Consider the following 67,535-nt stretch of genomic DNA (forward strand, 5'->3'; position numbering starts at 1 on the left):
CTAATTTTTTTTTTTTTTAGATGGACTCTTCCTCTGTCACCCAGGCTGGAGTGCAGTGACATGATCTTAGTTCACTGCAACCTCTGCCTCCTGGATTCAAGCGATTCTTCTGCCTCAGCCTCCTGAATAACTGGGACTACAGGCATGAGCCACCATGCCCAGCTAATTTTTGTTCCCTGGGGAGAACTAGAATTTTGTGGCTGAGCCAGGACACAGAAGACAGGTGTGGGCTCTGGCAAGCCAGTCTCATGTTTGGCCATCAGCCCCACACAGCACACAGGTGTGTGCTGTCACCCGTGGGTATGTGCTGTCACCTGTGCAGATGGGAAGCCCAGACTATTTGGGTCTGGGGCCTCCTGACGTTCTGTGCCACCTAAGCACTGTACACTGGCCACTTGGGCCTCATGGCCTCAGCTCCTCCAGCTGACGGGATTGATTGAGGCTGGTAACAGAGCAGAGGCGCATCAGGCAGTCAGCCTGTCCAGCATCAGCCAGGGTCTGGCCAGAGTGGCCCCTGGGAGGTGTGGGGAGGGGGCTATTCAGGCCCACCTCTTCCCTCTTCATTCTCCTGGGAGACTGAAGGTCAACAGGCAGTGGCTTACGCAGTCAGGAGGGGTGAGGGGCAGGCCTCTCACTGTCAAGCCTGGAGCTGGTAAGTTTCAGCTCCCTGCTGCTGCTCTCTGGGAGGTTTCCTGAGAAGTCTACGCAATTGAGACAAATGTAACTTCCTTTAAGACTGTGTAGATGGGGGAAAGGCACCCCCTCCACACTCCCCCCATGAGGCTGAACATGGCCACATTCTCCTATAGAAGTTTACTACTTCTTTGAATAAACATAGAAATTGGCCGGACGCAGTGGCTCACGCCTGTAATCCCAGCGCTTTGGTGAGGCCAAGATGGGTGGATCACAAGGTCAGGAGATCGAGACCATCCTGGTCCAACATGGTGAAACCCCGTCTCTACTAAAAATACAAAAAATTAGCTGGGCATGGTGGCGCACGCCTGTAGTCCCAGCTACTCGGGAGGCTGAGGCAGGAGAATTGCCTGAACCCAGGAGGCGGCGGTTGCGGTGAGCCGAGATCGCGCCACTGCACTCCAGCCTGGGTAACAAGAGCGAAACTCCGTCTCAAAAAATAGGAAAAAAAAAAGAAATTGATCATCCCAGTCTTTTTTTTTTTTTTTTTTTTTGAGACGGAGTTTCACTCTTGTTACCCAGGCTGGAGTGCAATGGCGCGATCTCGGCTCACCGCAACCTCCGTCTCCTGGGGTCAGGCAATTCTCCTGCCTCAGCCTCCCGAGTAGCTGGGACTACAGGCGTGCACCACCACGCCCAGCTAATTTTTGTATTTTTAGTAGAGATGGGGTTTCACCATGTTGACCAGGATGGGTCTCGATCTCTTGACCTCGTGATCCACCCATCTCGGCCTCCCAAAGTGCTGGGATTATAGGCGTGACCCACCGTGCCCGGCCGATCATCCCAGTCTTAAAGAAAGTTACATTTGTTTCAATGGTCTTGGCTTCTCAGGAAACCTCCCAGAGAACTGAAACTTACCAGCTCTGGGCCTGACTGTGAGAGGCCTGTCCCTCACCCACGTGACTGCCTAAGCCACTGCTGCCCGTTGACCAAGGCCTCTGCCTCCCAGCTCCCTAACTCTTGTTTTCCAACACTTGGTTACATTTCTTCCCGGCCAGGCCTCCAGGACCCCGACCCTCTGCACTGCCCTGGATGCTGACAAAGGCACTCCTGCCCCTCCCTACCCAGCTCTTCCCCTCCTCCCTCCTCTGGCCTCACAGAGGCCAATTTCCACTGCACCTCTGCCCCTGAGAAGTGGCCGGGAGTGCGCTTTGTGGGGGAACCTGGAGCTGGGGTAGGGGTGGAGGCTTGCGTGGAGAGCGTTGTTCTCAGAGCCCTCTGGGTCGCAACCCCAGCAGTCCCAGATCTTGCATCCCCGCCTGGCTTCCCTGCCTTCTGTGCAGTGGAAAGGGGCAACCCAGGGACTCTGTGGAAAGGGCGCACCTGGTGAAAGGAGCTGCTGTGCTTGCAGAGGTGTGCAAACCCAGGCTACCGGTGGCCTTTCCAGCACCGCCCGGCTCCCAGGCACCTGGCTGCTACTGCCACACTCCTACCCCTGCCCAGGCTCGCCCTGCTCCTACCGCGACCTGTTTCGACCCCTGCCAGCCGGCGCCCCGCTCCCGCCTGCGTCCTGCACCTGCTGCGCCCTGCTCCTACCCCTACTCCACCCACGCCCCACTCCTACCCGTGCCCTGCTCCTAGCTAAGCCCAGGCCTTGCCCGGCTCCCACCCGCCGCCTTGCGCTGCCTCTTCCCGCTCCTCCAGAGCAGCTTGCACCGCCTGGCCTGACAGTGATCCGGCTCCCACTGGCCGCCTTGAGCTGCGTCTTCCCGCTCCTCCAGAGCAGCTTGCACCGCCTGGCCCGACAGTGATCCGGCTCCCACTGGCCGCCTTGCGCTGCGTCTTCCCGCTCCTCCAGAGCAGCTTGCACCGCCCGGCCCGACAGTGATCCGAGCAGGGCGCGCAGCGGCTGAGTGCTCCGGAGTCCCTGCCCGGAGGTGACACTCCCGCGTCTGCCACACCCGGGCAGACAGGGGGCGGCTAGGCTTAGCACCGCACCCCGCCACCAAGACCTGCTGGCCAGAGCCACTGTCCCTCCAGCCGTGGCCCCAGCACGCACTGGGGATGGCAAAAGCGACATCCGGTACTGCCGCAGCCGCAGCTGCTAGGCAAAGATAAGTCTTGCTGGCTGCGGGTTCCCGGGCAGGCCAGCGCAAAGGTGGCCTGGAGTGCCAAGCGATGGAACCGAGGCTTTGAGAAGCGCCTTTCTGCTTGCGCTGGGCAGCCGGCTGCAGTCACTGGCCACCTGGCCTCAGCTGGGAGCGCACTGGCAGGCAGTCGGCGTGCAGCGCAATCTCCAGCGCCAAAGCGGCATTCTGAAGCAAACAGGACAGCCCTTTCTGGGCAGGCGTGGATGAAGAGCCAGGGATCCCAGAAAGCTGGGGCTGGCGCGGGATTTGCTGTTTTTGCAGGAGATGGCGGAGTCCTGGTTTCCTTTTTGAGCTCCACCTCCCTTATTTCTCTAACAGCTCTGCCGCTTTGGATGGCAGAGGAGTCTGAGGCTCTTAGGCAAGGCTGCTTTGCTTTCCTGCATTTTTGCCACGCGGGGTATTAAAAACATAAAAGCCGGGCCGGGCGCGGTGGCTCACGCCTGTAATCCCAGCACTTTGGGAGGCCGAGGCGGGTGGATCACAAGGTCAAGAGATCGAGACCATCCTGGTCAACATGGTGAAACCCCGTCTCTACTAAAAATACAAAAATTAGCTGGGCATGGTGGCGCGTGCCTGTAATCCCAGTTACTCAGGAGGCTGAGGCAGGAAGAATTGCCTGAACCCAGGAGGCGGAGGTTGCGGTGGGCCGAGATCGCGCCATTGCACCCCAGCCTGGGTAACAAGAGCGAAACTCCGTCTCAAAAAAAAAAAAAAAAAAAAGCCCGTGGTTTCTGGGGTGGCGTGGAGGGGCTGCTACAGGATGCCGAGACGCAGCCTGCAGCCTGGGAATCCTGTGCCACTGTCTGGCAGGGCATCTGAAGATGTAGCTTTGAGGCCATCGGAGGGCTCAGGGCCAACACTTATGGGTGCAAGTTTTAGGGCTGGGTGTCAAGGGCCAGGGGTACTGCTGCACTGAGGATGGGGTGCAGAAAAATATGTATATCTAACAAACATACATACATACATACGTGTACACATACACAAACATACAGACAGATGTAACCATATCTTATAGCTTTTCATCTTAAACATTTTAATCATGAGACGGTAAACCAGGATAACACAAGTTCACTGGTTTATCTCCACTTTATATTTTATCCAGCTATATCTCTGATGAAAATGGGACAAATTGAGATTACCAACCCAATAAGGACTAAAAATTTTTACTAATATCTGTGAAGGCAGCTTTTAAGATTTTTAATGTCTCCAGCTTTCTTTATTATTATTCTCTTTTATTTTTGAGACAAGGTCTCACTCTGTCACCCAGGCTGGAGTGCAGTGGTGTGATCACGGCTCACTACAGCCTTGACTTCCCAGGCTCAAATGATCTACCAAACTCAACCTCCCAAGTGGCTGAGACCACAGGTGTATGCCTTCAAACCTGGCTAATTTTTTTTTTTTTTTTTTTTTTTTTTGAGACGGAGTTTCGCTCTTGTTACCCAGGCTGGAGTGCAATGGCGCGATCTCGGCTCACCACAACCTCCGCCTCCTGGGTTCAGGCAATTCTCCTGCCTCAGCCTCCTGAGTAGCTGGGATTACAGGCACGCGCCACCGTGCCCAGCTAATTTTTTGTATTTTTAGTAGAGACGGGGTTTCACCATGTTGACCAGGATGGTCTCGATCTCTTGACCTCGTGATCCACCCACCTCGGCCTCCCAAAGTGCTGGGATTATAGGCGTGAGCCACCGTGCTCGGCCAAACCTGGCTAATTTTTAAGTTTTTTAAAGAGATGGGGTCTTGCCTTGCTGCCCAGATTCATTTCAAACTTCTCAGCTCAAGGAATCTTGCCTCAGCCTCCCAAAGTGCTGGGATTACAGGCATGAGCCACCACACTCAACCTCAGTTTTCAAACAGTTCTTTTTTTTTTTTTTTTTTATGTTGTTGTTAGATGGAGTCTTGCTCTGTTGCCCAGGCTGGAGTGTATGGTTAGATCTTGGCTCACTGCAACCTCTGCCTCCTGGGTTCAAGCGATTCTCCTGCCTCAGCCTCCCAAGTAGCTGAGATTACAGGCACACGCCACAATGCCCCGTAATTTTTGTATATTTAGTAGAGACGAGGTTTCACTATGTTGGCCAGGCTGGTCTCGAACTTCTGACCTCAGGTGATCCACCCACCTCGGCCTCCGAAAGTGCTGGGATTACAGGCGTGAGCCACCGCCCCGGCCACAGTTCTACTTTTTTTTATTGTTGTTCTCTTTTCAGCTTCAGGTGCTTGCTTGGGGGACGGGGTGCGGAGTTCCTTGAGAGCCCCCAGTGAACGGTAGAGGACCTAAGGTGCAAGTGACTGAGGAGCTGGAGTGGAAAGGAAAAGGGTCTGCAGTGGGGTACACAGCTGGCAGAGGATAGAGTCAGCAGGGGTTCGAGAACAGGGCTTTCAGGTGACAGAATGGTTCCCATGGGAGAAGCAGGATCCAACAGAGAGAATAGAGAGGCCTCACAGAGAGTCAGGAAGAAGGACTTCCAGCCCAGAAAGTACCTTTCAAAAGAAGCCTGGGACTCTAACCCAGCTTCAGCAAGTGCACCCATAATTTAAGAATCAAAGTCTGTGCTAGCGGTGGCTCTCACCTGTAATTCCAGCACTTTGAGAGATCAAGGAGGGCGGATCACAAGGTCAGGAGTTCAAGACCAGCCTAGCCAATACGGTGAAACCCTATCTCTATTAAAAATACAAAAATTAGCTGGGCACGGTGGTACACGCCTGTAGTCCCAGCTACTCAGGAGACTGAGGCAGAAGAATCACTTGAACCCGGGAGGCAGAGGTTGCAGTGAGCCGAGATTGTGCCACTGCACTCCAGCCTGGGTGACAGAGCAGGACTCTGTCTCAGAAAAAAAAGAAAAAGAAAAAGAAACAAAGTCTATGCCAGGCATAGTGGCTCCTGCCTGTAATCCCATCACTTTGGGAGGCCAAGCTGGGAGGATCACTTGAACCAAGGAGTTCAAGATCAGCCTGGCCAACATAGTAAGACCCCATCTCTACAAAAAATAAAAAGTTAGCCAGGCATGGTGATATGCCTGTAGTCCCAGCTGCTGGGGAGGCTGAGGTGGGAGGATAGCTTGAGCCCTGGAGTTTGAGGCTGCAGTGAGCTATGATTGCACCACTGCACTCCAGCCTGGGTGTTAGAGTGAGACCCTGTCTCAAACAAAGAAACAGCAACAAAAAAAATCAAAATCCAGGCCAGGCGTGGTGGCTCACGCCTGTAATCCCAGCACTTTGGGAGGCCAAGGAGGGTGGATCACGAGGTCAAGAGATCAAGACCATCCCAGCTACTCAGGAGGCTGAGGCAAGAGAATTGCTTGAACCAGGGAGGCAGAGATTACAGTGAGCCGAGATCCCGCCACTGCACTCCAGCCTGGCGCCTGGCAATAGAACAAGACTCTGTCTCAAAAAAAAAAAAAAAAAAAAAAAAAAAAATCAAAGTCTGTCTTTACCTGCTTCAACGGATGTTTGTCTGGAGCGATGGTTTGGGAGCCTGATTTCCTGATCAGTCAGTCAGGAAGGAAGACAAAGACGTCATAGGCACTCACTTAATGTCGTAGAGAGAAGCTCAGGGGTCCAGTGATGAATCGTGGTCCTATCTGAGCACCATAACTGTTGAAGAAAACATTCAATAATACAGGTTAAAGCATGGCAAGGGAGACTTTCTTCAGGACCATTACAATAGGTATAGGAACCACTGCACAAGGGTCTTGCCGTGGGGAAGAGAGATTGGGCTAAACTCCAAATACACCAAGGGCAAGTGGGAATTTATCGCCCAGGAGCAGAGTGGGAGTCCGTGGTTGGAAAATTACTAACAGAAAACATCAGGGGTGAAGGGAATTCTGGCTAAACCAACCTAGCAGGATTGTTGCTGAAGACAGGCCAGGCCAGGGTGATCACACATCACCTGGGGGATCCTGGAGGATGGGGAATTGATCAGATACTGAAGATGATCAGATATCGGGGATGGAGAGTTCCTGCTGAACTGACCTAGCAGGGTTCTTCCCAAACTGACTTTTACAAGGAAGTCCATGGATAGGCTTAGGAGAAGACTCAGAAACCTGAAAGAAGTTTGGACAAGCGAAGAATCTTTTGTCACTAAACATCTCAATGTGAAGAAAAGAACTGTGAAACACTTAGAAGAAACTATAGGCCGGGTGCGGTGGCTCACACCTGTAATCCCAGCACTTTGGGAGGCTGAGCCGGGCAGATCACAAGGTCAAGAGATCAAGACCATCCTGGCCAACCTGGTGAAACCCCGTTTCTACTAAAAATACAAAAATTAGCTCGGCATGGTGGCAGGTACCTGTAGTCCCAGCAACTCGGGAGGCTGAGGCAGGAGAATTGCTTGAACCTGGAAGGCAGAGATTGCAGTGAACTGAGATCATGCCATTGCACTCCAGCCTGGGCAACAGGAGCGAGACTCTGACTCAAAAAAAAAAAAAAAAACTATAGGAGAATATCTTTATTTCTTGGATCTAGAGAAGTCTTTCTTAAGTAAGACACAAAAGATATATGAAAAAAAATCGATGGAGATGAACATATTAAAAACTTGCATGACAATACATACAATTTTTAAAGTTTTAAAATAAGCTAAATGCAATGCATATAGCCAACAAATGTCAAATATCTAGTAATCAGAGTATATAAAGAACTCAGGTGGGCATGGTGGCTCACACCTGTAATCCCAGCACTTTCAGAGGCCAAGGCAGGTGGATCGCCTGAGGTCAGGAGTTTGAGACCAGCCTGGCCAACATAACGAACCCTGTCTCTACTTAAAAAATACAAAAATTAGCCAGGCATGGTGGTGGGTGCCTATAATCCCAGCTACAGGTAGTAGGAGGCTGAGGCAGGCAAATCACTTGAACCCAGGAGGTGAAGTTTGCAGTGAGCCTAGATCGTGCCATTGCACTCCAGCCTAGGCAACAAGAGTGAAACTCCATCTCAAAAAAAAAAAGAAAAGAAAAAGAAAAACTTGCATGACAATACATATAATTTTTAAAGTTTTAAAATAAGCGGGCATGCTGGCTCACTCCTGTAATCCCAGCAGGAGTGGGATTTGGGAGGGGAGGCTGAAGCGGGCAGATCACGAGGTCGAGAGTTCGAGGCCATCTTGGCCAACATGGTGAAAGTGAAACCCCATCTCTACTAAAAATACAAAAATTAGCTGGGCGTGGTGGCATGCACCTGTAATCCCAGCTACGTGAGAGGCTGAGGCAGGAGAATCACTTGAACCCAGCAGGCAGAGGTTGCAGTGAGCCGAGATCACGCCACTGCACTTCAGCCTGGTGACAGGGCGAGACTCTGTCTCAAAAAAAAAAAAAAAAGCAAAATGCAACCCATGTAGCCAACAAATGTATAGTAATCAGAAAGAATATATAAAGAACTCAGCCAGGCGCAGTGGCTCATGCCTGTAATCCCAGCACTTTGGGATTTGGGATTTTTTTTTTTTTTTTTTTTTTTTTTTTTTTTTTTTTTTGGTTATAGAAATATTCTAGGTCTTGATTTGGGTGGCAGTTACATGAGTGTTCACAAATGTAAAACTTTTATCAAGCTATTCCTTTAAGATCTGTGCATTTTATGGGAATGGTGGTGCACGCCTGTAGTCTCAGCTACTTGGGAGGCTGAGGCAGGAGAATCACTTGAACCTGGGAGGTGGAGGTTGCAGTGAGCTGTGATTGTACCACTGCTCTCTGGCCTGGGTGACAGAAGGAGACTCCATCTTGGGAAAAAAAGAAGACGTGCATTTTAAGGACCTTATTGAACGTATTTTACATCTCAAAAAGGAAACTTCATGGCCAAAAAAAAAAAACCACCATAGAACAAAATGGTCAAAAATAAGCTATCATCTGGGAGAAAATATGTGTAATCCTTATAATTAACAAATGATTAGTACCCAGAATATACAAAGAAACTCTACAAATTGCTCAACATCACTCATCACCAGAGAAACGCAGATCAAAACCACAGTGAGATACTACCTCACAGCAGTCAGGGAGTTATCACTGAATGGTCAAAAAATAACAGATGTTGGCAAGGCTGGGGAGAAAAGGGAACACTCACAGGTTGGTGGACTGCGTAAATTAGTCCAACCACCGTGGAAAGCAATTTGGACATTTCTCAAAGAACTAAAAATACAGCTACCATTCCACCCAGCAATCCCATTACTCGGTATATACCCAAAGGTATATAAATTGTTTTACCAAAAAGACACATGTGGTCCAGCATGGTGGCTCACACCTATAATCCCAGCACTTTGGGAGGCCAAGGTGGGCAGATCACTTAAGGTTAGGAGTTCGAGATCACCTTGTCCAACATGGTGAAACCCCATCTCTTTTAAAAATATGAAAAGATTAGCTGGGCATGTTGACGTGCACCTGTGATCCCAGCTACTTGGGAAGTGAGGCAGGAGAATCACTTGGACCTGAAAGGCAGAGGCTGCAGTGAGCCAAGATCGCGCCTTTGCACTCCAGCCTGGGTGACAGAGCAAGAATCTGTCTCAAAAAAACAAAAGGAGATGCATCCACTTGCATGTTTATCACAGCACTATTCACAATAGCAAAGACATGGAATCAATCCAGGTGCTCATCAATGGCAGACTGGGTAACGAAAACGTGGTTCAAATACACCATGGAATACTACACAGTCATAAAAAAGAATGAAATTATGTCCTTTGCAGCAACATGGACTCAGCTGGAGGCCATTATCCTAAGTGAATTAACACAGAAACAGAAAACAGGTAAGGGGAACAACAGGTGATTCAGCAGAATGTTAAGACTGTTAATCTGAGAATACCAGATTCTCAGATGTTCTCACTTACAAGTGGGAGTTAAACACTAGATGTATGTAGATATAAACACTAGAACGACGCCGGGCGCAGTGGCTCACGCCTGTAATCCTAGCACTTTGGGAGGCTGAGGCAGGCAGATCATGAGGTTAGGAGTTCGAGACCAGCCTGGCTAACATGGTGAAACCCCATCTCTACTAAAAATACAAAAAAAATTAGCACGGTGTGGTGGCACGTGCCTGTAGGCCCAGGTGCTCGAGAGGCTGAGGCAGAAAAGTCGCTCGAACCCAGGAGGCAGAGGTGGGCCTGGGCAACAGAGCGACACTCCGTCCCAAAAAATAAATAAATTAATTAATGTAAAAAACACTAGAATGGTAGAAACTAGGGACTGCTGGGGTTGGGGGTGGAGAACCAGAGGCAAGGGTTGGAAAATTCACTGTTTGAATGATGGGTTCAAAGCCCAAACCTCAGCATCACACAGTGTATCCATGGCACAAACCTGCCTCTGTACTCCCCGCATCTAAAATGAAAAAGAAGAAAAGAAATTCACAAATCAATGAGAAAAGGAGAAACGACCCAGTAGGAAACTACCTAAACTTGGCTGGGGGCGTGGCTCATGCCTGTAATCCCAGGACTTTGGGAGGGGTGGGTGGAGCACTTGAGACCAGGAGTTCGAGACCGGCCTGGTCAATATAGCAAAATCCCTTCTCTATTAAAAATACAAAAATCAGTCTGGGTGTGGTGGTGCATGCCTGTATTTTCAGCTACTCGGGAGGCTGAGGCAGGAGAATCACTTGAACCCAGAAGGTGGAGGTTGTAGTGAGCCGAGATCGTGCCACTGCACTCCAACCTGGGCAACAGAATGAGATTCCATCTCAAAAACAAATAAATAGGTCACAGAAGGACACTGAAATGTATAAAAGTAGAAACGATACTCAATGCCACTAGTAATCAGAGAAATGTAAGTTAAAATGAGATGCCACTGGACACCCACAGAATGATACACAAAAACAACCTCTCTGACAGGCCGAGGGACTGTCAATGGGCGCAACCATTTTAGAGAATCATTTGGACTTTGGGAGTCCGAGCTGGGTGGATCACCCGAGGTCAGGAGTCAGAGACCATCCTGACCAACAAGGAGAAACCCGTTTCTACTAAAAAAACACAAAATTAACCGGGCATGGTGTCACATGCCTGTAATCTCAGCTACTCGGGAGGCTGAGGCAGGAGAAGCGCTTGAACCCAGAAGGCGGAGGTTGTGGTGAGCCGAGATCATGTCACTGCACTGTAGCCTGGGCAACTCCATCGCACGGCGGGGGCAGGGAGAATTATTTGGCAATATCTGGGAAGGTGGAAGGTGTGTTTACCTGATGACCCAGCCCAGCAATTTCACTTCTAGGGGGACACATGCGCATCTGGAGGTATTTGCAAGGATGTGCATCACACCTTATCTGTTGCAGCAAAACAACTGGAAACTACCTAGATGCTTATCAAGAGGTGAATCGTCCAGGCTTGGAGGCTCATGCCTATAACCCCAGCACTTTCGAAAGCCAAAGCAGGTGGATTGCCTGAAGTCAGGAGTTCGAGACCAGCCTCCCTCCAGTCCTTGTGTCCAGTCCGGATGCACAGTTGATACTGTGGGGATTGCAAACAAATAACATTTTGAGACACATCAGCCATGGTGAGAGAAAGCCCTGCATGGCCTCCTTCCCTGCCACCATGGCCACTGTGGTCACAGCTCATAGAGCAGGCACTGGGCTGGCTGGGGAAGAAGGCAGTTGCTTGACACCCACAGGGCTGTTCAACAAGATTCTCTTTTGGATTGGAGCTTAGGGCGTACCCAGGCAAGGGAGCGTGGCCTTTGTCAGTGATAAGGCAGGAGCCACAAACGGTTGAGTAACCTCTGATAGGGCCCTATCTTAAATCAACTTCTCTCTCCCCGGGCCTCGAAAGCTGCTTTGTTTAACTTTGTGCTGTTAGGATGAAGATATGATAAGGCGCACACGTTTAAATAAACTTAGAAGTCAAGAGAGTGTATTACCTTGGGAAGGAAGCTTAAGAGAGATGAGCGCATATGACCCACAGAGGCTGGGGACGGAGGTCTCTTAGCCCCTCTCACCTGTAGTTCCCCTGTCCCCACTCCCACCGCAATCCAAACTGAGGTTCCCTTGGATTTTTTTCTTTTTTTGGGGAAAAAAAACTGTCAGGCGCAGTGGCTCACACCTATAATCCCAGCACTTTGAGAGGCCAAGATGGGCAGATCACAAGGTCAGGAGTTCAAGACCAACCAACCTGGCTAACACGGTGAAACCCCATCTCTACTAAAAATACAAAAAATTATGGTTGTGGGCTCCTGTAATCCCAGCAACTCGGGAGGCTGAGGCAGGAGAATCGCTTGAACCAGGGAGTTGGAGGTTGCAATAAGCCAAGATCGCACCACTGCACTCTAGCCTGGGCGACAAAGCAAGACTCTGTTTCAAGAAAAAAAAAAAACATTGTTTTTATAGAGATGGGGTCTTGCTATGTTGCCCAGGCTAGTCTCAAACTCCTGGCCTCAAGCGATCCTTCTGCCTTGGCCTCCCAAAGTACTGGGATTACAGGCACGAGCCGCCAAGCCTGCCCAGGATTCCTTTATTTTCCTTTTCTCATCTTCATTGCTAGTAAGGGACCCAGAGCCAAAACACTAAACTGCAAAGCAGCAAATAATCTCAAACCCAAACGGTAACAGGAACTGAACGGGTAACTGCAGTGTGTACAGCGAGCCAGGTAAAAGGCAATGGGTGTGATACTGTGACATAGTAAGCAACACAGATTTGGTCTCCGCCCCCGCGGTTCCTGACACAGAAGCTCCTAAATCCCTGGGAATTTTCTGGGTGGTAGGATCATCTTTTGTTCTGAGGAGGTGACCCTGGGTGGATTCCTGGATAGCCTTGGGATGAGGGCTGGTTGCCAGGGGAACCAACCCTGTGATTGGAGGGTTGGACCACTCGGCCCCACCCCCTCAGCCTCTGGGTAGAGGAGAGAGGCTGAAGACTGATCTGATTGCCATTGGCCAGTGAGGAATCAATCATGCCTATGCCTCCATAGTCCCCACCCCCACTCCCACGAGGGTTCTGAGAGTTTCTGGGTTGCAAAATCTGTGGAACTGCTTGGAGGATGGCAAACCAGAAAGGGCAGGGAAGCTCCTCACGCTGCCCACACTTCACCATATGCACCTCTTCCATCCGGCTGTTCATCTCTCATCTCTATCCTTTGTAATATTCTTTTTTTTTTCTCCCCCGAGACGGAGTTTCTCTCTTTTTGCCCAGGCTGGAGTGCGATGGCACGATCTCAGCTCACCGCAACCTCCACCTCCTGGGTTCAAGTGATTCTCCTGCCTCAGCCTCCTAAGTAGCTGGATTACAGGCGTGCACCACCACGCCTGGCTAATTTTTGTATTTTTAGCGGTTTCTCCACATTGATCAGGCTGGTCTTGATCTCCCGACCTCAGGTGATCCAATCTCAAAGTCCTGGGATTACAGGCGTGAGCCATCGCGCCAGGGCCTTTTTTTTTTTTTTTAAATTTAATGGAGTCTGGCCTGTTGCCCTGGCTGGAAAGCAGTTGCACAATCTTGGCTCACTGCAGCCTAAATCACCTGGTCTGAAGTGATCCTCTTCCCTCAGCCTCTCCAGTAGCTGAGACTATAGGTGTGCACCACCACACACTGGAATGATGTGTTTTATATTTGTAAAAAACAATTTTTTTTTTAATTTGTAGAGAGGAGGTCTGGCTCTGTCGCCCAGGCTGGTCTCAAACTCCTTGGCTCAAGCGATCCTCCCAGCTCCACCTCCCAAAGTGCTGGGATTACAGGCATGAGCCACCACACCCGGCCGATTCTTATAAACCTTTTATCACCCTTTACATTTTTTCTGTGAAATAGCAGATCAGTGCTCTAAGAAAACCCTGTTATGCTTCTATTCCAATATTTAGTTTACAGAAAAACAAGCCAATATGTTCACACACAGAATCTCTTACAATTAATTTTTATAAATCTTCCACAATTTGTTTAAACCTTAAAAATTTTTTTTCTTACTTAAAACAATCCTATAACACTTTAGGCAGAAAGAAAGCCACATTTCCATGCCTTCTTACAATTTTTTTTTTAAGCAAAAACACATTTCACTTTTCTTACACACCTTGTGTGTATAACTGTTTCTTCTGTAGTCTTAATTACATATTACAATGTTAACTCTTAGCAACTTTTATTTTTGGTGGAAACCTCGGTAAGTAAGGGATTTTAATTATGTACTGTGTATGGAGCCTGCCTGGGACACACCAGGCAGAGGCGAAGGTAAGGGCTGACTCTCCAGCATAATTCGGGGTGTGGTTAATTCCACATGTCCCCAGGCCTTACCTAGAAGCTAATGGCTTTAAGGTAGGTAAATTTAACAATTTTCAAAAGGTAAAGAAACAGTTTGAGGCCAGGTGCAGCGGCTTCCACCAGTAATCCCAGCACTTTGGGAGGCTGAGTCGGATGGATCATCTGCGGAGTTCGAGACCAGCCTGGCCAACGTGGGGAAACTCCGTCTCTACAAAAAGTTAAAAAAAAAAAAGAAAGAAAAAAGAAAAATTAGCTGGGCACAGTGGGCTGTAATCCCAGCTACTTGGGAAGCTGAGGTGGGAGGACTGCTTGAGCCTGGACTGTTCAGGCCGCAGTGAGCTGAGATCATGCCACTGCACTCCAGTCTGGGTGACAGAGTGAGATCCTGTCCAAAAAAATAAAATAAAATGAAGTAAATAAAAAATAAAGGAGATTCTGACATATGCTACAACATAGATTAATTTTGAGGACATTATGCTAAGTGAAATGAGTTAGTCAGAAAAAAGACACTATATGATTTCACTTATATGAGTTATTTAGAGTAGTCAAAATCCTAGAGGCAGAGGAGACGCCAGGCATGGTGGCTCATGCCTGTAATCCCAGTATTTTGGGAGGCCAAGGTGGGAAGATCAGTTGCTTGAGTCCAGGAGGTTGAGACCAGCGTGGGCAACATAACAAGACTTGATCTCTATTTTAAAAAATGTTTTGTGAGGTGCGGTGGTGCGTGCCTGTAGTCCCAGTTACTGGGGAGGCTGAGGTGGGAGCATCACTTGAACCCAGGAGTTCTGGGCTGTAGTGAGCTATGCCAATCAGGTGTCTGCACTAAGTTCAGCATCAATATGGTGACCTCCCAGGAGCAGGGGACCACTAGGTTGCCTAAGGAGGGGTGAACCGGCCCAGATCGGACACGGAGCAGGTCAAAACTCCCGTGCTCATCAGTAGTGGGATCGCGCCTGTGAATAGCCACTGCACTCCAACCTGGGCAACATAGCAAGACCCCGCCTCTTTTTAAAAGAAATGTTTTAAGAAGAAAACAAAAAAAAATTTTTTTTTTAATCATGGAGACAGAAAATGGAATGGTGTTGACAGAGTAATTCCCTCAAATGCCAAAAAAATAAATAAAAAAAATAAATGTAGGATGGTAGCTGCCAGGGACTGAGGGGCAGAGATACTGGAGCATTATTGTTTAGCCTGAATAGAGTTTCAGTTTTACAAGATGAAGAGTCATAGAATGGATGTAGGTGATGATTGTACAACATTATGAATATGTTAATTCCACGGAACTGTACATCTAAAAATAGTTAAGATGGTAAATTTTATGTTACATTTCTGTTGTTGTTGTTGTTTTAGGACGGAATTTTGCTCTCGTCACCCAGGCTGAAGAGCAACCAAGTGATCTCAGCTCACTGCAACCTCCACCTCCCGAGTTCAAGCGATTCTCCCACCTCAGCCTCCTGAGTAACTAGGACTACAGGCATGCGCCACCACGGTCGGCTGATTTTTGGATTTTTGTAGAGACAGAATTTCATCATATTGGCCAGGCTCTGTAGAAACCCCGACTTTACTCTTGACCTCAGGTGATCCACCGGCATTGGCCTCCCAAAGTGTTGGGATTACAGGCGTGCGCAACCACGCCCGGCCTCATCAGTAATAACTTAATTGTACATTTAAAAATAACTAAGAGTGCCAGGCACAGTGGCTCATACCTGTAATCTCAGCATTTTGGGAGGCTGAAGTGTGTGGATCACTTGAGGTTAGAAGTTTGAGACTAGCCCAGCCAACATGGTGAAACCCTGTCTCTACTAAAAACACAAAAATTAGCTGGGCATAATGGTGAGCACTTGTAATCCCAGCTACGCGGGAGGCTGAGGCAGGAGAATCGCTTGAACCTGGGAGGTGGAGGTTGCAGTGAGCTGACATTGTGCCACTGCACTCCAGCCTGGGTGACAGAGCAAGACTCTGTTTTAAAAATAAATAAATAAATAAATAAGGGCCGGATGTGGTGGCTTATGCCTGTAATCCCACAAAAAAAATAGAAAAAATGAATAAAATCTAGTATTTGACAGCACAACAGGATGACTATCATGAATAATAATTTAATTGTACATTTAAAAATAACTAAAAGGCTCCAGGTGCGGTGGCTCACACCTGTAATCCCAGCACTTTGGGAGGCCGAGGTGGGTGGATCATTTTAGGTCAGGAGTTCAAGACCAGCCTGGGCAATATGGTGAAACCCCGCCTCTACCAAAAATACAAAAATTAGCCAGGAATGGTGGTGGGCACCTGTAATCCCAGCTACTCTGGAGGCTGAGGCAGGAGAAGTGCTTGAACCCTGGAGGCAGAGGTTGCAGTGAGCCGAGATCGCACCACTGCACTCTAGCCTGGTCAATACAGTGAGACTCCATCTAAAAAATAATAATAAATAAATAGCTATAATTAGATTGTTTGTAACACAAAGGATAAATGCTTGAGGTAGATCCATCATTTATATTGATGTAATAATCACATCGATAATCACCTTGATGTGATTATTACACATTGTATGCCTGTATCAAAATATCCCACATACCTCATAAATATATACACTTACTATGTACCCACAAAAATTAAACATAATTTAATCCGCCCACTAAAAAACAAAATTTTTAGTGTAAATGGTCTCAATATGCCAATTAAAAGAGATTGGGGCCAGGCGCAGTGGCTTATGCCTGTAATCCCAGCACTTCGGGAGACTGAGGCGGGTGGATTACTTGAGGTCAGGAGTTTGAGACCAGCCTGGCCAACATGGTGACACCCCATCTCTACTAAAAACACAAAAATTAGCCAGGCATGGTGGTGCGTGCTTGTAATCCCAGCTACTCGGGAGGCTAAAGCAGGAGAATTGCTTCAAACTGGGAGGTGGAGGTTGCAGTGAGCCAAGATTACGCCACTGCACTCCAGCCTGGGTGACAGAGTGAGACCCCGTCTCAAAAAAATATAAATAAATAAGATTGGAAGAGTGGATTAAAAACAAAACCTAGTTATAGTCTGTCCTCAAGAAATTCACTTCAAATGTAACAATATAGGTAGGTTAACTGGAAAAAGAAATAGTATGCAAACATTTATCAAATGAAAGTGGGAGTAGTTATATTAGTATAAGATAAAGTAGACTTTAGAGCAAAGAAAATTATCAGAGACAGGGATGGACATAATACAATGATTACAAAGCCAATCTACCAAGAAAACATAGCAATCTTTGTGTGTTTGCATCAAACAACAGAGCTGAAAATATTTGAAGCAAAAATTGACATAACAAAAAGGACAAATAGACAAACCACAATTAGAGCTGGCGACTTCAACACGATTCTTTCTTTCTTTCTTCCTTCCTTCCTTCCTTCTCTCTCTCTCTTTCTTTCTTTCTTTTTCTTTCTTTCTTTGGTTTGTTTTTTTGTGATGGAGTTTCACTATTGTTGCCCAGGCTGGCATGCAATGGCCCAATCTCAGCTCCTCACAACTTCCGCCTCCCGGGTTCAAGGGATTCTCCCGCCTTGGCCTCATGAGCAGCTGGGATTACAGGCGTGTGCCACCATGCCCAGTTAATTTTGTATTTTTAGTAGAGATGGGGTTTTACCATGTTGGCCAAGCTGGTCTTGAACTCCTGACCTCAGCTGATCCGCCCACCTCAGCCTCCCAAAGTGCTGGGATTACAGGTGTGAGCCGCCACACCTGGCCCAACACTCTTTTTTCAGCAGTTGATAGAACAACTAGCCAGAATAGAGCAAAGGTATAGAACTTAATACCATCAACCAATAGGATCTAATCAACCTTTATAGAACATTCCATCCAAAAACAGCAGAATACATATTCTTTTCAAGAGCCCATGGAATATATACCAAGACAGAATACATTGTGGGCCACAAAATAAATTTCAACAAATATCAAAGAATAGAAATCATATAGAGAGTATTCTCTCACACACTGTAATCAAACTAGAAATCAGTAACAGAAAAATAACAGGAAGATCTGCACACTCTTGAGAACCAAACAATATACTTCTTTTTTTTTTTTTTTTTTTTTTTTTAGACAAGAGTCTCACTCTGTCACCAGGTGCCAGGATGGAGTGCAGTGGCGTGAACTTGGTTCACTGCAACCTCCGCCTTCCGGGTTCAAGCAATTATCCTGCCTCAGCCTCCCAAGTAGCTGGGACTACAGATGTGCGCCACCATGCCCAGCTAATTTTTTTTGTATTTTTAGTAGAGATGGGGTTTCACCATGTTGGCCAGGATGGTCTCGATCTCTTGACCTCGTGATCTGCCTGCCTCGGCCTCCCAAAGACAACATACTTCTAAGTAATCCGTAGCTCAAGAGGAAACCATAGGTCAAGATAAATCAAAAAATACACTGAAGTAAATAAAAATTAAAATACAACTTGCCCGAATGGTGGCACACACATAAAGCATTGCTAATAAGAAAATGTATAGCACTAAATGCACACATCAGAAAAGAGGGAGAGACCCAAATCAACAATCTAAGCTCTCAGGTCAAGAACCTAGAAAAAAGCCTGGTGTGGTGATGCATGCCTGTAGTCCCAGTCACAGTCACTTGGGAGGCTGAGGTGGAAGTTCAAGGCAGAAGTTGACCCCAGAAGTCCAAGGCTGTAATAAGCTACAGTCACACCTTTGTACTCCAGCCTGAGTGACAGAGCAAGATAAGACTCCATCTTCGTAAAAAATCAAAATAAGGGATAGAAGAACCTAGAAAGGAAGAGCCAAATAAATACAAAGCAAGTAGAAGGAAGGAAATATAAAGATGAGAGCGAAAACTAGTGAAATTGAAAACAGAAATTTTCGGAATAGAAAAATATCAATGAAATAAAAAACTCTTTGAAAAAAATCAGTAAAATTGACAAACTTCTAGGAAGACCAACAAAAAAAGACGGCACAGTTTATCGATAGAAATGAAACATGGGTTACTACAACAGATCCTACAGACATGAAAAGGATAATAAGAGAACCATGGCTCTCTATAGTTCTAACTATAGAGAACTCATCCTAACTCTATCAAACGGTATTAATTCTTCTTCAAACATTTGGTAGCATTTTCCAAAGAAAATGTGGCCTGTTGATTCTTTTTAAAAGTTTTTTTTTTTTTTGAGATGGAGTCTCACTCTATCACCCAGGCGGGAGTGCAGCGGCACGATCTCGGCTCATTGTAACCTCTGCCTCCTGGGTTCAAGTGATTCTCCTGCCTCAGCCTCCTAAATAGCTGGGATCACAGGTGCCCGCCACAGTGCCTGGCTAATTTTTTGTATTTTTAGTAGAGACAGGGTTTCACCATGTTGGCCAGGCTGGTCTTAAACTCCTGACCTCAGCTGATCCACCTACCTCGGCCTCCCAAAGCGCTGGGATTACAGGAGTCAGCCACGGCACCCGGCTAAATTTGTAATTTTAAAACTCTCAAGGCCAGGTGTGGTGGCTCACGCCTGTAATCCCAGGACTTTGGGAGGTCGAGGTAGGCGGATCACAAGGTCAGGAGTTCTAGACCAGCCTGACCAATATGGTGAAACCCCATCTCTACTAAAAAATACAAAAATTAACTGTGTGCTGACCAAACAAAATCATTTGCAGATTAATTTTTGCCCCTGGGCTGCAGTTTGCAACCTCTGGCCAAGCCCTGGGAGCATAGTTCAACGCTGTGAGGTTGTGAAACTGACAAGATGGTTTAAAACATATATTTAGTTTTTGTTTTTGTTTTGTTTTGTTTGTTTTTTGGGTCTCGATCTATAGCCCAGGCTGGAGTGCAGTGGTGAGATCTGAGCTTACTACAACCTCTGCCTCCCAGGTTCAAGTGATCTTCCTGCCTCAGCCTCCCTAGTAGCTGGAACTACAGGTGTTAGCTACCACGCCCAGTTAATTCTTGTAGTTTTAGTAGAGACGGGGTTTCACCTTGTTGGCAAGGCTGGTCCCGAACTCCTGACCTCAGGTGATCCGCCCACTGGTCTCGAACTCCTGACCTCAGGTGATTTGCCCACTGGTCTCGAACTCATGACCTCAGGTGATCCACCCACCTTGGCCTCCCAACGTGCTGGGATTACAGGCAGACGCCACCATGCCCAGCCAATCCTCATCTCTTCTGATGCTAGAGATTGCAGAATCCTGAACCTCGTAGAGATTGGCGGCTGGGAAGAGGAGAGGGACAGGCTGGGACCGGAGGAAGAGAATGTCGTGGCTGCCATAGGAGAGAATCAGGCCATGGGTGCTGGGGAATTTCCTGGCAGATGGACATCAGGTGGGAGGCAGAAAACAAGCTAATTTCCCAGCTGTGGGTGCTGTTCTCTCAGTTCCTCTTTTTCTAGCCCTTTGCTCTTTGGAATCTCTCTTCCACACTCACACCATTCTGTGCAAACAAACCTCATCAGCTCCACCAGCTCCTGCTCAGCCTCCTACAGGAAGCCCTCCTGGACCATGGCAGCTTCAGAGCTCCCCTTCCCTGTGGACACTCGGTGCTTACTGCCCGGCTCCACTCCTGGGGAGCAGCTATGCCACAGCAGGGTCATGCTGCTGCTTCTGGAGAGGAGGTTTGGGAGTGGAGTAGAGGTGTTTGTTATGCCTGGAGACTCCAGGCCTCACTCCCGCTCCACCTCTTCATACCACTTCCCATTAAAAAGCATCTGCAGGCCGTGCATGGTGGCTCACACCTATAATCCCAGTGCTTTGGGAGGCCAAGCCTGGAGGATCACTTGAGTCCAGGAGTTCGAGACCAGCCTGGGCAACATAGCAAGATCTCCATCTCCACAAAACACAAAAATAATTTTCTAGGGGGGTGGCACTCACCTGTAGTCCTAGCTACTTCAGAGGGTGCGGTGGGAGAATTGCTTGAGTCCCGGGGTTTGAAGCTGCAGTGATGAGGTCTGATCCTGGGCAACAGAGCAAGACAGTGGAAGGAAAAGGAGAAGGAGGAGGAGGAGGAGGAAGAAGGAGAAGGAGAAGAGGAGACACCTGCATTACACTCTCTGGGCACCCACACACTCAGGTGACACACTCACAGACACACACTGCAGGCCCAAACACCACACTGGTTTTTATTTTATTCTATTTATTTATTTTTTGAGACAGAGTCTCGCTCTGTCATCCCGGCTGGAGTGCAGTGGTATGATCTTGGCTCACTGCAACCTCTGCCTCCCAGGTTCAAACAATTCTCCTGCCTCAGCCTCCTGAGTAGCTGGGATTACAGGCACAAGCCACCACGCCTGGCTAATTTTTGTATTTTTAGTAGAGACGAGGTTTCACCGTATTGGTCAGGCTGGTCTCAAACTCCTGACCTCGTGATCTGCCCATCTCAGCCTCCAAAGTGCTGGGATTACAGGCGTGAGCCACCACACCGGCCTTGGTTTTTATTTTAACAGCTTTACTGAAATACCATTTCCATACCATACAATTCACTGATTCAAATGGTAATCCGTTTGAAAAGTGGACTCTCCAGGTGGTGCGACTGGGCTTAGACCAGGGGCCAGTTGTGCCTGGAATGGCCACCGTGAGCTCTACTCCGGCCGGCTTTGAGGCTGATGAAAGTCACGTCGCCTCTCTCAGCCTCAGGTTCCTCCTCTATAAAATGAGGGAAATGGCGTCTGCATGACTCACTTCCAGGGTTATGGTGACAATAGAGGCGATGTTAAGTGTGCAATAAAGCAGAAAATATGTGCACACCGTGGCTCCCGCCTGTAATCCCAGCACTTTGGGAGGCCGAGGTGGGTGGATCACTTGAGGTTAGGAGTTCCAGACCAGCCTGACCAATATGGTGAAGCCCCCATCTCTACTAAAAATACAAAAATTAGCTGGGCTTGGTGGCGTGCTCCCGTAGTCCCAGCTACTCAGGGGCTGGGGTGAGGGTGTCGGGAGAAAGGAAACACAGAGTTTCTTTTTGGGCGTGATGAAAATGTTCTGTAATTGACTGTGCTAATGATGGTTGTGTAACTGTGAATATACAAAAACCATAGATTTGTACACTTTTTTTTTTTTTTTTTTGAGATGGAGTCTCGCTCTGTCCCTCAGGCTGGAGTGCAGTGGCATGATCTCTGCTCACTGCAACTTCTGCCTCCCAGGCTCAAGTGATTCTCCTGCCTCGGCCCCCTGAGTAGCTGGGATTACAGACACGCGCCAGGACACCCTGCTAATTTTTGTATTTTGTAGAGACAGGGTTTCACCATATTGCCCAGGATGGTCTCGATCTCTTGACCTCATGATCCTCCCACCTCAGCCTCCCAAAGTGCCGCAATTACAGGCATGAGCCACTGCGCCTGGCTGACCACATTTTAATTTACCCATTCATCAGTTGATGAACATTTAGGATGTTTCCACCTTTTGGCTATTATGCATAATGCTGCTACAAACATTCAGGTACAAGGTTTTTTGTGTGACCCGCGCATATGCTTTCGTTTCTCTTGGGTATGGATTCCTGGAGGAAAATTGCTGAGTCATATGGTAACATGACTCAGCAATGTAATCTTTTGAGGAGCCACAGATTGTTTTCCACAGTAGCTGCCCGGTTTACATTACCACGGGCAATGTATCCGGGTGTCAATTTCTCCACATCCTCACCAGCATGTTATATGATTACTGCCTCCCTAGTGGGTGCAAAGTGGTATCTCTTTGTGGCTTTGATTTGCAATTCCCTAATGACCAACGATGTTGAGCATCTTTTCATGTATTTATTGGACTTTCTTGTTTTGTTTTGTTTTTTGAGACACAGTCTCCCTCTGTTGCCCAGACTGGAGTGTGGTGGCACAATCAGAGCTCACTGCAGCCTCAAATTTCTAGGCTCAAGCAATTCTCCCACCTTAGCCTCCCAAGCAGCTGGAACTACAGGTGTGCACCACCATGCCTGGCTAATTTTTTTTTTTTTTTTTTTTTTTTTAAGTAGAGACAAGGTCTCACTATGTTGCCCAAGCTGGTCTCAAACTCCTGACCTCAAGCAATCCCCCTGCCTCGGCCTCTCAAAGTGCCAAGATCACAGGCATGAGACACCATCCCCCAGTCACACTTACTGGCCATTTTTATATCTTTTTTCTCTATTCTAAATGTCCACTCAGTTTCTTTGGCCATTTTTTAATTGGTTTATTTGTCTTTTTATTATGAGTTCTAGGACTCATGGTAGATATTGAACAAAAAGCTGATTGGAGCTGTGTTTGTGCAGAGGCAAAGTCTTATTTGCAAAGGCCCTGAAGTTTGGCCCCTGGGCACAAAGCTCTGTCCTGCTGGCCTCATCTCAGTGCAGCCCTGCCCAGCAGGTCCACCTCCCCCAGGATCAGGGACAGGCCCCAAACCCGAGCAACTCAGAACAACTCTCGTCTCACAGATGGGGAAACTGAGGCTTGAGGTGGAAAAAGGACTGGCTCCAGCTCTCGTGACCCAGGAGAGCAAAGCCAGGCTCAAGTTCGGATCTACCTGACCAAACCCCACCCTATCTCTGCACAATTTCTCTGCACATATACATGCCCTGCCTGGCTGTTTTCTGCTTTATTGCACACTTAACATCGCCTCTGTTCTCACCATAACCCTGGAAGTGAGTCATGCAGACGCCATTTCCCTCATTTTATAGAGGAGGAAACTGAGGCTAAGAGAGGCGACGTGACTTTCACCAGCCTCAAAGCGAGCAAATTAGAGCTCATGACGCCCATTCCAGGCACAACTGGCCCCCGGTCTAAGCCCAGTCGCACCACCTGGAGGGTCCAGTTTTCCTCTGGCCCAGAGCCACCCCCACTCACCAGGAAACTGTAGCAGCCAGTAGTCCACCAGAGGACCTGGGCTACACGCGCTTCCTCTAGAGCAGCTCCACCCAGCACCAGCTGGGCCCTCTGGACTGGCACTCCCAGATCTGCCCAGGCCCTGCCCAACAAGCCCAGCCCAAGACCTTTGCCCCTGCAAGAGGTAGGACCCTGGTTTCCATGAGCCCCTGGTACTGTTTCTTTTGAGACAGAGTCTTGCTTTATCACCCAGGCTGGAGTGCAGTGGCACAATCTCGGCTCACTGCAACCTCTGCCTCCCGGGTTCAAGTGATTCTCCTGCCTCAGCCTCCAAGTAGCTGAGACTATAGGCGCCTGCCACCACTCCTGGCTAATTTTTGTGTTTTTAGTAGAGACGGGGGTTTCACCATGTTGCCCAGGCTGGTCTCAAATGCCTAACCTCAGGTGATCCGCCCACCTTGGCCACCCAAAGTGCTGGGATTGCAGGCGGGAGCACTGTGCCTGGCCATGTTTCTTACTCTTCTATCACTCCAAGGCTTGGGCACTTATGGACAGTGCACAGGCTGCATGCCTATGATTTGAGACATGGGGGCAACCCTGAAAAACCCCCAGGCCCAGCTCAATGGGGTCTCTCATCTCTGAAAGAGCCCTTGACTCCTACTAGATGACCAAGCCCCCTTGACTCAGTTAACACAGTCGTATCCCATTACCTCATTTATGCCAGTAGGAAAGCCTGGGTAGGCAAGGTTGCAGGAACATGAGAACGTCTTCCCTTCATTCAAGTCACTAAACTGACTCTGCCTTGAGTACCCAACACCATTCTAGGCACTGGGAATGCAGCAGTGAATAGATTCAGAAAATTCTTGCCTATTCTGAGACATTCCAGATGTCCCAATGGAGCTGACATAGTGGAACAGAGAAACAATTGAAAAATAGGCTGGGCGTGGTGGCTCACACCTGTAATCCTAGCACTTCAGGATGCCAAGGCAGGAGGATCACTTGAGATCAGGAGTTCGAGACTAGCCTGGGCAACACCTCGAGACCCCATCTCTACACAGAAATGAAAAAATTAGGTGGGTGGGGTGGTATGTGCCTGTACTCCCAGCTACTTGGGAGGCTGAACCTGGAGGATTGTTTGAGCTCAAGAGTTCAAGGGTTCAAGGTTGCAATGAGCTACGATAGTACCACTGCACTCCAGCCTGGGTGATAGAGCAAGATCCTGTCTCTAAAATAAATAAATGAATAAGTTATTGAACGTTCCCAACACAAAGAAATATTTGAGATGATGAGGCTGGGTGCTGTGGCTCACGCCTGTAAACCCAGCACTTTGGGAGGCCGAGATGGGTGGATCACCTGAGGTCAGGAGTTCGAGAGCAGCCTGGCCAACATGGTGAACCCCTGTCTCTACTAAAAATACAAAACTTAGCAGGCATGTGCCTGTAATCCCAGCTACCTGGGAGGCTGAAACAAGAGAATTGCTTGAACCTGGGAGGCAGAGGTTGCAGTGAGCTAAGTTTGTGCCACTGCACTCCAGCCTGGGCCACAAAGCGAGACTCTGTCTCAAAAAAAAAAAAGGAAGTCAGAAACGCTATCCTGAAAGCCTTAGCTCTCACACTTGGACAATCATTCCCCCTTCTTCAACAGGCTCAGAGTCCTTCACAGTTGGTCTTGGAAGTTCAGCCTGGGCTGTCCCTAACCCCATCGCCTCTCTTCCCCTCAGGGCAGGGCTTGCATACCACATGCCCCACATGCCCCTGCCTCAGAGTCCCTGCACAGAGTCCACGTCCCCTCTGTGATGGGACATGCCTGCAGACATCCACATGGCTTACTCCTGTCTTTAGCGTTTTGCTCTCAGTGAGTCTCTCACTGACCACCCTATTTAAAATTGCAGCTTCTGGCCGGTCACAGTGGCTCACGCCTGTCATCCCAGCACTTTGGGAGGCTGAGGTGCACGGATCACTTGAGGTTAGGAGTTCAAGACCGCCTGGCCAACATGGTGAAACCCCACTTCTACTAAAAATACAAAAATTAGCCAGGCATGGTGGCACATGCCTGTAATCCCAGCTACTCGGGAAGCTGAGGCAGGAGGATCCCTTGAACCCAGGAGGTGGAGGTTGCGGTGAGCCAAGATCGTGCCACTGCACTTCAGCCTGGGTGACAGGGCAAGACTCCATCTCAAAAATAAATAAATAAATAAATAAATAAGTTAATAAAATTGCAGTTTCTTACCCCACAATGGCCTGTCCCCCTTTAATACTTTATATTCTGCTTAGAGTTTAACATCATCAGACAATATTCTATATTTTTCTTATTTATGTTTCATTGTACTTAAAATTTTTTTAAATTGGCAGTGAGTGTACATACACGTGGGACATACAGTGATTTTTTTTTTTTTTTTTTTTTGAGACAGAATCTCACTCTATCACCCAGGCTGGAGTGCAGTGGCATGATCTCGGCTCACTGCCACTTCCACCTCCCAGGTTCAAGCGATTCTCCTGCCTCAGCCTTCCGAGTAGCTGGGACTACAGGCGTATGCCACCATGCTCGGCTAATTTTTTTTTGTATTTTTGTAGAGGCAGGGTTTCACCACATTGGCTAGGTTGGTCTTGAACTCCTGACCTCAAATGATCTGCCCAACTTGGCCTCCCAAAGTGCTGGGATTACAGGCGTGAGCCACCGCGCCCGGCCTCCTCTTTTTTTTTTAGACAGAGTCTGCTCTGTTGCCCAGGCTGGAGTGCAGTGGTGTAATCATAGCTCAGCCTCCACCTTCTGGGCTCAAGTGATCCTCCTGCCTGAGCCTCCGGAGTAGTAGCTAGGACTACAGGCACGCACCACCACACCTGGCTAATTTTTTAATTTTTTCGTAGACAGGGGGTCTCACTACGTTGCCCAGGCTGGTGTTGAACTCCTGGTCTCAAGCGATCCTCCCTTCTCAGCCCCCTAAGGCGCTGGGATTACAGGCGTGAGCCACTGTGCTCGGCCGGGCTTGACTTCCCACTTTTGCCAAGATCGAAGCTCTTTCACCACCACTTCATTAAGGCAGACCTCAGCCCTGACTCGGGCTCAAAGGGAGGGAGGACAGGGCCTGGGAGAAGAGGGGACTCAATGAGAAGAGGGGGGACTTCTGGGAGAGGAGAGCGGCTTAGCTAAAGGCATGCAGGCTCAAGGTCAGCAGTGGGAACTGGAGGGAGAGCTGGAGAGGAATCTGAGCTTAGTTGGGCTTAAGTGGACCTTTTTGGTACCTTTGCAGGCAGACCCTGACTTCTGGGCCCAGCACCTCCTGGGCTGGACAACCCCACCGCCAGGACTCAGGCCGGGCCTGTGCGAGCAGGTGCGCCGCTCGTGCACACAGCAGCGGCCACGCCCACCCAGGCCCTCCCCGCCCCGCCGTTCCAGGGTAATTGGCAGCGCCCCCGTCCCCACGCGGCCCATGCCAAAAACGCCCAAAGTGGTGAGGACAGAGCGCCCGTGTCAAACTCTTTGGGATTTGCACCTCAAGCCCCTGACGCACCCCGTCCTCCGTTTTGCCCCGGAGAATTCGTTCCCGAGCAGAGGGGGACAAGAACCGAGGGGCGGGGGATGGGGCAGGCCCCGCCCTTCCCTGGCAACCCCTCACCCCGGCGTCGTGGGCCGCGCGGGGCCAAGTCCTTCCTCCCAGGGCGCTCGGCGAAGGTGGGAGGCGGGGGCCACGTCACTGTCCCCAGGCCCTGGAGAGCGCGGCTCCGCCCCTCCCGCCCCCGCCGGAGCGCTGGGCACTTAGCTAAGACACACCGGCCCCAGCCCAGGACCAGCCCAGTCGCCGCCGCCCGCCCACAGATCCACAGGCAGGTGCAGGCGCAGCTGCAGCGCGAGCGTGTGGAGCAGAGCCGTTAGCGCGCGCCGTCGGTGAGTCCGTCCCTCCGTCCGCCCATCCGTCCGTCCGTCGGTCGGGGCGCCGCAGCTCCCGCCCAGGCCCAGCGGCCCCGGCCCCTCGTCTCCCCGCACCCGGAGCCACCCCGTGGAGCGGGCTTTGCCGCGGCAGCCATGTCCATGGGCCTGGAGATCACGGGCACCGCGCTGGCCGTGCTGGGCTGGCTGGGCACCATCGTGTGCTGCGCGCTGCCCATGTGGCGCGTGACGGCCTTCATCGGCAGCAACATCATCACGTCGCAGACCATCTGGGAGGGCCTGTGGATGAACTGTGTGGTGCAGAGCACCGGCCAGATGCAGTGCAAGGTGTACGACTCGCTGCTGGCGCTGCCGCAGGACCTGCAGGCGGCCCGCGCCCTCATCGTGGTGGCCATCCTGCTGGCCGCCTTCGGGCTGCTCGTGGCGCTGGTGGGCGCCCAGTGCACCAACTGCGTGCAGGACGACACGGCCAAGGCCAAGATCACCATCGTGGCGGGCGTGCTGTTCCTGCTGGCTGCCCTGCTCACCCTCGTGCCGGTGTCCTGGTCGGCCAACACCATTATCCGGGACTTCTACAACCCCCTGGTGCCCGAGGCGCAGAAGCGCGAGATGGGCGCGGGCCTGTACGTGGGCTGGGCGGCCGCGGCGCTGCAGCTCCTGGGGGGCGCGCTGCTCTGCTGCTCGTGCCCCCCGCGCGAGAAGAAATACACGCCCACCAAGGTCGTCTACTCCGGGCCGCGCTCCTCCGGCCCAGGACCCAGCATGGGCACAGCCTACGACCGCAAGGACTACGTCTAAGGGACAGACGCAGGGAGACCTCCACACCTCCACCGCGAGCTGGACCGCGCGTCAGGCTGTCCAGCGCGCAGCTTTGCCTCGGAGGCCAGCCCACCCCCAGATGCCAGGAAGCCCCCGCGCTGGACTGGGAGGGGCCGGCTCCACGCCCCCCTTCCCCGCAGCCATCCCTTTGCGGGCCGAGGAGTCGACTTCCGGGCCCAGGGACCAACCCCATGGACTGTGAAACCTCACCCCTCTGGAGCACGGGGCTGGAGTGCCCGCCGATACCTGTCCGCCCCGTCGAGCCCCATCAGGCCGCTGCCCTCAACGCTCGCGCTGGGCAGGGACCGGCAGCTACGAAAGGGGGCACTTGATGTTTTTCAATAAAAGCCTTTTCGTTTTGCACTCGCTGGAGCCTCCTTGTTCCGAGCGCCTGCACCTCCCTGCAGAGCGCCATGCTCCGGGCGGCCTTGGCTGGATCTCGCTCTCCCGGATGGAGCTTAGAGGGGAGGTGGGGTTGCGAACTGAGCTTGGTGATCACAGGGTGGTCACTCGCCCACTCCCTGGGGATTCGGAAGACAGCCTGGGTGGCCAAAGCCAAGGCCCAATCCAGGAAGCCGGCACGCACACTTCCCGCACGCCGTGGCTGGGGGAGGGAGGGGAAGGTGGCAGAGATGTGCCCCTGGGTCTGTGCTGGGAGCGCGACCCCCGCACTTTCGGAATCTGCGGTGCGCCTAGTGAAAGAGCGCACTCAACATTCCGTACTGCCATTTCCTATGGAACAAAGAAAATAAAAAGAAAGACCTATTGTTTGGATAAAATACGACCAAATCTTCTCACCTGGGGGAGAGATGAGAAAGGGGCCCCATCTCCTTCCTGGGACTCTCAAGAGAGGGAAGTGGGAGGACTTACAAGGGGCATCTCAGAGGGGATTGAGGCTGGGGTTCAGTGGCCCACTGCTGGAGGACGAGGTGGGAGGCTTGCTTGAGCCCAGGAGTTCGAGACCAACCTGGGCTACATAGCAAGAACCCATCTCTACTAAAAAAAAAAAAAAAAAAAAAAAAAAAAAAAAATTAGCTGGGTATGATGGCACACACCTGTGGTCCCAGCTACTCGGGAGGCTGAGGCAAGAGGATGGCTTGAGCCCAGGAGACCAAGCCTACTGTGAGCTATGATTGTGTCACTGCACTCCAGCTGGGGCAACAGAGAGAGACTCTGTCTCAAAAAAACAACGCCAAAAAAAAAAAAAAAAAAGAAAATGGAGGAGTGGCTGAGGTAAACAACGTGGAGACACACTGGTATCTTGGAGGAAACAGGAGATTGAGAGGGAAAGGGGGCCTGGAGCCCAGGCGCAGGACAACTTGGTGGGGGTAAGAGATTCAAATGACTGGATGGAACAAAACGGGAGACAGGAAGGGTCAGTGAAGCCCAGGGGTCCAGCAGAGGCCAAGTCATGGACTATCTGGTGTGTGGAATTACGACTTTGAACCTTACTCTGGGTGTAGGGAGTCATGAAAGGAGAAGCACCCAGTCAGATACTTTTAATCTCTACAGCAGCCTGTTTGGAACGGGGATTCAAGGAGTAAGATAAAGGCGGGGAACCATCTGGCAGCATATGCCGCCATCTTGGAGTGAATGACGGTAGCTGGAAATTAGGCACCGGCGGGGAGTGGGGGCAGAACCTGGTGGAGGCTGCTAAGGTGGGCAGGACCCGGGAGCCATTAGGATGTGCAGGGTGAGAGAGAGGAGAAATCTAGAAAAGAAAACTGCAATCTGGGAGTTTCCATCTTAGGTCACTGATTGGACAGTGGTGCCATTTACCAAAATAGATCATGTTTCTGGGGGGAAGATGATGGGTTCCATGCTGAGTGTATAGAGTTTGGTGAGGCCGGGTGTGGTGGTTCATGCCTGTAATCCCAGCACTTTGGGAGGCCAAGGCTGGAGGGTAGCTTGAGCCTAAGAGTCTCAGACCAGCCTGGGTAACATAGTAGACCCCATCTCTACAAAAAAAAAATTTTTTTTTAATTAGCTGGGTGTGGTGGTATATGCCTGTAGTCCCAGCTACCCAGAAGGTTGAGGTGGGAGGCTTGCTTCAGTCCAGGAGATTGAGGCTGCAGTGAGTCGAGACTGCACCACTGCAATTCAGCCTGGGTGACAGAGTGAGACCTTGTCTCAAAAAATAATTAAAATAAAATAAATGTAGAGCTTGGCAAGCCTGGATAACACCCTGGCAGAGATGTCCAGGAAGTAGGGTGACATCTAGAGATCTCATAAAACCTGGAAGTCGTTAGCATACAGATGGCAACCGAAACCAGGCTAGGGGAAGCAGTCAGTCTAGAAACTCACAGAACAAAAAGATTTCAAGGAGGTGGCTGTGGGCCACGGTGTCTGAGGCTGCAGGAGTGGTCAGGCAAGATGAGGCCTGAGGAACAGCCATGGAATTCAGAGTAGCCAGGTGGTCATTGGTGGCCTTAGCGAGAGGCGTGGAAACTGAAACACTGGACAGAAAAGGGAGTGGGAGGCGAGAGTTGAAACCAGGAGCTGTGGACAACGTGTGCAAGAGATTTGCATAGAAAGGGAATTGTGGCCAGGCCCAGTGGCTCACGATTGTAACCCCAGCAGTTTGGGAGGCCGAGTTGTGGCGGGGGGATAGCTTAAGCACAGGACTTTGAGACCAGCCTGGCCAACATGGTGAAACCCCATCTCTACTAAAAATATAAAAATTAACTGAGCATGGTGGCTCGCACCTGTAGTCCTGGCACTTTGGGAGGCTGAGGCAGGTGGATTACCTAAGGTCAGAAGTTTGAGGTCAGCCTGACCAACATGGTGAAACCCCGTCTCTACAAAAAACATTCAAAATTAGCAAGTAGCCAGGTGGCCGGGTGTGGTGGCTCACGCCTGTTATCCCAGCACTTTGGGAGGCGGAGGCGGGCGGATCACCTGAGGTTGGGGTTCAAGACCAGCCTGACCAGCATGGAGAAGCCCTGTCTCTACTAAAAATAAAAAATTAGCCGGTGTGGTGGTGTGCGTCTGTACTTCCAGCTACTTGGGAGGCTGAGGCAGGAGAATTGCTTGAACCTGAGAAGCGGAGGTTTCAGTGATCAGAGACTGCTCCATTGCACTCCAGCCTGGGCAACAAAAGCAAAACTCCATCTCAAAAGAAAAGGAGAGAGAGAGGAGAGAGGGAAAAAGAGAGAGAGAGGGAGAGAGAAGAGAGTGAAAGTGAGAGAAAGGAAGGGAAAAGAAAAAACAGAGAGAAAGAAAGGGGGAGGGAGAGAAAGAGAGAAAGAAAAAGAGAAAGAAAGGGTTGGACATGGTGGTTTACGCTGTATTCCCAGCACTTTGGGAGGCCAAGGTAGGCAGATCACGAGGCCAGGAGTTTGAGACCAGCCTGGCTAATATGGGAAACTGAGTCTCTACTAAAAATACTAAAATTACCTGGGTGTGGTGGTGCATGCCTGTAATCCCAGCTACTTGGGAACTGAGGCAGAAGAATCACTTGAACCCAGGAGGCAGAGGTTGCAGTGAACCGAGATTGCACCATTGTACTCCAGCCTGAGAGGCAGAATGAGACTCTGTCAAAAAAAAAAAAAAGAAAGAAAGAAAAGAGAGGGAAAGAAGGAAGGAAGGAGATAGAGAAAGAAAGAAAGGGGGAGGGAGGAAAAGACACAAAGAAAAAAGGAAGAGAGAAAGAAAAGAAAGGAAGGAAGGAGGGAGGGAGGGAAAGAAAGAAAAAATAGAAAGAAAAAAAGAAAAGAAAGAAAGAAGGAGAAAGAGAGAGGGAGGGAAGGAGGGAATGAGGGGTTGCAGCTTCTGTGAAAGGCTGGGACTGGAAAAGGGCGGGGCTCAGCAAGGGGAAGGGCTTGGAGAGGGAAGGGGCTCCGTGAAGGGGCGGGGCCTTAGTGAGAGGGAAGGATGGAGAAGGAGGTCGGCTTAGACAGTGAGGGTGCTTAGGGATGGGAGATGAAGGGAAGAGAACCGAGGGGAGGTCTCTCTGGGCCTGTCTGGGATGGGACTTGCAGGCACAGGCTGAGGACCAGCGGTTGCCTCTGCCTCCTCCCGCAGCAGTCTCTGGCCAGGAGAGCCTGGGAGCCGCGGAGGCAGGAGCAGGGTTATTCATTGACCATCAGCTTCAAGAGGGCCGCCTGGACAGCATCCCTCCTGGCTACACTGTGAGGCCCAGGTCTCGCCTGCCTCCTTAGCCAACCCCAGCACCCCCAAGCCAGGGGGATGCGGCAGAGAAGGGAGACACACCCAGTCCCCTATAGCAGGGCTCCAGGGCCTCAGAGTCTCCCCTGGTCTCTCCCAAGCCTGGGCACCCCTGGGGCCTCCTAGGGGAGGGATGGGGAAAGGGAGGTGTCCGACTCCATCCTACAGCCTCCCACCACGTGCACACGAATCTCTGTCTGGTTTCAAGTCTGTCTCAAATTCTTTTTTTTTTTTTTTTTTTTGAGATGGAGTCTCCCTCCCGTTGTGCAGGCTGGAGTGCAGTGGCTGGATTTTGGCTCACTGCAACCTCCACCTCCTGGGTTCAAGCAATTCTGCCGCCTCTGCCTCCTGAGTAGTTAGGATTACAGGCGCCCACCACCACACCTGGCTAATTTTTGTATTTTTAGCAGAGACAGGGTTTTGCCATGTTGGCCAGGCTGATCTTGAACTCCTGACCTCAGGTGATCTGCCCGCCTCAGTCTCCCAAAGTGCTGGGATTACAGGCGTGAGCCATCGTGTCCAGCCTTCTTTTCTGATCTTTCTAGAGTCTAACACCTGAGCAGAGGTGGTAGAGCTTGTAACACACAGACCACAAGCTGAGCAGGGGCCCAGCTAAGGGGTTCGGGAAACCTGATCCTCACTCTAGGTCCAGCCTGACCACTGCTTTCCTGTGTGGCTCCAAGAAAATCCCTTCCAGGTCTGTTTCCTCATCTTTTTTTTTTTTTTTTTTGAGACAGAATCTCGCTCTGTCACCCAGGCTGGAGTGCAGTGGCATGATCTTGGCTCACTGCAGCCTCCTATTCCCAGGTCCAAGCGATTCTCCTGCCTCAGCCTTCTGAGTAGCTGGGATTACAGGTTCCTGCCACCACTCTCGGCTACTGTTTTGTATTTTTAGTAGAGATAGCGTTTCACGATGTTGGCCAGGCTGGTCTTGAACTCCTGACCTCAAGTGACCCACCTGACTTGGCCTCCCAAAATGCGGGGATTACAGGTGTAAGCCGCCATGCCCAGCCTCCCATCATTTTTTTGTTGTTGTTTTTGAGACAGGGTCTCACTCTGTTGCCCAAGCTGGAGCACAATGACATGATCATGGCTCACTGCAGCCTCTACCTCCTGGGCTCAGGCGATCCTCCCACCTCAGCCTCCCAAGTATCTGGGACCACAAGCATGCACCACCACACTAGGCTCTTTTTTTTTCAGTAGAAACAAGGTTTCGCTATGTTGTCCAGACGGGTCTTAAACTGACCTCAAGTGATCCTCCTGCCTCTGCCTCCCAAAGTGCTGGGATTATGGGCATCAGCCACCACACCCAGCAGTTTCCCCATCATTTCAACAAAGAGGCTGAAACTGGCTGACCCATGAAAGCCCCTTCAACTTGTCTTTTCCACTCCCATCTTTATCCTTACCCGCTACAGAGGAAAAATGGCCAAAACCAAACTGACCAGGTAAACAGTGCAGTTTCCTCCTTTGAACCTCAGTTGCCTCATCTAGAAAATGGGTATGATAATAGCACTGGGCTGTGTTGAGGCTTAGCCGGGCCATCCTTTGGGTTTCCATGTAGCCTACTGTCACCGTCACACCACCTACTTTGCCACTGTATATTGTTTTTTTGTTGGGTTTTGTTTTGTTTTTGAGACAGAGTCTCGCTCTGCAACCTCCACCTCCCAGGTTCAAGTGATTCTCCTGCCTCAGCCTCCCCAGTAGCTGGGAGCCACCACGTCTAGCAAATAATCTTTATTTTTAGTAGAGATGGGATTTCACTATGTTGGTCAGGCTGGTCTCAAACTCCTGGCCTCAAGCGATCTGCCCGCCTCAGCCTCCCAAAGTGTAGGGATTTCAGGTATGAGCCACCAAGCCCGGGCAATTGTTGTTTTGTTTCTTGTTAGACTTTCCTACCAGAAAGTCATCTCACAAGGTCATGGACAGCGTCTTGAACTGTTTCTCTCTGTCTGTAGCACCCAGAGAGGGCTGGCACAGGAGCCTGCTCAGAAATATCTTTGGAATGAAGACATGCCTGCCTGCACAAAAAGCACATGGCATAGTGCTATGTATACAGTAGGAGTTCAATTAATGTGAGTTTGTATTAAGATTTGGGACCGGGCAGAGTGGCTCACAGCCAGGAGCAGTGGCTTACGCCTGTAATCCCAGCTACTTGGGAGACTGAGGCAGAAGAACTTTTATAGTTATAGCTCATAACTATAAAAGGAGGGGTATCAGCCAGGTGCAGTGGCTCACACTTGTAATCCTAGCACTTTGGGAGGCAGAGGCGGGAGGATCACTTGAGGCCAGGAGTTCAAGACTAGCCTAAGCAACAAACCAACACCCTGTCTCTATTAAAAAATGCACAAATTAGCCAGGCATGGTGGTGCATGCCTGTAGTCCCAGCTACTCAGGAGGCTGAGGTGGGGGGATTGCTTGAACCCAGGAGGCGAAGGTTGCAGTGAACCGAGATCACACCACTGCACTCCAGCCTGGGCAAGAGAGCGAGACTGCATCTCAGAAAAAAAAAAAAAAAAAGATTTTGGTGTATTTGGTCAGGCAGGGGCCTGGGAACGTGAGAGTGTTGGCTGGGTCGTGAGAAAGTCCCTAGGTTTCTTCAAACTCCACAGCTCCAAAGCCTCCTGCCAGGCCCTGGGGCTGTCCCACATGTGGAGGATGGCTGAGTTGTGAGAAAGTCCCTAGGTTTCTTCAAACTCCACAGCTCCAAAGCCCCCTGCCAGGCCCTGGGGCAGTCTCACCCACCTCCCACAGAGGTGCCACAGGCTGCCCGCTCTTGCCACACCTGTTCTAGCTCTTCCTCCTGCCAGACCAAAAGCCAACTGCTTTATCAAACAAACACAGCGTTTATTGTGGCTCCCTCAAGGTCTGTGGCTGGCCTGGAAGAACAGACAGTACCTTCCTTCCCCCTCCCATGTCAGGATTGCCCGAAAGGTCACCCATGCTGAGACAAGAACACTCCGCAGAGCCAGGAGAGAGCAAGAGCATGGGCATCAGGTGCCCACTGTGGGACCTGGACCAAGTCACTTGCTGCCTCTAGCTCATAACTAGAAAAGAAGGGGTATTGGCCAGGTGCAGTGTAATCCTGGCACTTTGGGAGGCAGAGGCGGGAGGATCATTTAAGGCCAGGGGTTCAAGACGAACCTGGGTAACAAAGCAACACTGTCTCCGTAAAAAATGCAAAAATTAGCCAGGTGCGGTGGCTCACACCTATAATCCCAGCACTTCTGGAGGCTGAGGCAGGCAGATCACAAGGTCAGGAGTTTAAGACAGCCTGGCAACATGGTGAAACCCTGTCTCTACTGCAAATACAATAATTAGCCAGGCGTGGTGGCAGGTGCCTGTAATCCCAGCTACTCGGGAGGCTGAGGCAGGAAAATGGCTTGAACTCAGGAGGCGGAGGTTACAGTGAGCCAAGATAATGCCACTGCACTCCAGCCTGGGCGACAGAGCAAGACTCAGTCTCAAAAATAAAATAAAATGGCCGGGCGTGGTGGCTCACGCCTATAATTCCAGCACTTTGGGAGGCTGAGGCAGGTGGATCATGAGGTCAAGAGATTGAGACCATCCTGGTCAACATGGTGAAACCCCGTCTCTACTAAAAATACAAAAAATTAGCTGAGCATGGTGGCGTGTGCCTGTAGTCCCAGCTACTCGGGAGGCTGAGGCAGGAGAATTACCTGAACCCAGGAGGCGGAGGTTGCGGTGAGCCGAGATCGCGCCATTGCACTCCAGCCTGGGTAACAAGAGCGAAACTCCGTCTCAAAAAAATAAATAAATAAATAAAATAAAATATAATATAATTCAAGAAGGAGATGTAAAAAAATGAAAATAAATAAAAAATAAAAATAGTCCCTACACTGTCACCTTCTCTTTATGTCTGGATGTGTCCACCTCTCTCTCCACTCGCACTGCCGCGACTCCAGCCAGGATGCCAGCCTGTTTCTGTAGCAGCCTGGAGAGCGTTTCCGGTCTCCACGCTCCCTCCCTACACTCCCAACCCAGTTATGCCCCTTTCCAAGCCAGTCATCGCAGAGCAACCCTGAGTCTGACCATGTCACTCCCCTACTTAAAATCCTTCAGGCCCCCTGCCCCCACATGGCCCTCCAGATGCCACCCAGACTTCATGGCATGCCTTAGAAGCCCCTGTGGGCGCAGGCCATGTTCGCCTCTCCATTTCCACTCGTGCTCTCCAAACTGCCCCTCCACATCCCAGCCACCAAGTCTGACCCCACTCATCATCCTTTCTCTCCTCAAAAACCCTGCACTCAACCTCTGTCTCCCATGTTCAAGCGATTCTCCTGCCTCAGCCTCACGAGTAGCTGTGATTACAGGCGCACACCACCACACTTGGCTAAGTTTTCGCATTTTTAGTAGAGACGGGGTTTCACTATGTTGGCCAGACTGGTCTCGAACTCCTGACCTCATGATTCACCTACTTTGGCTTCCCAATGTGCTGGGATTACAGGCGTGAGCCACCACACCCGGCTTTTTTTTTTTTTTTTTGACACAGAGTCTGAAACAGAGTCACTCTGTCACCCAGGCTGGAGTACAGTGGCATGATCCCAGCTCACGGCAACCTCCGCCTCCCAGGTTCAAGCGATTCTCCTGTTTCAGCCTCCTGAGTAACTGGGACTATAGGCACATGCCACCGTGTCCGGCTTTTTTTTTTTTTTAGACGGGAGTTTCACTCTTGTTGCCCAGGCTGGAGTGCAATGGCGCGATCTCAGCTCACCAAAACCTCTGCCTCCTGGGATCAAGCGATTCTCTTGCCTCAGCCTCCCAAGTAGCTGAAATTACAAACATTTGCCACCATGCCCAGCTAATTTTATATTTTTGGTAGAGACAGGGTTTCTCCATGTTGGTCAGCCTGGTCTCAAACTCCCAACCTCAGGTGATCCACCCGCCTTGGCCTCCCAAAGTGCTGAGATTGCAGGCATGAGTCACTGCACCCAACCTAAATTTTTTTTTTATTATACTTTAAGTTCTGGGGTACATGTGCAGATCTTGCAGGATTGCTACATAGTTATACACATACCATGGTGGTTTGCTGTTTCCATCCTCCTGTCACCTACATTATGTATTTCTCCTAATGTTATCCCTCCCCAATCTCCCCACCCCCTCCTATCCCTCCCCAGCCCCTCACCCCACAATAGATCCCACTATATGATGTTCCCCTCCCTGTGTCATGTGTTCTCATTGTTCAACACCCATTTATGGGTGAGAATATGCAGTGTTTGGTTTTTTTGTTCTTTTGTAAGTTTGCTGAGAATGACAGTTTCCAAGATTCATCCATGTCCCTGTAAAGGACATAAACTCATTCTTTTTTACGACTGCGTAGTATTCCATGGTGTATATATGCCACATTTTCTTTATCCAGTCTATTCTTGATGGACATTTGGGTTGGCTCCAAGTCTTTGCTATTGTAAATAGTATTGCAATGAACATTCGTGTGCATGTGTCTTTATAACAGAATGATTTATAATCCTTTGGGCATATACCCAGTAATGGGATTGCTGGGCCAAATGGAATTTCTATTTCTAGATCCTTGAGGAATCGCCACGCTGTCTTCCACAATGGTTGAGCTAATTTACTGGCCTAAATTTTGTATTTTTAGTAGAGGCAGGGTTTCACCATGTTGGCCAGGCTGGTCTCAAACTCCTGACCCAAGGTGAGCTGCCTTAAAAAAAAAAAAAAAGAAGAAAAAGAAATTTAATTTAAAAAACAAAAACAAAACAAAACAAAAAAAACACTTGCTTATAGCCATTACTGGAGATAGTGAAAAATAAAAAGACAAAAAAAAAGAAACCTGCAGCACTGTTCACAATAGCAAAGGTGTGGAATCCACCTGAATGCCCATCAGTGATGGACTGGATAAAGACGCGGTGGTACATACACCATGGAGTACTGTGCAGCCATAAAAATGAATGAGATTGTGTCTTTTGTAGGAACGTGGATGGAGCTTGAGGGTATTATCCTTAGCAAACTAACACAGGAACAGAAAACCAAATAGCGTATGTTCTCACTTGTAAGTGGGATCTAAATGATGAGAACTTATGAACACAAACAGGGAGACAACAGACAGTGTCTACTTGAGGGTGAGGGTTGGGGAGGGAGAAGAGACGCAACGGGCTCTTGAACCTGGGAGGCAGAAGTTGCAGCGAGCCAAGATCACAGCACTGCACTCCAGGCCTGGGCAATAGAGCGAGACTGTGTCTCAAAAATAAACAAAACATAACAAAGAAGCAACTCCTCATCTGTTGAAGTTTGATCATGAGATTGTAGCAGTGCAGTCCACCTTCACGCTTCACTTCTAATAGTAGTTCTTTTGTTACTTCCACCACATCTGCAATTCCTTCCTCCACTGAAGTCTTTGAACCCCTCAGTTATCCATGAGGGTGTATTGGAAACCGATGCTCTGTGCTGCAAAGAAAAATCAGCACTGAGACAAAGGATCTCTCAGCAAAGCAATTTTTCCTTCCTGCACTGCAGGAAGGGTACCCTTGCTGGCCATCTTGCTATGAGAGTTCAGTGAACAAAGCAGACACATTTATCTCTTACGCATTTGGGGTCACCCTTACTGCTGTGTCTGATCTCCGTTGGCTGGAGCCAGACCTCACAATCTGAACTAAAGCCCAATTGGCTAATAACTTAAAACTTTTCTAAACAGATAAAGGGCAGAGGCTGCGAGCTGGGGCATGCCTGTAAGCATGTCCAGCACAGATATCTTGGTTAAAGTACAAGGACATGGAATATACTACATCCCTGTAGGCATGTCTCACAGCTACATAGGATAGGGCTTCACAAAGAGTTATTAGCACACGTATGATTTATTCTTTAACAAGAAGGAAACTTTGAAGAGGAACTTTTTACTTCCCACAGGGTGGAATCCACTTCTTCTAAACTCCTGCTAATGTGGATATTTTCACCTCCTACCAAGAACGCTGAATGTTCTTTTTGAAAAAAAAAAAAACAACACGGGGTTTCACCATGTTGGTCAGGCTGGTCTTGAACTCCCGACCTCAGGTGATCCGCCCACCTTGGCCTCCAAAGTGCTTGGATTACAGGCGTGAGCCACCACGCCCGGCCCTGAATGTTCTTAATGGCATCCAGAATGGTGAATTCTTTCCAGAAGGTTTTCCATTTGCCTTGCCCAGCTCCACCAGAGGAATCACTATCTATGGCAGCTATAGCCTCACAAAATGTATTTCTTGAAGAATAAGACTTAAAAGTCCAAATTACTGGCCGGGCTCAGCGGCTCATGCCTGTAATCCCAGCACTTTGGGAGGTCGAGGCAGAGGTGGATCACGAGGTCAGGAGATCAGGACCAGCCTGGCCAACATGGTGAAATCCCATCTCTACTAAAAAATACAAAAATTAGCTGGGCATGGTGGCTCGTGCCTGCAATCCCAGCTACTCCAGAGGCTGAGGCAGAATTGCTTGAACCGGGACCCGAGAGGCAGAGGTTGCAGTGAGCCAAGCATGCACCACTGCACTCCAGCCTGGGCTAGACTGGGAGACTCCATCTCAAAAAAAAAAAAAAAAATTCCAAATTACTCCACGATCCATGAACAGCAGAATGGATGTTTTATTACCAGGCATGAAAACAACATTCATCTCTTTGCAGATCTTCAACAGAGCTCTTGGGTGACCAGGTGCATTGTCAATGGGCAAGAATATTTTGAAAGGAATCTTTTTTTTTTCTGAGCGGGTGTCAACAGTGGGTTTCAAATATTCAGCAAACAACCTTGTAAACAGATGTGCCATCATCTAAGCTGCGTTTTTCCACTTCTAGAGCACAGGCAGAGTAGATTTAATGTAATTCTTTTTTTTTTTTTTTTCTTTTGAGACAGAGTCTTGCTCTGTCGCCCAGGGTGGAGTGCAGTGGCATGATCTCAGCTCACTGCAATCTCCACCTCCTGGGTTCAAGCAATTCTCCTGTCTCAGCATCTGGAGTATCTGGGATTACAGGCACCTGCCACCATGCCCAGCTATTTTTTGTATTTTTAGTAGAGACCGGGTTTCATCATATTGGTCAGGCTGGTCTCAAACTCCTGACCTCAGGTGATCCGACCACCTTGGCCTCCCAAAGTGCTGGGATTACAAGCATGAGCTACCGTGCCCAGCCAATTTAATGTAATTCTTAAGGGCCCTGGGATTTTCAGAATGGCAAGTGAGCACTGGCTTTAACTTCAGGTCACCAGGTGTTTTAGCCACTAGCAGGAGTCAGCCTGTGCTCTGAAGCTTTGAAGCCGGCACTAACTTCTCTCTAGCTATGAAAATCTTAGATAAGCCAGACACAGTGTTGGATCATGCCTATAATCCTAGTACTTTGTTTTCTTGTTTGTTTGGTTGAGATGGAGTTTCATTCTTGTTGCGCAGGCTGGAGTGCGGTAGCACAATCTTGGCTCGTTGCAACCTCTGCCTCCCGGGTTCAAGCAATTCTCCTGCCTCAGCCTCCTGACTAGCTGGGATTTCAGGCACCTGCCACCACACCCAGCAAGTTTTTGTATTTTAGTAGAGATGGGGTTTCACCATGGCCAGGTCGGTCTTGAACTCCTGATCTCAAGCGATCCACCGGCCTGGGCCTCCCAAAGTGCTGGAATTATGGGCATGAGCCACGGGTGCCAGCCAACCCTTCTGGTCTTAAAGCTTGAAACTTACATTTACTTTATCTGAGTTCCTTCTTCAGTGAATGACCTGCAGGCCTCAAAGAAAGTATCAAAGAACTGAGAAACTCACTAGATCACGGCATCGAGACCATGAATTGCCAGCCCCTCATTCATCATGATTGCTTCCTTACCCCTCCCGAGTTCCCGTTTTCCTATACACGGGTACATTTGTTCCCTGCTATATAAGACCCTAACTTTAGTCGATCAGAGAGAGAGATTTGAGACTGATCTGCCATCTCAGACACAGCACCCGATTAAAGCCTTCTTCATTGCCAATAATCGTCTTAGTTATTGGCTTTCTGTGCGGCAAGCAGCAGGGCCTAGCCTGAACACCCGGTGTTTTGGCAACAAGAATAGTGCTCGGCATTTGTTAAGCGCTCCATAACTGTTAACCGTTATAATATCTCAGCAGCATCTCCAACATAGAGAGAACTGGGGTGAAAGCGAAGATGAAATTACAGAAAATAATGTCATTGCACATCTAAGTTTGTCATTGACATTTGGTAACTGCTAGAATGTCCCAAGTGGACACTCTAGATTCTCCTTACTCACACCTTATAAAGTGGGGGGAAAAAAAACTTCCCCATCTCAGTAAATAGCACAACTACTCACCACTCACATGTTTAGTCCAGAAACCGGGGCGCTGGCCTTGGTTTCTTCCTGTCCCTCACCACCATCTTCCTCCTACCCATCCCATTCCTCATCAAACCCTGTTTCTTTGGTGATTTGGGGTTTTTTTGTTTGTTTGTTTTTTGAGACAGAGTCTTGCTCAGTCGCCCAGCCTGGAGTACAGTGTCGCGATCTCGGCTCACTGCAACCTCCACCTCCCAGGTTTTCTACTAAAAATACAAAAATTAGCTGGGCGTGGTGGTGGGCGCCTGTAGTCCCAGCTACTCAGGAGGCTGAGGCAGGAGAATCACTTGAAAGGGTTTCACCATGTTGGCCAGGATGGTCTCGATCTCTTGAACTTGTGATCTGCCTGCCTCGGCGTCCCAAAGTGCTGGGATTTCAGACATGAGCCACCAAACCCAGCCTAAATCCTGTTGATTCTAACTCCAAAATACATCCCAAATCTATCTTTCTTTCCCTACTTCCACAGCCACCTTCAAGTCAAAAGTGAACCTCGTGTCACAGCTGAATGTCTGCAATAGCTTCCTAACTGATTTTGCTGCCTCTCCTCCACTTGCCCTCTAATTTGCCTCACACCTTCTTCTAGACAGTCAAACAGTCCTTTAAAAATGTAAATCGTCTGGGCGCAGTGGCTCATGCCTATAATCCCAGCACTTTGGGAGCCTGAGGTGGGCTGACCACTTGAGATCAGCAGTTTGAGACCAGCCTGGCAACATGGAGAAACCCTATCTCTCCTGAAAATACAAAAAAATTAGCTGGGCATGTTGGCTCATGCCTGTAGTCCCAACTACTCAGGAGGCTGAGGCAGGAGAATCACTTGAACCCGGGAGGTGGAGGTCGCAGTAAACCAAGATCGCACCACTGCACTCCAGCCTGGGTGACAAGGGCAAAACTCCATCTCAAAAATAAAAATATATGTAAATCGCGGTGGTTGGCGCCTGTAGTCCCATCTAGTCTAGAGGCTGAGGAGGGAAGATCGCTTGAGCCCAGGAGTTCAAGGCCAGACTGGGCAACATAGTGGGACCCCCATCTCTAAAACAAAAATAAATATGTAAAAATTAGCCAGTGTGGTGGTACACACCTGCAGTCCCAGCTACTCAGGAAGCTAAAGCCGGAGAATTACTTCAGCCAGGAAGTTGGAGGCTGTAATGAGGTATGATTGTTTCACTGCACCTCACACTCCAGCCTGGGTGTGACAGTGCAAGACCTTGTCTCTTAAAAAAAAAAAAAAAAAAAAAAAAAAAAAGTTCGGGCACCGTGGCTCACACCTATAATCACAGTACTTTGGGAAGCCAAGGGAGGAGGATCACGAGGTCAGGAGTTCGAGACCAGCCTGACCAACAGGGAGAAACCCCATCTCTACTAAAAATACAAAATTAGCTGGGTGTGGTGCTGCATGCCTGTAATCCCAGCTAGTCAGGAGGCTGAGGCAGGAGAGTCGCTTGAACCTGGGAGGCAGAGGTTGGTTGCAGTGAGCCGAGATGTCACCACTGCACTCCAGCCAGGGTAACAGAGTGAGACTTCATCTCAAAAAAAAAAAAAAAAAAGAGGTTGGGTGCAGTGGCTTACGCCTATAAGCATTTTGGAAGGCTGAGGTGGGAGGATCGTTTGAGGTCAGAAGTTTGAGAGCAATGTGGGCAATGTGGTGAAACCCTGTCTCTACAAAAAATATAAAAATTAGTCTGGGAGTGGTGACACACACCTCTAATCCCAGCTACTAGGCAGGCTGAGGCAGGAGAACCGCTTGAACCTGGGAGGCAGAGGTTACAGTGAGCCGAGATCCTGCCACTGCACTCCAGCCTGGGCACCAGAGCAAGACCCTGTCCCAGAAAAAAAAAAAAAAATCACTTTGTTGTGGACCAGCATGGATGGCATTCTAGCAGTCACCGAATGTCAATAACGAACTTAAATGTACAATGACATTATTTTCTGTAATTCATCTTAGTGTTCATCCCTGATGTTCTATTCTGCAGAGGCAGCTGGAAACAATTTTTTTTCTTTTTTTTTTTTTTTGAAATGGAGTCTCACTCTGCTGCCCAGGCTGGAATGTAGTGATGTGATCTCGGCTCACTGCAACCTCTGCCTCTGGGGTTCAAGCAATTCTCCTGCCTCAGCCTCCCAAGTAGCTGGAATTACAGGTGCCCACCACCATGCCCAGCTAATTTTTGTATTATCAGTAGAGATGGGGTTTCAGCATGTTGGCCAGGATGTTCTCAAATTCCTGACCTCAAGTGATCCACCGTCCTCGGCCTCCCAAAGTGCTGGGATTACAGATGTGACCATCACACCCAGCCTGGAAACAAATTTAACTTCAGTCCTCCTGAGACTGGGCCACAATTCCTGGATACGAAACAGGGCCAGATTTGCTTAGAGAGGAGGGAGGTCGCAGGGAGGGACAGTTGTGCAGCATCCAGTCCTCAAACAATAAGACATCCTTCATCCTGTGTCAATGGCCCCCCCAGCCCTGCAGCTGGCACTGCGTCTGCTCTGAACTTGGGGAACAGGAGAATATTTTGCTAGCTGCTTGTGGTCCTGCCCACCTGGCAGGCCCATGAGCCATTCTTCTCTGGGGACCCTGCCAACCATGAAGCAGGTGGCAGACCTTCCTTCCATTCCTGGCCAAGATACTGTCTCTGCTGAGGCATTGCGTTCCCCTAAGGGCTTCGGCTTTTGAAACACATAAACCAGCTTTTCTACTCTTAGGTTCAGCCATATGCATCCCCTAGGGCAATGAGTCCAGGACCCAGAACACGAAAAATAGGAAAATAGACAAAAGAACAAAATAGATTAACATAGAAGCATATTTTATATTGTTAAAAGATCATGCTGGCCAGGCGTGGTGGCTCATGCCTGTAATCCCACCACTTTGGGAGGCCGAGGCAGGCGGATGACCTGAGATCGGGAGTTCGGGACCACCCTGACCAACATGGAGAAACCCCATCTCTATTAAAAATGTAAAAAATTAGCCAGGCGTGGTGGTGCATGCCTGTAATCCAAGCTACTCGGGAGGCTGAGGCAGGAGAATCACTTGAACCCACGAGGCAGAGGTGGCAGTGAGCCGAGATCACGCCATTGCACTCCAGCCTGGGCAACAAGAGCAAGACTCTGTCTCAAAAAAAAAAAAAAAAAAAAAAAATTAGCTGGGTGTGGTGGCACACACTGGTGGTCCCAGCTACTTGGGAGTCTGGGGCAAGAGAATTGCTTGAACCCAGGAGGCAGAGATTGAGCCACTGCACTCCATCCTGGCGACAGAGTGAGAGTCTGTCTCAAAAAAAAAAAAAAAAAAAAATCAACAGAACTAGGTAAAGGATCAGATTAGGGAAACAGGAGAGGAGAGAGAAGGAAAGAGGAAGCCTCAAGAACTACTCCTAGCCACGTGTGGTCGTGCACGTCTGTATTCCCAGCTACTCAGGAGCCTGAGGTGGGAGGATTGCTTGAGCCCAGGAGTTGGAGGCTGCAGGGAGCTACAATCATGCCACTATACTCCAGCTTGGGCAACAGAGCAAGATCCCATCCCTTAAATAAAAAAAAAGACTCCTAAGATTCTGCCTTGGAAGATGGGATGGCTTTGCCATTGCACATGGTGTTCCCACTTCTGCAACACCCTCTTCCACCCTAACCCTTCACCTGGCCGACTCCTACTCATGCTTCAGACCTCCATCCCATAATCACTGCCGCAGAGTCGCCTCCCTGACCCCAGCGCCAGGCCAGATTCCTGGGTTTAGGTTCTTCTTCTCTTCTGCGTATTTACACAGTGCATGATCACACACCCACTAGCATCTGTCAGGTCTGCAAACTGATCTTGGATCCCTCTAGCACCCCCGGTGTCTGGCACCTAGAAGGTGCTCCATAAACACAGGCTCCAGGTCGGACATGGTGGCTCATGCCTGTAATCCCAGTACTTTGGGAGACTGTGGCTAAACGACTGCTTGAGCCCAGGAGTTTGAGACTAGCCTGGACAACAAAGCAAAACTCTGTCTCTAGAAAAAAGATTTTTAAATTAGCGAAGCATAGGCCGGGTGCCGTGGCTCACACCTGTAATCCCAGTACTTTGGGAGGCTGAGGTGGATGGATCACCTGAGGTCAGGAGTTTGAGACCAGCCTGGCAAACATGGTGAAACCCCATCTCTACTAAAAATACAAAAATTAGCCAGGCGTGGTGGCAGGTGCCTGTAATCCCAGCTATTTGGGAGGCTGAGGCAGGAGAATTGCTTGAACCTGGGAGGTGGAGGTTGCAGTGAGCTGAGACTGCAACATTGTACTCCAGCCTGGGCGACAGAGTGAGACTCCGTTTCAAAAAAAAAAAAAATCTGTATGTGTGATGAGACTGTTCCTGGAAGACACTGGGACTTCCATAGAGTCAGGAGGCAGAAAAAAATAGGTGACAACTGGCCGGGCACGGTGACTCATGCTTATAATCTCAGCACTTTGGGAGGCCAAAGTAGGCAGATCACCTGAGGTGAGGAGTTCGAGACCAGCCTGGCCAACATGGTGAAACCCCATCTCTACTAAAAATACAAAAATTAGCCAGGCATGGTGGTGGGCACCTGTAATCCCAGCTACTCAGAAGGCTAAGGCAGGCGAATCATTTGAATCCGGGAGGTGGAGTTTGCAGTGAGCCGAGATGGCACCACTGCACTCCAGCCTGGGCGACAGAGCAAGATGCCATCTCTTTAGTCAAAAAAAAAAAAATAGTTGATAACTTTACTGAACTTCACTGTCAGCAGGACCTGTTGGAGGTTAGGGAGCAGAGGGAGGAATGACTGGAAGCAGGAGACTCTGTGGGGATGGTGGGAAGGCTTGGTGGGGAGGAGGTGCAGGTGGAGCAGGGAGGAGGTGCAGGTGGGGCAGGGAGGTGGCAGAGAGAGCTCGTGGAGACGTTCTGGACACCAGACCCCTGGCCTGATCCAGTGCTGTCCCCACCTTCTCTGGATGGCTGGGGCCTCCCTAACCTGCTCCAAAGAAAATAAATACTCGGACAAAATCCTTTGTTGTGAGGTTGATTAATTTGGTGTTTTGTTCACGGCCGGGTCTAGGAAGGTGTTTGGCACGAGAGGCTCTGGTGGACCTGGGCTTGGTGAAGCGAGGCAGGAAGGAGCCAGCGTTCTCAAAGTGTTGGGCAAGTCGCAGGGGAGGCGCACCCGGCAACATACCCGCAGAGATTACCTTTCCCACGTGGGAAAGGCTGCTGTGCGGATTAAACAAGATAATGTATATGAAAATCCCGGCTGCTTCATACATAACTCAGGTTCAAAATACGGGAGGAGAGAAGCTGACGTCGGGGTTGAGATGGGAGGAGGTTGTGACCGGAGTCACATAGGGGCCCCCTGTGGACAGCCCAATGGGAAAGCTCCAGGGGTCTTCCAGGAAGCCCCGACTGGTGCCAACACAGCTGACACTCCTGCCCCACCCGGCCGGCCAGCAGGAATTTGCCCCGTGACCTCCCCTGGCAAGCTGCTGTCACCATGGTGACCAGCCAGGAAACAAGCAGCCCGATTGTCCCTGCTCAGCGGGGCAGGTGAAACCCTGGCCACGTGACCGATACTGGGCCAGGTGTGGTTACGGGACTCCCGCCACCTCCACTCCTTAACCCATTCAGCCCCACCGCCACCTAGGCGCAGTGTCCCCGCTGCCGCAGGCCGCACCCCTTTGACCCTGGGTCCCCACAGCCTGAAGGGTGGTGACGAAATACACGGAGCACTGTGTTAGGAGTCAGTGAATGAAAGAATCCGGGCCGTGCACCGGCTGAGTGACTTGGAGCTGGGTTACTTCACCGTCCTAGCCTCTCTATCCTCATCAGCACAATAAGGACGGCACCTTCCCACTTCACAGGAAGGCTGGGAACACGGACGGGGAAGTGTAGACTCTACCTCCAAAGAGTGATCGTCCATTTCACCTCCCACCTTTACCTCTACATGTCGGGGGCTCCAGAAGGCCATCCCTCTGGCCTCCCCCAGTTTGGAGGTCTAGGCAGTCCCCAGGATGACGCCACCCCCAGATCCTTTGCCAGGTAGCAACGACCCCTCCCCTGCCCCCACCGCTTTCTCTGGAATGTTCTAGTGGAAACCTCAGACCAACTGGTTTTTCTGCTTGCCTTCACCAGCCACCTGATCAGGGCTGGGGCCCAGGACTCTGGGTAAATGTCTCAAGGCTTCTTCTGCCCCTAGACGTGGGGCTCTAGGGCCAGGCTCAGATTACTTGGTGGAGGGCGGGGTGTGTGGCAGGGAGCAGTTTGAAAGCACCTTCTGAGGCCTGGCATGGTGGTTCATGCCTGTAATACCAGCAGTTTGGGAGGTCAAAGCAGAAGGATCACCTGAGTTCAGGAGTTTGAGACCAGCCTGGCCATGAAACCTTGTCTCTACTAAAAATACAAAAATTAGCCGGGCATGGTGGCGCACACATGTAATCCCAGCTACTTGGGAGGCTAAGGCAGGAGAATTGCTTGAACCTGGGAGACGGAGTGAACCGAGACTGTGCCATTGGACTCCAGCCTGGGCAACAGAGACTCTGTCTCCAAAAAAAAACAAAACACTATCCTTCTGAATCTTCAACCCCCATGCCTTTCATCCACCAACTCTAGAAAAACACTCTCTAAGGACCCCTCCCAGACCTGGGACCAGCCCCCATCAGGGGCTCAGATGTCCTCATCACTCCCCTAATAACTGTGCGGGGAACCAAATTGATCACACCACCTGGTGTGCTTAGAGTCCCCGGTGACCTCAGCCCTCCCCAGATTAGAACAAAACACCTAGAGTCCCAGTAGGCAGGAGATAGAGCTTTACAGAGTTAGAACGCATCCTCAGCCCGGTCAACGTGGTGAAACCCCATATCTACCAAAAACAGAAAAAAATTAGCTGGGCGTGGTGGTGGGCGTCTGTACTCTCAGCTACTCGGGAGGCTGAGGCATGAGAACTGCTTGAACCTGGGAGGCAGGGGTTGCAGTGAGCCGGGTTCCAGCCTGGGCAACAGAGCCAGACCCTGTCTCAAAAATAATAATAATAAATTTAAAAAAAAGTTAGGCTGGGTGCGGTGGCTCATGCCTGTAATCCCAGCACTTTGGGAAGCCGAGGCAGGCAGATCACGAGGTCAAGAGATCGAGACCATCCTGGCCAACATGGTGAAACACCGTCTCTACTAAAAACACAAAAATTAGCTGGGCGTGGTGGCTCGTGCCTGTAGTCCCAGCTACTTGGGAGGCTGAGTCAGAGGAATCGCTTGAACCTGGGAGGTGGAAGTTGCTGTGCACAGAGATCGTGCCACTGCACTCCATCCTGGCGACAGAGCAAAACTGCATCCAAAAAAAAAAAAAATTAGGACTCATCCTGTGGATCCCGAAGGAGGTGAGGGAGGGGCCAGTGTCAGACTGGCTGGCCTAGGTGTCATCTCCGGGAGGGCCCCCAGCCACCCGCAGAACTTTCACCTAAGCATTTACCAGCACCCTGAAGCTCTCGATGAGAGCCGGGTGTGGTGGCTCAAGCCTGTAATTCCAGCATTTTGGGAGGCTGAGGTGGGCAGATCACCTGAGGTCGGGAGTTCCAGACCAACCTGACCGATATGGAGAAACCCCGTCTCTACTAAAAATACAAAATTAGCCAGGTGTGGTGGTGCATGCCTGTAATCCCAGCTACTCAGGGGGGCTGAGTCAGGAGAATCACTTGAACCTGGGAGGTGAAATTCGAGGTGAGCTGTGATTGCACCATTTCACTCCAGCCTGGGCAACAAGAGCAAATCTCCGTCTCAAACAAACAAAACACAACAAAACAAAAAAACAACCCATATACCTGAGACTGGAGGGTCGCTGGAGGCCAGGAGCTGGAGACCAGCTTGAGTAAGGTTAGCAAGACCCCCTTCTCTCAAAAAAATTTTGTTGGGCCAGGTGTGGTGGCTCATGCCTGTAATCTCAGCACTTTGAGCCCAGGAGTTCGAGACCAGCCTACGCAAAATAGCAATACCCTGACTCTATTTAAAAAAAAAAAAAAATTTTTTTTTTTTTGAGATGGAGTATCACTCTGTCACTGAGGCAGGAGTGCAGCGGCAAGATCTCAGCTTGAGGAAGGAGACCCTTAATCCTCATAAGCTTCTAAGAGCCCTTCCCCCCAGTTTGGTGTTCGAGAGGTTTGTTTTGCGGCTTTTCCTGATACAGGCTCACTGCAATCTCCATCTCCTCAGGTTCAGGAGATTCTCCTGCCTCACCCTCCCGAGTAGCTGGGACTACAGGCCATGCCATCATGCCTGGGGATTTTTTTTTTCTTTCTTTCTTTTTTGAGACAGAGTGTCTTTCCGTACAGAGATTGGAGGGTAGTGGTGAGATTTAGGCTCACTGAAACCTCCACCTCCTGAGTTCAAGCGATTCTCCTGCCTCAGCCTCCTGAGTAGCTGGGATTACAGAAGCCCACCACCACACCCGGCTAATTTTTGTATTTTTAGAAGAGATTGGGTTTCACCATGTTGTCAGGGTGGTCTCGAACTCCTGGCCTCAGGTGATCCACCTGCCTCGGCCTCCCAAAGTGCTGGGATTATAGGTGTGAGCCACCTCGCCCGGCCTAAAAAAAATTTTTTTTAACAATGATTCTGTTAAAAAAAAAAAACTTTAGTCTGTGTGCATGTAGTCCCAGATATTCGGGAGGTAAAGGCAGGAGGATAGCTTGAGCGAGGAGATCGAGGCTGCAGTGAGCTACGATTGCGTCATTGCACTCCGGCCTGGGCAAGGGTGAGACCCTCCCTCAAAAAATGTATAGGACTCGGGCAACTGGCTATCTGGAAGACAGCACCCCAGCGGGAGGAGGTAGGGCGTGAAGAACTAAAGGCAGGATGTGTGATAGGAGAGTACGAGAATGCGGAGATGTGGGCGGAAAAGCAGGTGGGATCAGACTGGGGGAGGCTTCCCCAAATGTAAAGGGGAAGGAGGGGGTTGGGGGAGAGCTCTAGAGTGCCCCCGAGCTCTTTCTAGATCGATGACTCCAGGATGGAAGTCCTGCCAGGTTCCCTAGCAGTGGAGCACGGCGCCACCACGCTGGCGCTCCGCCGCCCAGAGTCACCCTGGCGCCGCCCTCCCGCGCCGCCGGCACAGAAAGGATGGCAGCCACCCAGGTCAGTGAGTGAGGGCAGGTGCGGGGCCGGAACCGAGCTCCAAGCTGCAGCCCAGAGGGGCGGGGCTTCGCGAGGGGCGGGGCAAGCGCCTTGGGTGGCCCGTCCAGGGCGTGGCCAGGTGCGGCGCTCAGGGCGACGGGCTCAAGGCCTGCGGGAATTACGTAATGGCGTAAGGGGCGGGACTGGAGGCGGGGCCGAACTGTTCTCGGGGATTACATAAGGAAACGAGATCGAGGGCGGGGAATCCCGCGATGAGGGCGGGAAGAGGGCGGGGCTCCAGCCGGAACTGGGCGGGGTTCCGAGCTCGGGCGGGGGAGGAGCGTGGGCAGGACGAACCCCACGAGGTGCAAGCCGGACACCCGCTTGCAACTATGCTCCGCTCGACCCGAGCCTGGAGGCTCCCCCATGCGGGGCTCGGCCTCTTCAGTCCTAGCTTCACGAGGGTGCCCGTCGCACCCAGCAGCAGCGGAGGCCGAGGGGGCGCCGAGCCGAGGTCAGTCAAGGGCACCGAGCCGGAGGCCATCCTTTGTCCTCCTTTTCCCGCCGGGCTCCGAAGGCCCCACCTCCTCCCCTTGGGCCCGCCCCCTCCCAGGCCTCTCCCGCAAAGCCCTTCTCTCCCTCTCCTACCCTCCCCCTGCTCCGCCAGCTCAGCCCCCGATCCTTGCCCCGCCAGGCCGCTGCTGCTGTCCTACAGGCTTCTGGACGGGGAGGCAGCCCTCCCAGCCGTCGTCTTTCTCCACGGGCTCTTCGGCAGCAAAGCTAACTTCAACTCCATCGCTAAGGCCTTAGCCCAGCAGACAGGCCGGAGGGTGCGCTTCCGAGTGGGCGGGGCTCCTATGGGGAGGGGTGGGGAGGGGTGGGGCCTGGGAGAAGGCGGGGCGGGGCCCGCTTCTCACGCTCACTTCCGGATCCGTCATACAGAGTATTAGCCCTGAATGGCAACCCCATTCATTCCCTGACGTTGCCATCTTCATTAATTCATGTTGTAGATCTCCGTCGGCGCTAGCCAATGCCTAGGCGACTGCACCCTTCCCATGAAGGGCCAGCCCCTGCTTGTTCACCAGGGATGACATAGAGCTCACCACCTCTTATGGCACCCCATTCTTCTGTGCTCCGACTGTTGGAAATATCTTGGAGTCTCCTCCCTAGCATTCTCCAGAATGGCCACCCAGCCAGGCCAGCCCTTCAGAGATGTGGTCACAACCCTGGGGCCTGCTCTTCTTCGGCAGAGTGGCCCCAGGTTCTTCATCTGGACCTCCTAGGTCTGGAAACTGGGCCCTCCCACCATCTGGGCCCTTCTCCTCTGTAGGGTGTATCTTCACACCCCTCGACCTGCTGTCCCTATGAGGCTTTTGGTTCTCTACCCCCAGAATGTGGATACCAACGCAGCCCCATCTCACCCCTCTCCCCAGGTGCTGACGGTGGATGCTCGTAACCATGGTGACAGCCCCCACAGTCCAGACATGAGCTATGAGATCATGAGCCAGGACCTGCAGGACCTCCTGCCCCAGCTAGGCCTGGCACCCTGTGTCGTCGTTGGCCACAGCATGGGAGGGAAGACAGCCATGCTGCTGGCACTACAGAGGGTGAGCCACCCCTGTTCAATATATACCCTGGATTCCCCACAGCCAACCTGACACTCAAACGAGCCTTGGATGACCAAGTTCAGGCTCCAGGAGCCGTGCCTGAGACTCATTGTGTCTGCCCTAAGACTGGTCCCAGTTCAGCTCTCTCCCACAGCCAGAGCTGGTGGAACGCCTGATTGCTGTAGATATCAGCCCAGTGGAAACCACAGGCGTCTCCAACTTTGCAACCTATGTGACAGCCATGAGGACCATCAACATCCCAGATGAGGTGCCCCGCTCCCGTGCCCGAAAACTGGCTGATGAACAGCTCAGTTCTGTTGTCCAGGTAATACACCCAAGCCCCCACCACACACATGGTATTGTAGACCCGGGACCTGTCAAGGGAAGAGTGGTACTCCCAGACTGCACAAGGAACACCCCCCAACTGCTGGACCCCCCACAGGACATGGCTGTGCGGCAGTTCCTGCTCACTAACCTGGTGGAGGTAGATGGGCGCTTCGTGTGGAGGGTGAACTTGGATGCCCTGACCCAGCACCTAGATAAGATCTTGGCCTTCCCACAGAGGCAGGAGTCCTACCTCGGGCCAACGCTCTTTCTCTGTGGTGGAAACTCCCAATTCGTGCAGTAAGCCAGCCTGGGTAGTGGGAAGGGTATGCTTTATTCACCCAGCCCCCAGTCTGGGGACCCTGCCAGGGGAGGCCTTGGGTGTAGAAGGGGGGTGGCCGAGAGACCGGAAATACCACCAGGCATGTGGGCTCACACAGCCCTATCCATTTCTCCCCATTCTGCTTCCACTTGTCTCTTTCTCTCTTCCTCCTCCCACGTTCACCCCTTCTTGATGGTCTTTGCTGCAACGCACAGTCCCAGCCACCACCCTGAGATTATGCGGCTCTTCCCTCGGGCCCAGATGCAGACGGTGCCTAACGCTGGCCACTGGATCCACGCTGACCGCCCACAGGACTTCATAGCTGCCATCCGAGGCTTCCTGGTCTAAGAGTTGCTGGCAAGAAGCGGGGCTGGCGCAGTGGCTCATGCCTGTAATCCCAGCACTTTGGGAGGCCAAGGCAGGAGGATCACTTGAGGCCAGGAGTTCGAGACCAGCCTGGCCAACATGGTGAAACTCCATCTACTAAAAATGCAAAAATTAGCCTGGCATGGTGGTGCACACCTGTAATCCAAGCTACTCGGGAGGCTGAGACAGGGAAATCACTTGAAACCAGGAGGCAGAGGTTGCAGTGAGTCCAGATCATGCCACTGCACTCCAGCCTGGGCGACCGAGCAAGACTCTGTCTCGAAAAAAACAAAACAAAACAGGAGGCACAAAACCCCAGGCTTCAAGTCCCTGCAGCCTGCTCCACATTTGGGCACAGAAGGACTCAGACGGGCACTGAGTGGACACAGGTTTTACAGGGGTGGTCAGACCTCAGGCTTTAATGAATAAAGACACTACTCCCACAGTCCTGGGCTGAGATCTGTGTCACCACCAATGTCCCCGACCGAGGGAGAATCTAGACCAGGGGGTCCTGGCAGCTCTGGGATCCACGTGGGCTCCCCGAGTGCCCTCGGACTCTTTCTGCAGCTGACTCTGGACCTGCTGCCACACCAGCCGCTGCATGTCTTCCTGTGGGCAGGAAAGCAGGTTCAAGGCCATGTCTGTGCCCTCTTCCCCACACCTCCCAGGCTCTGACAGCAATCCCCCTACCTCCCAGGCCTCTAGCTCCCGCCTCAGCCTCAGTTTCTCCTCCAGGACCTCCAGCAGCTGGGCCTCTACGGCATGCAGCCGGGCTTTGCACATGTGCAGCTCCGCCTCCACTGCCTGCTTCCTGTGGGTAGAAGAGAGAATAGCTGAGGCTTGGACCCTGCGGCTCACCCCTGGGTGTGGGCAGGTGTGGCCACAGCCCCTGCCTCAGTGATAGGGCTGCTGCTTGTGTGGCTTTCCTTCCAGAATGCCTGACTAGTCCCCTCTCCTTCCCAGGTCCAGAGCACACTCAGCTCCCTTCCTCCTTTCACCGTAAGAGGGTGCTCTACCCACGTCTTGTGAGAGGTGAAAGGTGGGAGCAGAGCCAGGCACTGTGGCTCCTGCCTGTCATCCCAGCACTAAAGGAGGCCGAAGCAGGAGGATCTATTGAGCCCAGGAATTTTCAAGGCTGCAGTGAGCCATTGGATCACGCCACAGCACTCCAGCCTAGGCAACAGAGCAAGACCTTGTCTCAAAAAAAGAGGGAGGGGAAGGAGAGGAGGGAAGGAAGCCCCTGCAGGGGAGCCCCCACCTCCCCTCCCACCCCTCAAAAGCAGCTTCCTCTTACTTGGCAATGGCTTCATCCCGCTCCTGGAGGACTTGGTCCAGGGAAGGCTCTGTCTGGGTGTCCCCCAGTGCTCCAGCCACCTGGGACTCTGGGCTGTGGTGCACGGTGACAGAAGCAGCGATCAAGCCTTGTCTGGAAGAGGTGTCCCGCTCTGGGCCCTGCTGCCCTGGCCTTGACTGATGCTGATGTCAGGTGGGGAGGGAGTTGAGGTACCCTGTACCTGCCCCGGGTTGCTGCCTCCGTCTCCCAGTCTTGACCTATGGAAAGGAAGAGGAGGTGGCAGGTGTGGCCCCTGCCTGGCCTCCATGCAAGCAGGGTGGGCGCAGGATATTTGGACCCCCAAGGAGCAAAGGAATTCTCACCCCATCATCAGGGAAAGACGAGGCAGCTGGTTCTGAAGAACACTTACCCTCAAGGGCCCAGACTCAGGGTGGCTTGGTGACGAACTCTTGGCAGCCGGGTGGGGCAAGTGAAAGACATGGCCCTTTGCCCTCCCCGCAAGGCACTCCCTGGCAGGCCCCGCCCCCATCAGGCCAAGGAGGAGGCCCTGCTGCAACCCAGAACCCTCCAGCCGGGCCCAGAGCACATTCAGCCCCTTTCCTCCCTTTGCCGCAAGAGGGTGCTCTACCCACGTCTTGCCAAAGTAGGGGCGGAGCCAGGCTTGGTGGCTCCTGCCTGTCGTCCCAGCTCTTAGGGAGGCCGTGGCAGGAGGATCGATTGAGCCTGGGAGTTCAAGGCTGCAGTGAGCCATAGGATCACGCCACTTAGGCAACAGAGCAAGACCTTGTCTCAGAAATAGAGAGAGAGAGGGAAGCAGAGGACAGGAGGGAAGGAAGGGATTGTCTCAGATGCTGAGACATAAGGTACCCCAGCCCCCATGCTGAAGGGTTGTCCCTGGTACCTTGAGTGGCATCATCCACAGATATAAATATAATCTTACCTCAGCAAAAAAACAGAAGGAAAAAAAGTATCCCTGGCAAATTCTTCTTCACATTTATTTTTAAATTTATTTTTTTTAAGAGCGTCTCACTCTGTCACCCAGGCTGGAGTGCAGTGGTGTGATTGTGGCTCACTGCAACCTCTGCCTTCCAAGTTCAAGCGATTCTCCTGCCTCAGCCTCCTGAGTAGCTGGGATTACAGGCACCTGCCACCACGCCCAGCTAATTTTTGTATTTTAGTAGAGACAGGGTTTTGCTGTGTTGGCCAGGTTGGTCTCGAATTCCTGACCTAGTGATCTGCCCGCCTCAGTCTCCCAAAGTGCTGGGATTACAAATGTGAGCTACCTCTCCCAGCCCACATTTTTTTGTTCTTAGACTCACTGTGTCACCCAGGCTGGAGTGCAGTGGCACAATCATAGCTCACACAGCCTCGAACTCCTGGGCTCAATGGATCCTCCCTCCTCAGTTTCCCAAGTAGCTGGTACTATAGGCATTCACCATCATGCCCAGGAGATGTTTTTAAAATGTTTTGTAGACATGGGACGTCTCTGTGGTCCCCAGGCTGGTCTTGAACTCCTGGCCTGCAGTGTCAGCCTCCCAAAGCACCCAGCCCTCCTAACATCTTGAATAGTACTTCTATATATCTATCCCCAACGTTCTGATCCAAGATCACGAGTCGGTCTGCTGTGCCCTTAGGGGTCTCAGTACCCCCCACCTCCACAAGTACCTTGAGTATACCAGTAACATATTAATAAATGTGTAAAAAGAAATCTCCATTTCAGCAAGGGCCTTTTCAGCAAAGTTGCATATTGGAGATTAGGTCCTCAACCCAGCTGGAAACAGAAATGTTGCTGGGTGCTGTGGCTGTAGTCCCAGCTACTCCGGAGGCTGAGACAGGAGGATCGCTGGAGCCCAGGAGTTCCGGGTTGTAGTGTGGTATGCCTGTAGTGCAGGTATGTGCACTTTCACTAAGTTCAGCACCAATTTGGTGACCTCCCAGGAGCAGGAACCACCAAGTTGCCTAAGGAGAGATGAACCAGCCCAGCTCAGAAACAGAGGGCTCACAACTCCTGTGTTGATCAGTCATGGGATCTTGCCTGTGAATAGACACTGCTCTTCAGCCTGGGCAACATAGCCAGATTCTATCTCTAAAATAAATAAATAGGCTGGGCACGGTGACTCATGCTTGTAATCCCAGCACTTTTTGGGAGGTCAAGGCAGGTGAATCATGATGTCAGGAGTTTGAGACCAGCCTGGCCAACATAGTGAAACCTGTCTCTACTAAAAATACAAAGAACTTAGCCGAGCATGGTAGTAGGCGCCTTACTTGAACCCAGGTGGTGGAGGTTGCAGTGAGCCAAGTTCACGCCACTGCACTCCAGCCTGGACAACAGAGCAAGACTCCGTCTCAACAACAACAACAACTAAAAAAAAAAAAAATTAGTTTGCTGAGAATGATGGTTTCCAGGTTCATCCATGTCCAAAACCTAAAATGCAATTAAAAAAATTAAAAAAAAAATTCAAACTGCTCTCCAGTGTCCAAAAAGTATTAACTTTTAAGTTTAAAAAAAAAAATTGGGAGCGGTAGCTCATGCCTGTAATCCCAGCACTTTGGGAGGCCAAGGTGGGTGGTTCACAAGGTCAATATGGTGAAACCCCATCTCTACTAAAAATACAAAAATTAGCTGGGTGTAGTGGCACGCATCTGTCCTCCCAGGTTGACGCAGAAGAATTGCTTAAACCCAAGAGGCGGAGGTTGCAGTGAGCCAAGATCGCGCCATTGCACTCCAGCCTGGGTAGCAGAATGAGACTCCATCTCAAAAAACAAACAAACAAACAAAAACCTGATAAGCTGTGAAACGCTGTACCCAGTTGTCACATCTCTGTTCTCCCTCCATCTGGAACAATTTGCAGCCCCTGAGTATCATGACCTCGATATTTTCGGAGATTACAGGGAAGTTTTTGTAGACTGTCCTTCCATTTGGGTTTGTCCACTTCTTCCTGATGATGAGACCACCGTGACACGTTTTGGACAGAAATACCACAAAAATGAGGCTGTGCTCTCACTGTAGCCAATGTCTGTTGGAACCATGACTGGTAGTACCAACGTCCATCACTTGATTCAGATGCTTTTTTTGGCCAGGCGCCTTGGCTCACGCCTGTAATCCCAGCACTTTGGGAGGCTGAGGCAAGCAGATCACAAGGTCAGAAGTTTGAGACCCGCCTGGCCAACATAGTGAAACCCTGTCTCTACTAAAACATCACAAAATTGGCTAGGCATGGTGGTTCACGTCTCTAATCCCAGCACTTTGGGAGGTCGTGGTGAGCAGATCACGAGGTCAACAGTTCAATACCAGCCTGATCAACATGGTGAAACCCCATCTCTACTAAAAACACAAACATTAGCCAGGCGTGGTAGTGCATGCCTGTAATCCTAGCTACTCAGGAGGCTGAGGCAGGAGAATTGCTTGACCCCGGGAGGCGGAAGTTGCAGTGAGTTGAGTTCATGCCACTGAACTCCAGATTGGGCAACAGAGTAAGACTCTGTCTCAATACAAAACAAAACAAAACAAAAAATTGGCTGGGCACAGTGGCTCACCCCTGTAATTCTAGCACTTTGGGAGGCCAAGGCGAGCGGATCATGAGGTCAGGAGATCGAGACCAACCTGGCCAACATGGTGAAACCCTGTATCTACTAAAAATACAAAAAAATTAGCTGAGTGTGGTGGCGTGCACCTGTAGTCCCAGCTACTCAGGAGTATAAGGCAGAAGAATTGCTTGAACCCAAGAGGCAGAGATTGCAGTGAGCTGAGATCATGCCACTGCACTACGGTCTGGGTGACAGTGCGAGACTCTGTCTCAAAAAAAGAAAAATTTACTGGATATAGTGGCAAGGGCCTGTAGTCCCATCTACTCAGCAGTCTGAGGTGGGAGAATGTCTTGAGTCCAGGAGATTGAGGCTGCAGTGAGCCATGATTATACCACTGCACTCCAGCCTGGGAAACAGAATGAGACCCTGTCTCAAAAAAAAAAAAAATATATATATATATATACACACACACACACACACACATATATAATATATACACATATATATGTGGAAAGGTTTAAAAAAGGCAAGGATGAAATTTGTGCTTTTAGATGTAATTTAAGGTCTAAATATAAACTCTTGTTTTTCCCCAGTTTATGTAGACAGATAAAGAAATAAACAGATGTAGGCCGGGCGCAGTGGCTCATACCTGTAATCCCAACACTTTGGGAAGCCGAGGGTTAGGGTTACCTGAGTTCAGGAGTTCAAGACCAGTCTGACCAACTTACAGAAACCCTGTCTCTACTAAAAATACAAAATTAGCCGGGCATGGTGGCGCACGCCTGTAATCCCAGCTACTCGAGAGGCTGAGGCAGGAGAATCACTTGAACCGGGGAGGCAGAGGTGCAGTGAGCCAAGATCGCACCATTGCACTCCAGTCTGGCAACAAGAGTGAAACTCCATCTCAAAAAAAAAAAAGAAAGAAAGAAAAATAAACAGATGTAAATGTGTACATTTATGTGTGTGTATAAATGTGTGTTCACTGAGTGAACCCTGGGGTAGAATGACCTAATTGCATTGAATTTGCCTAACACAGAGATCCTGGTGTCTAAATACTATTCCTCCTTAAAAAGAAACTAAGTATTCTTGAAGAAATGGCGAATTCAGGGCTGGGACAGGAAGAAACAAGATGAGCCTGAAATAGCTTGTTGAGCCAGAAAGAAAGGAAGTGATTAAAGAATGACGGGGCTTGTCAAAATGACAAGAGGTCAGCCAGGGGCATCCACTGATCAAATCTGGGATAATTTCAGCATCAAAATAAATGACAGGAAAAAGCCAGTCATGGTGGCTCATGACTGTGGTCCCAGCTACTTGGGATGCTGAGGAGGGAGGATCGCTTGAACCTGGGAGGTCGAGGCTGCCGTGAGCTATGATCACGCCACTGCACTCCAGCCTAGGCGACAGAGTGAGACCCTGTCTCAGAAAAAGAAAAAAAAAAAAAAGCATGGTTTTGATCTTGTTTTGTTTTTTGAGCTGGAGTCTTGCTCTGTTGCACAGGCTGGAGTGCAATGGTGCGATCTCAGCTCACTGCGCCTCCTATGTTCAAGCTATTCTCCTGCCTCAGCCTCCTGAGTAGCTGGGATTACAGGCGCCCACCACCATGCCTGTTTAACTTCTGTATTTTTAGTAGAGATGGGGTTTCACCATGTTGGCCAGGCTGGTCTTGAACTACCAACCTCAGGTGATCTGCCCACCATGGCCTCCTAAAGTGTTAAGATTACAAGCATGAGCCACCACACCTGGCCTAATTTTTTTATAGGTATTTTGTAGAGACAGAGTCTTGCTATATTGCCCAGGCTGGTCTCAAACTCCTGGGCTTAAGCAATCCTCCTGCCTTAGGCTCCCAAAGTGCTGGGATTACAGTCGTGAGCCACCACACCAGGTCACTTTCCATTATTATTATTATTTATTATTTTTTGAGACAGGATCTCACTTTGTTGCCCAGGCAGGAGTGCAGTGGCGCAATCTCGGCTCACTGCAACCTCCGCCTCCTGGGTTCAAGCAATTCTAGTGCCTCAGCCTCCCAAGTAGCTGGGATTACAGGCACCCACTACCATACCTGGATAATTTTTTGTGTTTTTGGTAGAGGCAGGGTTTCACCATTTTGGTCAGGCTGGTCTTGAACTCTTGACCTCAAGTGATCCACCTGCCTTGGCCTCCCAAAGTACTGGGATTACGGGTGTGAGACACCACGCACAGCCCAATTGCTATTTTACATAATTCTGTGGTAACTCTAAGGAGACAACAAATATTCACCTACCATTTAAATGAACAACAACCAACCTTATCACTCTCGTGACTTGGAGTGACGTTTTCAGTCACAGCATCATTAATGGGCTGAAATGTTGCTGAGTCACACAAGTAGGAGTTAGCAAAAAATAAAAAATAGAAAAATAAAAAAGTGTTGTGTTTCCAAGCAAAAGCGAAGATGATGTATTGAAAATGAGGGAACTTGGGCCGGGCGCGGTGGCTCACGCCTGTAATCCCAGCACTTTGGGAGGCCGAGGTGGGTGGATCACAAGGTCAAGAGATCGAGACCATCCTGGTCAACATGGTGAAACCCCATCTCTACTAAAAATACAAAAAAAATTAGCTGGGCATGGTGGTGCGTGCCTGTAATCCCAGCTACTCAGGAGGCTGAGGCAGGAGAATTGCCTGAACCCAGGAGGCAGAGGTTGCGGTGAGCCGAGATCGCACCATTGCACTCCAGCCTGGGTAACAAGAGCAAAACTCCGTCTCAAAAAAAAAAAAAAAAGAAAGAAAATGAGGGAACTTGAAAGAGGCTTTAGGGAATGGCACGTGACAATGACCATGGGAGGCAGAAATGCATATGAAGACTTTGCACAAACTTTCATAAACCACAACAATGAAAATGCAATGTTTCTAAATAAAATTATTCTTTAAAATATAGGACTTTAGATCAGGCGCCGTGGCTCACGCCTGTAATCCCAGTACTTTGGGAGGCCAAGGTGGTCGGATCATGAGGTCAGGAGTTCGAGACCAGCCTGACCAACATAGTGAAACCCTGTCTCTACCAAAAATACAAATATTAGCTGGGCGTGGTGGTGCACACCTGTAATTCCCGCTACTCAAGAGGCTGAGGCGGGAGAATCGCTTGAACCTGGGAGGTGCAGGTTGCAGTGAGCTGAGATGTCACCACTGCACTCTAGCCTGGGCTACAGAGCGAGACTTCATCTCAAAAAAAAAAGTAAGATTTTAGGCCAGGCATGGCAGCTCATGCCTATAATCTCAGCACTTCGGAAGGCCGAAGTAGGCAGATCACTTGAGGTCAGGAGTTCGAGATCTGCCTGGCCAATATGGAGAAACTCCATGTCTACTAAAAATACAAAAAATTAACCAGGCATGGTGGTGCATATCTGTAGTCCCAGCTACTCTGGAGGCTGAGGCAAGAGGGTCACTCAAACCCTGGAGGCAGAGGTTGCAGTGAGCCAAGATCATGCCATTTCACTTTAGCCTGGGAGACAGAGCAAGACTCCATCTCAAAAAAAAAAAAAAAAAGAAAAGAAAAGAAATAATGAAATATGGCATTTCAAGCATCAAAATTTTAAATATTTTAACTAAATATTGTAAGTAGGGAGTTGATTATTCATCTGTCTCTCTAAAAGTTTAAATTAGAATTTGGGGCCAAATTTCTTTTTAATCTTCTCATTGAGAAAAGGAGGAAAGAAATTTATATTCAGGCACAGAGTGAATTTCATCCCAAAGCACTATCTCAAATATCACACACTAAGTACCAGGATTCACTCCCTGGCCGCCCACATCCTCCTCCTGTCCTGCTCCCCCAGGATGTCTGAGCCCAGGCCTGGGGCTGAGCCAGGAGATGGTTCCCAGCTAATGGTGAACCAGGATGGGGAGAGAGAGCTACCAGTTGGGCTAGGGGCTGAGCATGGTGATCAAAACAGATTGGCAGGGCCGGGCAGTTTAAGCACTGTCATCCAAGCCTTATGACTTTGTTTGTATGCACTTCTCAGAGCCTCAGTGTTCCCATCTGTGAAATGGAGCTAGTAGAGGGCCTCCCTAACCAAGTCACGGTAAGGGTTAAAGGAGTCAGGCATCTCACACCATGTCCAGTGCTTTGTATAAAGCACACACCAGGGGATCAAATGCAGTAATCCCAGCCCTTTGAGAGGCTGAGGCAGGAGGATGGCTTGAGCCAGGAGTTCGAGACCAGCCTGGGCAACATAGCAAGACCCTGTAATTTTTTTTCTTTTTTTGTATGTGTGACCCTGTAATTTTTTTTTTTTTTTTTTTTTTTTTTGAGATGGAGTTTTGCTCTTGTTACCCAGGCTGGAGTGCAATGGCGCTATCTCGGCTCACCACAACCTCCGCCTCCTGGATTCAGGCAATTCTCCTGCCTCAGCCTCCTGAGTAGCTGGGATTACAGGCACACGCCACCATGCCCAGCTAATTTTTTGTATTTTTTTAGTAGAGACGGGGTTTCATCATGTTTACCAGGATGGTCTCGATCTCTTGACCTCGTGATCCACCCACCTCGGCCTCCCAAAGTGCTGGGATTACAGGCATGAGCCACCGCGCCCAGCTGACCCTGTAATTTTTTAAAACAAACCTTCACGATCTGCACATGTACCCCAGAACTTAAAGCATAATAATAATAAAAAAACAAATTACAAGAAGGAAAATAAAGGGCCTGGGCCAGGCTTCTCAGGAGAGGAGAAAAAGGGAATAAGCTTGCCAGACCCAAGAAAGCAACAAGAGAATCACACACACACACACACACACACACACACACACACACACACACACACACACACACACAGCCGTGGAGCTTGGCTCAGCAGCCCTTCCCATTCCCCAGCCCCCACAACCATGCTCCAGGAACAAGTCTGTTCCTGAATCCTACAAAAGCTTCCTCCTCTTCCTCCCCCAGACCCCAGTAGCCCCTGGGCCTCCTCATCATTGTCTTGTCACTGTCACTGTGTCTGTCCTACCAGCCCCAGAGCGTCTGGAGGACAGGTGGTGACCGTCTTCACGCCAACCACCTCATGCAGGTACAAGGCAAGGCAAGGCAACACCAGCCTTGCCCAGCAGGTGGCAGCAGCGCTCAACATCAGGGATGCAGTGGGCTTGGGCTCACCCCAGCCCTCCCAGCCTACGGGATGGAAACACCAAACTGTGCCCAGGAGCTTTGTGAGTTCCCAAATGCCCAGGCTTTGCCCAGTGCTTGCCTGCTTTGTTTGTTTGTTTGTTGTTTGTTTTGAGATGGAATCTCACTGTTTCCCAGGCTGGAGTGCAGTGGCAAGATCTCGGCTCACTGCAACCTCCGCCTCCTGGGTTCAAGCGATTCTCCTGCCTCAGCCTCCCAAGTAGCTGGGATTACAGGCACCTGCCACCACACCTGGCTAGTTTTTTGTATTTTTAATAGAGACGGGGTTTTGCCATATTGCCTAGGATGGTCTCGAACTCCTGACCTCAAGCGATCCATCCACCACGGCCTCCCAAGTGCTGGGATTACAGGTGTAAGCCATCTCCCCAGCCTTTTTTTTTTTTTTTCTTTAGAGGGTGTCTTGCTCTGTCGCCAGGCTGGAGTGCAATGGTGCGGTCTACTGCAACCTCTGCCTCCTGGGTTCAAGAGATTCTCCTGCCTCAGTCTCCCACGTAGCTGGGATTACAGGCACCCATCACCACACCTGGCTAATTTTTGTAATTTTTAGTAGAGACAGGGTTTTGCCATATTGCCTAGGGTGGTCTCGAACTCCTGACCTCAAGTGATCCATCCACCGTGGCCTCCCAAAGTGCTGGGATTACAGGTGTGAACCACTGCGCCCGGCCTGGCCTCACTTCCTTCGAGCGCATTCTCTTACCTCCTCTACTCCAGGCGGCCTCGCCTCCTTGCTGTTTCTCATTAGCGCCAAGCAGACTCCCTCCTCATGGTTGTTGCCCTTGCTGTTCCCTCTGCCCAGAATGCTCTTCCCCAGATACCTACATGGCCCACTCCCTCACCTCCTTCAGAGATTTACTCAAATGCCACCTTCTCAGCAAGAACCTCCCTGACCAAATCGTCTAGAATTGGAAGCTGGGCACAGAGGCGCACACCTGGAGTCTCAACTACTCAGGAGGCTGAGGCAGGAGGATCACTTGAGCCCAGGCATTCAAGACCAGCCTGGGCAGCACATCAAGACCCTGTCTCTGCAAAAACTACAAAAATTAACCAGGTGTGGTGGTGTGCACCTATAGTCCCAGCTACTTGGGAAGCTGAGGCAGGAGGATCGTTTGAGCCCAGGAGTTCCAGGCTGCAGTGAGCCATGATCATGCCACTGCACTCCAGGCTGGGCAACATAGCAAGACCCTCCCTTGAAAAAAAAAAAAGGCCAGGTGCAGTGGCTCATGCCTGTAACTCCAGCAGTTTGGGAGACCAAGGTGGTCAGATCACAACGTTCAGGAGTTCAAGACCAGCCTGGCCAATATTGTGAAACCCCTGTCTCTACTGAAAATACAAAAATTAGCCAGGCGTGGTGGCGCATGCCTGTAGTCACAGCTACTCGGGAGACTAAGCCAGGAGGATTGCTTGAACCTGGGAGTCAGAGGTTACAGTGAGCCGAGATCCTGCCACTGCACTCCAGCCTGGGTGACAGAGTGAGACTCCTTCCCCCCCGCCAAAAAAAGAAAAAACTTGTACTGTACCAATAAAACTGGAATCCCTTCCTCAAACCCAGTGAGTAGTTCCTTCCCCTTCTTTCCTTTATCTTCTCTGTGACATATTGTCATCATTATATATGCTATTTATTTGTGTGTTTGGGATTTTTTCTAGCCCACAGACTCCTTGGGGACAATGATTTGTCCATCTTGTTTTCTGCCATATTCTCAACATCTAGAATAGTGGGCACATAGTAGATGTTCAATAAATACTTTTTATTTTTATATATTTTTGGACAGGGTCTCACTCTGTTGCCCACGCTGTAGTAGAGTGGCACAATCATGGCTCACTGAAGGCTCAAACTCCTGGGCTCAAGCAATCCTCCCACCTCAGCCTCCTAGGTAACTGGGACTACAGGTGTGCACCACCATGCTCAGCGAATTTTTAGAAAAAGATTTTTCTTTAGAGACGGGGTCTCCCTGTATTGCCCAGGTTGATCTTGAACTCCTGGCCTCAAGCAATCTTCCCACCTCGGCCTCCCAAAGTGCTGGGATTACAGGCATGATCCACAACCACACTCAGCCTAATAAGTGCTTTTTAAGCAAAGGAATGAAAGCCAGGCACAGTGGCTCATGCCTGTAATACCAGCACTTTGGGAGGCTAAGGCAGGTGGATCACTTGAGGTTAGAAGTTCGGGACCAGCCTGGCTAACATGGCGAAACCCCATCTCTACTAAAAATACAAAAATTTAGCCAGGCGTGGTGGTGCATGCCTGTAATCCCAGCTACTTGGGAGACTGAGGCAGGAAAATTGCTTGAACCCAGAAAGGAGTTGCAGTGAGCCAAGATTGTGCCATTGCACAATGAGCGACAAGATAATGTGATAAATAAATGTGGCCAGGCACAGTGGCTTATGCCCATAATCCAGCATTCTGGGAGGCTGAGGTGACAAATCCAGCCTGAGTGACAAAAATGAAACTCAGACTCAAAATAAATAAATAAATAAGCAAGTAAATAAATAACTGACAATCTGGCTCTCAATGGACTTTCCTTGTCTGCACAATAGTTGAGCATCCAAGGCCTCCTCCCTCCTTGGGCTCATCCCTCACCTATGTCCACCCATGCCCACCTGAGTGCCACAGCAGGCTCCTGGGGTTCTCTCAGTAGAGTGCTCCATTTTAGAGAGCTCCCCACCCCCACCCGGGCCCCAGCATCCTTTCTTTGTCCACTCCCTGCTGCAATCCCACTGCAACATGCTGTTCGAATGCCACCACCTCTGGGAAGCCACCCTGGTTTTCCTCACTTACTAAAACCACATCTGTCTCCCCACTGCACTGGGAACACCCTCAGTGCAGAACAGTGGCCCTGGAGCACGGTTTCCCATGTAATGTTTAATGAATGAATGAATGAATGATTAAATGAGGAAAAGACTTAGCAGAAAAACAGAGTTTAAAGTGAAGGGTAAGGCCAGGTGCAGTGGCTCATGCCTGTAATCCCAGCACACTGGGAGGCGGCCAGATCTCTTGAGTCCAGGAGTTCTCCAGAGTAAGACCCCATCTCATAAAAACAAAACAAACAAAAAACAGCCGGGCACAGTGGCTCATGCCTGTAATCCTAGCACTTTGGGAGGCCGAGGCAGGTGCATCACTTGAGGTCAGGAGTTCAAGACCAGCCTGGCCAACATGGTGAAGCCCATCTCTACTAAAAATACAAAAATTAGCTGGGCATGGTGGCAGGTGCCTATAATCCCAGCTACTCGAGAAGCCGAGGCAGGAAAATCGCTTGAATATAGGAGGTGGAGGTTGCAGTGAGCCGAGACTGCGCCACTGCATTCCAGCCTGGGCAACAGAGTGAGACTCAGACTCAAAAAAAAAAAATTGAATTAAGTGAAAAGTGCATATTCTTTTTTTTAGAAATGGAGTCTCACTATGTTGCCCAGGCTGGTCTTAAACTCCTGGCCTCAAGCAATCCTCCCTCCTCAGCCTCCCAAAATGCTGGATTATGGGCATGAGCCACTGTGCCTGGCCACATTTATTTATTTATTCATTTTTCATGCTACTGTTTAATATGCATCTCAGTGAGTGATGCTTGGCATGACACCAGAGTGCTTGGAGGGCAGAAGGTGAGCCTCCCCTTCCTGCTCTCTCCCCATGGGGCCAGACACTGGGTTCTGGAGGCACACCCGTGACCCACCCCACTGACTCACCCTGCAGGCTGACCAGGAGTCAGGCAGCTGCCCCTGTCACTTGTCGTCTCTCGGCAAGTTCCTCTAGCACTTACATCTTTGCTTTTCCTCTGTCAAATGGGGAACCACCAACGCCCATTCTGCGGGGCACCCAAAGTTGAAGCCTGGACAACTGGAAGGGGGTGTGGCTGTCTCCGGTGCCAGGACACATCAGACTGTCTTGGGCCATATTGTCCAGGGAAGGAGGGAAAGCTGGAACAGTGTCCCTAGCTTGCCTGGCAGCCAGCTAACCTGTGCCCATAGTCTGGGAGAGGTGCCAGGCCCAGACACACTGGGCAGCAGGGGGCTGGATCGGCTCCAGAGCTCCAGTGCTTTGGCAGTCCTGGGAAAGGGAAGGGGTGTGCTTGGCTTGGGGTCAAGAGGG

General features: G+C 50.4%; 2 protein-coding genes and 1 long non-coding RNA gene across 4 annotated transcripts; 2 read left to right on the forward strand and 1 right to left on the reverse strand.

The window, feature by feature from the left end:
- The first annotated feature begins 27,417 nt into the window (after positions 1–27,417).
- Positions 27,418–28,698, forward strand: CLDN3 (claudin 3). Its single transcript, XM_012449058.2, has one exon. The coding sequence runs from the start codon at positions 27,652–27,654 to the stop codon at positions 28,312–28,314; it is 663 nt and encodes a 220-aa protein (XP_012304481.1). The 5' UTR covers positions 27,418–27,651; the 3' UTR covers positions 28,315–28,698.
- Positions 28,699–51,226: 22,528 nt separating this feature from the next.
- ABHD11 (abhydrolase domain containing 11) lies at positions 51,227–53,934 on the forward strand. 2 transcript variants are annotated; one of them, XM_012449055.2, is made up of 6 exons: positions 51,227–51,384; positions 51,565–51,700; positions 52,304–52,477; positions 52,632–52,802; positions 52,920–53,101; positions 53,339–53,934. In XM_012449055.2, exons 1-6 carry the CDS (start codon positions 51,263–51,265, stop codon positions 53,469–53,471), a joined length of 918 nt encoding a protein of 305 aa, XP_012304478.1. In that variant the 5' UTR covers positions 51,227–51,262; the 3' UTR covers positions 53,472–53,934. The 2 variants fall into 2 exon arrangements, with proteins under 2 accessions (XP_012304478.1, XP_064231729.1); XM_064375659.1 differs by lacking the exon at positions 52,920–53,101 and having other exon boundaries at positions 53,339–53,439.
- Positions 53,785–55,259, reverse strand: LOC105714911 (uncharacterized). The gene is made up of 4 exons (XR_010342429.1): positions 55,193–55,259; positions 54,784–55,040; positions 54,180–54,300; positions 53,785–54,098 (listed from the first exon to the last, which is right to left on the reverse strand). It is a non-coding gene; the product is annotated as an uncharacterized LOC105714911 (long non-coding RNA).
- Positions 55,260–67,535: the final 12,276 nt, after the last annotated feature.

The sequence above is a fragment of the Aotus nancymaae genome, unplaced genomic scaffold, assembly GCF_030222135.1.
Source record: "Aotus nancymaae isolate 86718 unplaced genomic scaffold, 86718_ANA_hifiasm-v0.15.2.pri h1tg000012l, whole genome shotgun sequence".
Classification (NCBI taxonomy): Eukaryota; Metazoa; Chordata; class Mammalia; order Primates; family Aotidae; genus Aotus; species Aotus nancymaae.

Excerpts from the sequence above, each read along its gene's own strand:
- CLDN3 (XM_012449058.2), top strand. The coding sequence starts at position 27,652 with ATGTCCATGGGCCTGGAGATCACGGGCACCGCGCTGGCCGTGCTGGGC.
- ABHD11 (XM_012449055.2), top strand. The coding sequence starts at position 51,263 with ATGCTCCGCTCGACCCGAGCCTGGAGGCTCCCCCATGCGGGGCTCGGC. Across the intron at positions 51,385-51,564 it reads CGAGGGGGCGCCGAGCCGAG|GCCGCTGCTGCTGTCCTACA; the intron begins GTCAGTCAAGGG and ends TTGCCCCGCCAG. Across the intron at positions 51,701-52,303 it reads CCCAGCAGACAGGCCGGAGG|GTGCTGACGGTGGATGCTCG; the intron begins GTGCGCTTCCGA and ends CCCTCTCCCCAG.